At 40.0% G+C, this 58,814-nt stretch overlaps 1 protein-coding gene across 3 annotated transcripts; it reads left to right on the top strand.

Moving 5' to 3' along the window:
• The first annotated feature begins 19,191 nt into the window (after positions 1-19,191).
• On the top strand, positions 19,192-58,470 carry RUFY1 (RUN and FYVE domain containing 1). 3 transcript variants are annotated; one of them, XM_036750759.1, is made up of 18 exons: positions 19,192-19,509; positions 34,703-34,876; positions 35,742-35,859; positions 36,821-36,922; positions 38,174-38,297; positions 40,099-40,160; positions 41,533-41,598; positions 42,925-42,994; positions 46,976-47,077; positions 47,703-47,819; positions 48,304-48,471; positions 50,159-50,256; positions 50,417-50,536; positions 51,193-51,322; positions 53,445-53,539; positions 55,529-55,577; positions 56,840-56,917; positions 57,738-58,470. In XM_036750759.1, exons 1-18 carry the CDS (start codon positions 19,212-19,214, stop codon positions 57,879-57,881), a joined length of 2,115 nt encoding a protein of 704 aa, XP_036606654.1. In that variant the 5' UTR covers positions 19,192-19,211; the 3' UTR covers positions 57,882-58,470. The 3 variants fall into 3 exon arrangements, with proteins under 3 accessions (XP_036606654.1, XP_036606655.1, XP_036606656.1); XM_036750760.1 differs by lacking the exon at positions 19,192-19,509 and adding an exon at positions 33,530-33,745; XM_036750761.1 differs by lacking the exon at positions 19,192-19,509 and adding an exon at positions 33,730-34,138.
• The last annotated feature ends 344 nt before the right edge of the window (positions 58,471-58,814 follow it).

The raw sequence follows: 58,814 nt of genomic DNA, 5'->3' as shown, positions 1-58,814 counted from the left end.
ACTCACCAGGTGTCTCTTCCCAAAGGCAGTGCCCATATCTAACATAACTCACCCTCCTGCCTATGTAGTAATTGGTGTTAGAGTCCCATAACCTCTAACTACTACACTGGTGGTATACCTGAGAGAATCCAGAGAGGCTCAAGTGGCATCATCAAGGATGCAGCTCTCACTGATCTTGTGACAAAGAGACATCATTATCCAAAACCCTCAGGGTTTACTGTGCCAAGACTTCAAGCGCCTTGTAGTACACCCCAATGCACAAGACTTAACATAATTTGGGGGCTGGAAGGGACCTCAGAAGCTATCTAGTTCAATGCCTACCCCAAAAGACTCCTTATTACAAAATAACCAATAATTGGTCTTCCCAGGATAAGATCATCACTTCTAATACCACCATACTACTAACTCAAGTCTTGATTGACACCACCTCCCTCCCTCTTCCCTCTGATTGGAGGGCTAGAGAATAGAGTACCAAACTCTTCCCAATGCCTTTATGAGGTAGAAATTGGACTCTGCTCATTCTACTTTGCATCTGCTGTTCTGCCTGGTTTCAACTCCATGGAACAAGATGCCCACTGGACACACACACACACACACACACACACACACACACACACAACTTTCCTGCCTCCTGTGTATTGTTTTTCCCCTCCTGTTAGATCGTAAGCTCCTTGAGGACAGGGACTGTCTTTCCTTTTATTAATTGTATCCCCAGCACTTAGCACAGTGTCTAACGTACAGTAGGTGCTTAATAAACGTTGATTGGATTGGATTGGTCATCTAGCTTTTTCCTGAAGACCTTTAGTGAGAGGGAGCCCATTACCCCCTGAAACAGCCCATTCCATTTTTAGATAGCTCTAATTGTTAGGAAGTTTTTCATCATACTAAGCCAAAATTTGCCTCTTTCCAACTTCCACTTACTGTGCCTAGGGAAACACAAACACAGACACACAGGGAAAGGTGCCAGATAACCAGACCATGCCTCATTCCAGGAGCTGCATGGCTCTACCACCATGAACTCTGTCTCCCCTGACTCTCTTACTCTCCCTCCTGTCAAGATAATCAACAACACAGTATTTAGAAATAGGCTCAAAGGCCCAGGCTCTCCTCTAGCTTTTATCTGCTGCCTGCATGCAACCTTAGAGTAGGAGAGAAGCTGGTGACCTATTTTAGGGTTATTCGTAGTCGCTGCTTTCCTGTTCCCACAGGTTAATTCCCCTGCCTCTCTGATTGTATTAATACCTGGGCCAAATGCTTCTTCTACCATTCTATTGTAAATATACAAAAGGCTTTACCTTTACTCCATCCTTATCAAGTTACAGACCATTTCACAAGGATATATAGACCTGTATGACTTGATCGTTTACCAAAATTCTCTATCTAAAAGTTGGGTTATATTTAAACAATAACTTTGTGAGGTAGGTGTTACTGTTGTCTCCAAGTTGCAGAAGAGGAACCTGGGACCCAGAGACGTTAGATGCCTTCCTCATGGTCCCATGCATGAGGAGATGGAGATGGAAGAGGAGGTAAAGGGAGGAGGAAGAGGGGGAGGGGGAGAAGGAGAAAGAAAAAGAAACATTAAAATGAAAGTAAAGGGAGAGGAGTGCACTCCCAGTACATATAGTCATTACTGCCATGCTTGTAACAAGTGAGTTGATCACCCAACCTGACAACTATCACTTAATGGATATCTTTCACCTGGTTCTTGCCCCCAAGCTCCTTCCCCTGTTGATTTACCCCTGGAGTTCTTTTGTCTCACTTCTGTTTGGCTTCTGCTAACAGTAATCAGACTCTAACAGTGTTTACCCTCTGATTTCCTTATCTGAATACAAGTAGGGAATGCCTCTCTCACCTACCACTCCTTCACCTTCTTCTTTGATTCTATACTTCCATGATTCTCTGGGCCATTCCTACAAGACTTTGGGAGTTTGAAAGCCTAATATGCCCAAGTCACAGTAGCACTCCCCTCTGTGGCAAACTTTTTTCCAGAGGGTTAGGTCAGGGTGATTCTTCCCAATCAATCAACAAGCATTTATCAAATGCCTGCTATGAACCAGGTACTATGCTAAGCACTGGAGTTACAAAAGACAAAAGTGAAAAAGTACCTGCCTTCAGGGAGCTTACATTCTAACAGAGGAGATGCATACATATATGGATATATGTAAAGCATATACAAAGTAACCTTCGAGGGAAAGGCTCAAGCAGCTAGGGAAGCCAGGAAAGGCCTCCTGCATAAGACGGTACTTTGGCTGAACTTCAAATGAAATCAGAGATTCCAAAAGACAGAGGTGAGGAGGGAGAACATTCCAGGTTTGAGGGACACCCAATGGAAAAGAATCAGGAGATGGAACTCAGAGTGTGAAGGCCCATATGGCTAGACCATACCGTATGGAAGGAGGCAAGCAATGTGTAACAAGATTGGCAAAGTATTTGAAGCCACACGGAAAGTTGCTTGTAAGTATTTCTAACTAGCCCTGACTCTACAAAAGGTAAAGTTATTTGCTATATTTTTAAAAATGTAATTTTTATTTTCTCTTTTTGCACTAGCTATTTCAAAAACTCAGAAACAGACTACAGTTAAATTGACATAGTATTATTTCGGACTGCTGGTTCCTTTTATGAAACTACCCTTGGAATGTTAAATATTTCCATCCTTAGACATTCACACAAACTCTGTAATTTACTCTGAAGATCACACTATCCCTGCTGTTTCCCGATAATGGCCTTTGGCCAATAGAAATAAAATCTGACCTACAAAACATTTTCATTGAATTGAAAAAAAAGATACCATTTTATTAATAATTCTTTTTAAAATCAATTGCAATATTTTTAATGAATTTTGTTTATGCACATTAAAAACACTTGTATTGAGTTACCAGATAGTGCAACTTAATTTTTACCCAAATAAAAAGGCAATTATTCACACCTAAACAGTACCCTTTGCCCCTCTGATTAGAGGGTGGAGTCATAAACTCTTCCATTTAAGGAGAGGAGACAGGATAGACATCTCTAGCTACAGTCATTTGGGATTTTTTTTTTTTACTTCAGCATTTCCCAGCCACTGGCCCCTCCCCACTTAGCCCAGGTCCTGGCTCTATTGACTATTGACTTAATTGTTTTACTGGAAATAAAAAGGGGTTTTAATTAAGAACTTTTTTGTAAATCTAAATTATATTTTCTTTTCCCTCAGATGGTTCTTCCCTTTCCCCTCCCTCATGTCTTCCTCTCTTTCTCCTCTGTTGTTCCCTCTCCTATCTTCTCCTCTCTTTCCCTTACCTCTCCTCTCATTGACACCTCTTCCATTCCCTTACTCTCCCCTCTTTTTCTCTTCATTCTCCTTTCTTCACCTTCCCTTTTCCTCCTTCCCCATGGTGCAGAGTCCCCTAAGATCTCAGGCTGCTTAAAGCACAGACCAATTAAGAAGACAGTTCTCAGAGACATACACATCACAGGGGAATAAAGACCCTCACAGAGAACCTCCTACTTAACTAGATTCTGCACAACTTCCTGGCTGTGTCACATTGTGGTTTCGCCTGGCTCTCTTTTTCTCTCATGTCAATAAAATCAGCTTTACAGCCCCAGTAAATATATTAGTCAGTTTAAGGAACATTAGCCCAGTGGCCAAAGTTCTCCCTACTTCTTATCTGATGTTTACAGGAAGCCTCGGGATGGAAAGATGCCCTCTCCAGATGCATTGGAAATGCTCCCTTTCTTCTCCCACAACTCCACAGACCTGTCTTCTTGATTCTAGTAATATCAAATCAGAAGAGTTCTTTATCATGGCCTCTCCAAATGGTTATCCTCATTACAGTTGAAAATCTGACAGCAAGAAAAAATAGATTGTTCATATACCACCTCCTCAATTCAATGAAACAAGCAATTATTAAGCACCAACTATATGTAGTTTTCTGTGCCTGACCCTGAGAATACTAAAAGGAAACATGATACAAGCTTTACCCTCTAGGAGCTTACAATCTAATAGGGAGGGTTACAATGTGCACACACCAACAAGTGTTATACATAATAGAATGTGATGAGAGCAAAAGAGATAAATTGCTAAGAGAAAACTTGAAGAAGGGAATATATTCAGCTAGAAAGACATGCATAATCCATTGGCTAAAACTTATAGGAAGAGAGAATTTAAACAGGCAAAGGTGTTGGGGAAATGTCCAGGCATGAAAGCAGACCTGAACAAATGCCTGGTGACAGGAAATGGCAAGACACTATCAGGGAACAGGTTTGATTGCAACATAGACTATATCCAAGGGAGAATGTGAAATAAGGTTGGAAAGGTAGACAGAAGCCAGGCTTGTCCATTAAGAAGATTAATTTGACAGCTGTGTAAGGATAGATTGAAGAGAAGGGAAACTGGAGATGAAGAAACTGGCTAGGAGGTTATCATAAGGTTTAAGCCAGAAACAATAATGAGCTAAAATGAGATCAGTGTCAGTGAGAGTAGAGAGGCGTGAATGGATTTGAGAGATGTTCTACAGGTAGAATGGGAAGGACTTGGCAACTGTGATGTGGAACATGATGGAGAGAAGAAAATTCTCAAAGAAAATTCTGAGGCTTCAAGTCTTGGAGTATAGTAAGATAATGCTATCAAGAGAAGCCTTTTCAGAATCCCCAATGGTAATGATCATTCCCCCATCAGACTTCACATAGTGCTTTGTACCTCTAGGTTATTGTGGATTCTTTTGTGTTATATTTATACACACACACACACACACACACATATGTGTGCGTATATATATATTTACATGTACATAATCTCCCTTTTATTAGACTGTAAATTCTATGAGGGTGTGGACTGTATCTTCTCTAAACTTAGAGCATAGTGCTTTCCACAGTAGGTGCTTAATGAATGAGTGACAGTGCTGCATACATTTGATGTCTCAGTGACACATGGGGTGTTAAAGTAACAGGAACAACTCACACCTAGCTAATTACCCTGCTTTCTGAATAAAAGTAGGCTGTCAATTAAATGACCAATTGATTGATCTGTCAACAAGAGAGAGTGGTATCTAATTTGTCAACCAGGTGGTACAAGAACCAAATGGTTTGTCCAAGGGTATCCAGTGTACGTGCATAGGCTTTCTCAACAGCTTACTCCACTGGTCAACTAGGCTATGCTAACCTACAACATGCATTTATAATACTCTGGCTTCCCACCATAAGCATGAATGGGCAGGCTTAGCTGCCTTTCCTGGCCAAATTCAAAATGTAGTCTAAGGAAAAATAAATGGAATTTTGCTCTGAAATATAAGGATTATGAACATCTTAATGTGATTCTCTTAATGGCTCCACCACCACCCTGCATTTGGAAAAATCTCCTGATCTTAATTAACTCATCTCATTCACAAAACAGCTAGGTGGTGTGGTGGATAAAACACTGGACTTGTGTGTAGTTAAGAGCATCTGTGTTCGAATCCCACCTCAGACACTTGCTAACTGTGTGACTATAGGCAAGTCACTTAACCTCTCTCAGCCTTGGTATCCTCATCTGTAGAATGTGGATATATAAAAGCGCCTACCTCACAGGGTTCTCATGAGGATCAAATTAAATTGCAAATCTTGAAACACTGTATAAATGTTTATTATAAGGGTCAGACAATTGACTTTTTTAGTGGCCACATAATTTACTGAAGCTAAAGCAAAGAAACTGCAAAAAAAAATTGCTTCACCCTATCACTTCTCCCAACTTTTCTCCAAGCTGGTAGATGGGGGAAAGAAATAAGGGAGGAGGTCAAATGTTGGGAACCCACCCAAATCAGAAGGGGATGCTGCAGGGTGGCATGTTACATAGAGGGAAGAACTGTTCATTGGAATTAGTCTCCTGGCCCAATCTCACCTGCCCTGAAGTTTCATGGCAGAAGCCAGTCCAATTCAATCTTGCCTCTGACCATTGGCCTGTCTCTCCCCACCAACAGTTTGGTGTTGTCTCTGCAATATGTCTCTGACACCAACAGCACAGCTCTTCCTAATTATGCTCCCTGTCTCAAATCTCTCTCTCTCCACTTGTCTCCACTGCTGCCAAAGTAATTTTCCTTAAACGATGATCTTACATGAGACTCCCCTACTCAACCAACTCAAGGATAAATTATAAACGACTCTGGTTAGCTTTTAAAGCCCTTCACAACTTGGCCCCATAGTATGTTTCCAGCCTCGTTGGACATTTCTCCTCCCACATTCTTTGATTTGGCTAACCCAGCCTTCTCTCTCATACACACACACACACCACTCCATATTCCACATTAGTTTCTTTGTACTGGCTATCCCCCCATGTTTGAAATTCCCTCCTTACCTCTGATGCCTTATAGCATCCCTCTCTTCCTTTAAGATGCAGTTCAGGAACCATCTTCTGTGGGAAGCCTTTCCTGATACCACCCCCCCCATCTGCTAGTGCCCTCCCTAACTCTCTTATATTTAACTACTTTTTCTGATTTGTATTTATTAAGTTTACATTTATGCAGTAGATATTTCACATACATGGACTTATTATCTGCCCCATTAGAATGTAAGCCCACCACAAGTACGGATTGTTTCATTCTTCGTACTTGTATCTCTAGCACCTAGCTGGTACCTATACTTATTTGTTGATTTATTCAGCATCTGCTTCAGCTCTTCACCACATAGAAGTTCAGTAGCAATGGAAGGAGCCACAACCCATGGCTGCAAACCACTTGCCCCAAACCCACAAGGAAGAGTATGGAGCAGTGGGCTAGAAGTCTCTTAAAGGACAAAGCAAGAGGAAATGTAAGGTAAATTTGTCCACCTATATTTCTTACCTTCCCCCATCAAACTTCTTTTTTTTTGGGGGGGGGGGCAGGGCAATTTGAGTTAAGTGACTTGCCCAAGGTCACACAGCTAATACATGTGTCAAGTGGCTGAGGTCGGATTTGAACCCAGGTCCTCCTGACTCCAAAGCCAGTGCTCTACTCACTGCGCCACCTAGCTGCCCCTCCCCATCAAACTTCTAAGAAGCAATAGGAACACTGGCCATAAACGTTTGATGGAGAGATGAAAGAACGAATTCCAAAAATGAACACAAACCTAAAGTGCAAATCAAGTTAAAAACCAGAAACCACTTGTGAAAATTATATATACATCTGGCATGTTAAATTGGGAGTTTCCTGATTTAATATGGATTGGTCCTATGTGATACGATTCACCAAAATGATCTTCCAATGTACTTCATCATGCATATATATATTCCTCAGAGACAACAGCCACCTTCCCACCCCAAGAGGGGTTCTAAGGATGGTACAAGTAGCTTCTCAAAATAACTAAGTATTCTAGGGCCACCTAGTGGTCACTTGATTCTATCTACGATACTGTACCCTTTCCTGGGGCCATGGTCTGCATGAAGGTTTACTTAGGCTAGGCGGATATCTGCTTCTTGCATCACACCGGAAGCTATCAACACTTTGAACGAGACTTCCCATCCTCTATTTCCTTCTGCTAATAGCCAGTGCTATACCAAGTATAACATTTCTTTCTGCTTTTCCCAATCCTACAGAATTAGAAAAACATACTCTTAGAAAGTTGAGACTATAAAGGTCCATGGAGACCTCTAATCCAAACCTCTCACTTTATAGGTAAGGAAATTAGCTCCAAAATGATGTTCATACAGGTAGTATGTAGTAAAGCCTGAAGTAGAGGTCTAATGCGGTTAGACACTCTACTGAAGTGTCCAGAGGAGGAAGGGGGTGCAGGGGGATAGTGACCATGGTGAGAGCAATGGAGTCTGCTCACAGCTACAGGGGTTTAAACTGTTGATTGAATCTATTTGACTCCCACCATACAGAAGTCACAGATTAAGTGTTAGATGGTAACCCTACCCTATTCACCCACCTTCTCCTGGTGTCTCATCTGGGTTACCATCTCATCTGGAGAAGGAAGGAGAATTATGGAAAACTCTGCCCCTAGAATCTTTTCTGTCTGCTCCACCCACATCCCAGCCTTGGTGTTTACCCATTCTAAGAATGGCATGAAACTGTATAGTTCCCTAAGCAACTATAAATTGTTTTTTAAAAACCCTAATAAAAAGGTGAGGACTTGACTGAGCAAAGAACAGGAAGTCCTTCCAATCCTTGGTCCTGCCTGCTCCTTATATACTTTTTTTTCAACGCAGCAACCATTTCTTGGGCACTTCCTGTATTCAGGATCCTGTACTAAAACAACCTCCTGTGCCAAAAATGGATAAGATACAACCTCCATCCTCAGGTAGAGAGGAGCAGATATGGACATTTTTGTTGTTCTTGAGTCATTTTTCAGTCGTATCCAACTCTCCATGATCCCATGTGGGGTTTTCTTGACAAAGATATTGGAGTGGCATGCCATTCCCTTCTCTGGCTCATTTTACAGATAAGAAAACTGAATAAACAGGATTAAGTGATTTGCCCAGGGTCACACAGATAGTAAGTATCTGAGGGAGATACGTACATAAGTGATCACAATATCTCAGATAAGGGAAACCACTTCCAATTGGGGAATGGAGGGCAGAGGGATCAGTGAAAGATTTATGAAGGAGGCATTTGAGCTGAGATTTGAAGAGGCAGGGATGGAGAGGAGCTTTCCAGAGAGTAAGCAAAGACATAGAGGCAGGAAAACCTGAGGCATCATCTTTGAAGAACTGAAAACTTTCTGTTTTCCTTGAAACATAAGGTACTTGTAGGTGAGCACCATGAGATAAGGACGGGAAACTGGAGGAGCTTTTATCCTAGACTAACCAGTTTGGACTCTCTGTAGCAGAAATAATTATAATTATTTGTTCCTTTACATTTGTGAGGAAATAGGCAAGTTGTTGGCCAAAATACACTGTAAAAACAAGGGATGGCTTTTGGTAAGGGCAGGGGAGCGGGGGGGGGGGGGCGGGTTGGAAGGGGAAGATGCAGTACTCCTAAAAGATAGACATAAATTTTAAAAAGAATGCAGCCAAAGAATGCAGATAGATACAACAACGTTGGCTTCTTTGCTTAATTTATATTCTTATGCAACCTAATTTGCTTGCCAGTGTTGGGGGGGGCAGGGTGTGAAGGGGGGAAGAGGGAGCAGTCAGCATCACACAGTTCCTATGGAGTTTTTTTAATCAGTCCCCAAAATGGGTTTTGAGGACACAGGATTTCCATTAGAGTTTAAATAGGAATTACAAGGAACTTTCTAACCCTTTCAGGTGGTTTTCTGGGACCACAGACTTTGAATCAGCACCAAACACAAGGAGTCAAAAGAATGTCTTTAATATTAGTCTGGGACAATCTGACTTTTATTGGTTTCCCTTAGCTATATGTGGTGGCTCCTAACCTCAGCTACGAACTATTTGCCGCTCCTCTAAGACAGAGGTTTTCTAGCCACAGCACCTGAGCAGATCAGAGCCAAAAGTCCAGCACCTGGCCCCGAAAAGCTGAAGCCCAGATGTTAGAAGAGAAAAATTAGGGAAATGTAAGACCAATGAACCATTTATTATCCAATTAATGATTTATTTAATCAAACATATTTATTAATCATTTATTAAGCACCTACCATTCGACAGGTACTATGCTAGGCACTGGGGATGCAAAGACAAAAAAGAAACAGCCCTTGCCTTCAAGGAGCTTACATTCTATCAGGAGAGACAACATGTATATAAATATATACAAAATGCATGGGGGAAGGGGGTGGCATCAGTAACTGGAAGGACTGGGAAACGCTTCGTGTATGAAAAGGTTAACACCTGAACAGAGCTTTGAAGGAACAAGGGATTAAGAAGTAGATGTGAAGTAGGGGTGCATTCCAAGCATGAGAGAGAGCCTGGGGAAAGGTTCAGAGACAGGAAGAATATTATGTGTGGGGAACAGTAAGAAAGCCAGTTTGGCTAGATCATAGAGTAAAGAAAAGGGAGTAACTTATAAGGCTGGAAAGGTAGGTTGCGGTCAGGTTGTAAAGGTCCCCTAAAGTTAAACAGAGGGCTTTATATTTGATCTAAGAGTGGCAGTAGGGAGTCACTGAAGTTTACTGAGTAAGGGAGTGACATGGTCATATCTATACTTTAGGAATATCACTTTGGCAGCTGTGTGCAAAATGAATTAGAGAGGGAAGAGATATAAAACCAATGGAAACATGCCCACTAGAGACAATGCAATGCCCAACAGAGAATGCAGACATAACACTCACCAGAGATGACACGCCCAGAAAATACTACGTGTCTAGGACAGAGTCACATCTAGTGGAGAACAGAGATACAATGAACAGCAAAAAACACAGAACCATGTCATATCACCAAAGAACACAAGCAGATCTACAGTGTCAAAGGCTCTGGCCACTCATGTGTCCTAGCATCCTATATCCCCTACATGTATGTCCTTTGGGGGTACGTTCTAGCCACAGTTTCCTAGTGTGTGTGATGCCCTGCCTACATTTACTGGCCACGCATGTTCCCTACATGTATGGCCTCAAGGCATGTTCCCTGGTCCCCCATGTTCCCCTCCCTACTGGTAATGTAAAACCCTTGGGAGAATATACTCTATGTGAGCATTAGGAGATATTTCCTGTAACTTTATTTTATACGCTGCTTGATTTGTTATATTGGTTTTGATTTAATATGCCTTACGGCTGGTAAGTAGAAGTAAAAATATTGGTGGGGGCTCATGAGCTATGGTTTTCAGTGGGTCAGTCAACAAATCAACAAGCATTTATTAAATGCTTCCTATGTGTCAGGAACTGTGCCAACCACTTGAATGTAAAGAAAGGCACAAAACAGCCCCTGCCCTCAAGGAGCTCACATTCTAATGGAGAAGACAACGTGCAAAGAACTATGTATATATAACATATATAGAGGGAAAATCTGAAGTAATCTCAGAGGGAAAGTATTAATATTGAGGAGAATTAAGAAAGGCCTCTTTCAGACTTATATGAATTGATGCTGAGTGAAAATGAGCAGAACCAGGAGAACATTGTACACAGTAACAACTGCAGGGTTCGATGACTGTCTTTGATAGACTTAGCTCTTCTCAGCAATGCAAGGATCTAAGAAAACTGCAAAAGACTTACAATAGAAAATGCCATCTACATACAGAGAAAGAACTATGGAGTCTGAATGCAGATGGAAGCCTACCATTTACTCTCCTTTTCTTTTGTTGTTTTGTTTTGTTTCTTCTTTCTTGTGGTTCCTCCCACTAGTTCTAATTCTTCTTCTTTACATCATAACTAATGTGAAAATATGTTTAATATGAAAGTATAAGTAGAACTCATATCAGATTGCATGCTGCCTTGGGGAGGGCAAAGGAGAGGGAGAGGGAGAAAATTTAAAACTGAAAATCTTGTGGAAGTGAATGTTGAAAACTAAAAAAAAAAAAAAAAAATTTAAAAAAAGGCCTCTTTCAAGAATGTGGGAGTTGAGCTGAGTCTTGAAAGAAGTCAGGAAGCAGAGGTGAAAAGGGAAAGCATTCCAGCCCTGAGAGAGAGCCAATGAAAAGTACAGAGTCAGGAAATAGGGTACTATGTTGCAGGAGATAGCAAGAAAGCCAGGGTCACTTCATCATAGAGTATATGGAGGGGAATACATCGTAAGGTGACTTGAAAGACAGGAAAGGGCCAGATTGCAAAAGGCTTTGAAAGCCAGGGGATTTTATATTTTATCTTGGAGGTAATAGAGAGCCATTGGAATTTAGCAAGTAAGGAAGTAACCTGGCCAGACCCTGCACTTTAGGAGGAGCAGCTAGGTGGTGAAGCGGATAGAGTGCCAGGCCTCGAATCAGGAAGGCCTGGGTTCAAATGTGACCTCAAACACTTACTAACTGTGCAACCCTGGGCAAGTCACTTCACCCTATCTTCCTCAGTTTCTTTATCTATAAAAAGAGCTAGAGAAGGAAATGGCAAACCACTCTAGTATCTTTGCCAAGAAAACCTTAAAATGGAGTCATGAAGAGTTCGACATGACTGAAAATCACTGAACAACAACTTAAGCACTTTGGGAAGATCATTTTGACAGCTGAATGGAAGACAGACTAGAGTGAGGAAGAGGGCAAGAAGACCAACCAGAAGGCTATTGAAATAGTCCAGGTATGAAGTGATGAGGACCTAAACTAAGGTAGCAACTGTGTGAGTAGAGAGAAGGAGAAATATATGAAAGATGTTATGAAGATAGAAATAACAGGACTTGACAACAGATTGGATATGTGGAGTGAGAGCAAGGAGTTGAAGATGAAGCTAAGGTGGTGAGCCTAAGTGACTGGGAAGATGCCTTTGACAAAAATAAGAAAGTTAAGAAGAAGGGAGGGTTTGGGGGGAAAGACAGTGAATTCTATTTTGAATATATTGAATTAAGATGTCTATATTCCAGTTCGAGATGTCCAATTAGCAATTGCTTATACAAGATTGGATATAAGATAGTTTAAACCTATATAAATAGAAATGAGAACCATCTACATTGAGATGAAAACTGAACCCATGGGAGCCAATTAAATCACCAAGTTAAAGAGAATGGAGGGAAAAGAGAAGAGGACCTAGGATAGAGCCTTAAAAATGGCCACAGTTAGTGGGTATAAGCTGAATGAAGATCCAGCAAAGGAGACTGAGGAGAGGTCAGACAGTTCAGAGGCAAACCAGGATACCAGTGTAATGAAAACCTAAAGAGAAGGGAACATCTAGGAGAAGAAGGTGATCAACAGTGTAAAAGCCTGCAGAAGGGTCAAGAAAGAGGAAGATTGAGAAAAGGCCATTATTTTAGTGACTAAGAGGTCATTGGTGGCTTTGGAGAGAGAAGTTTCATTTCACTAAAGAAATCAGAAGGCAGATTGCTTAAGGGTTTGGAATCAAGAGAGAAGAGAGCAACCAGAGGCACAGATTGTACATGGCTTTCTCAAGGAGTTTATCCTAGAAGGAGAGAAGAGACACAGAATGATAAATAGAAGAGACAGTAGGATCAAGTAGGGTTTTTTAAGGATGGAGGGACATAGGCATGTTTGAAGGCACCAGGGAAGGAACTGGTAAATAGGAAGAAATCAAAAATTAGAGAGAATAGAGAAAGCAATCTCTTGGTTCTCTCATCTTACTGATTCTAAGTCTCTTTTTTCCAGATTATCTTCTAGGTTCTATCTCCTATGCATTGGTGTACCCCAATCTGAAATCCTGGCTCCTTTTTTTCCGTTCAGACCCTCTCTCCCTTTTCCTCTCTCTATACTCTTACGGATCACATCTACTCCCATGTCTTCAATGATCATCTCCAGCAGATGAATCCTAAACCTATGATCCAGTTCAACTACATGCTGGAAATCTCTACCTAGATTTTCCATAGGCATCTCAAACTTGAAAGGCAGAATTGGCCTATCAGATGGTGCTGGCTTCAGAGCTAGGAATACCTCGGTTCAAGTCCCACTTCTGACACCTACTGTCACTTATGTGCCTGAGGCAGTTCCCTAAGACTCTAAGCTACAGAGGAGGTGCTGACCCTTATTAGTAGTAGGAATCCCTCACCTCAGAGTTCTCTTTGCCATTGAAATCACAGTTCCAGTCCCAATACCTATTTTGGATCCATGACATCAACAAAACTTCTTATTTTCTCTCCTTGAAGGCAGGACTTATTTCATTTTTGTCTTCATATCCCCAACACTTAGCCCAGTGCTATGTGCATAGGTACATAATAAATGCTTGTGGAACTGCAATGAATTGTGGGGTAAGGATTAGCATGTTTTTTTCATGGTTATTCCTTCCTCATGACAAATCTGCATAGTACGTTTCTAGAAAGTAAGTTGGTACTTGGGAAGCATGCCACACTGATGTCTATGGATCCAGCACAGACTGTTCTCCTATAATGCTATCCCTGACATTTCAAAGTTGAAGAAACAAAGTCACTGGGCTTACTCCTAGATTCTTACAGCTAGCAAACATCTTAGAGTTCATCAGCCCAAGACGGTGTCCTAGGTATAGCATTTTCATGGACAATCTTGTCCAACTCATGCCACAATCCCATTACAAAAATGAGGAATCTAGGGCCCAAAGAAACAAAAATCAGGGCAGTTTTCCTTGATAATTTCTTGAAAGATGATGTCTAGGCTTTTTTTTTTTTTGATCATGGCTTTAAGGTAGTCCAATAATTTTTAAGTTATCTCTCCTGCATCTATTCTCCAGGTCAGTGGTTTTTCCAATGCGATATTTCACAGTCTTCCATTTTTTTTTCATTCTTTTGGCTCTGTTTTATGATTTTTTTGATTTCTCACAAAGTCACTAGCTTCTATTTGTTCCACTCTAATTTTTAAGGTAGTATTTTCTTCAGTGGTCTTTTGGACCTCTTTTTCCATTTGGCTAATTCTGCCTTTCAAGGCATTCTTCTACTCATTGGCTTTTTGGAGCTCTTTTGCCATGAGGGTTAGTCTATTTTTTAAGGTGTTATTTTCTTCAGTATTTTTTTAGGTCTCCTTTATTTAAGCAAGTCATTGACTTGTTTTTCATGATTTTCTTGCATCACTCTCATTTCCCTCCCCCATTTTTCCTTTACTTCTCTTACTTGCCTTTCCAAATCCTTTTTGAGCTCTTCCATGGCCTGAGACCAATTCATATGTCCCTGACATGCATTCCCACATCCTTCCCATTACACCACATTACCAATATGGGCTTGCAAATATCCTAGTTCTGATATTTGCTTCCAGTTTCCTTATCTATAAAACCACGTTAATAATAATCGTAACATCCACTTCACAGGATTTGTGGGAGGAAAGTGTGTTGTAAACCTTACAGTGTAAACAAGTATGAGGTATGTGATGTTTGCTCCTGAATGAAGCTCTTTGGTTGTGTGATTCAAGGGCTGTCTCCTTGAAACCTACAGTTTGGAACTGTGGATTATCCACAGGTAGCATGCAATATCTGAACAGGCCACCAGATGGCTCTGAGTCACTAGCCTGGAGACCTTGTGGGTCCCCTTCTCTCCTACCTGCACAAGTCAGCCCTTTCCTAAGAGACTTCCGCCACACTGTTAAGCAACTCGGCTCAGATTAACCCTTTGCTTGACAGGTCTAAAATTAATATAGGGAATGATAGAGAATGTTGCTCAATATGATAGAATAGAAAATCTACTTTCTATACCTAGCTCAAAGCCCCCCACCTTGCAATGGTTCTTAGGTTACTGTCCACTGCACTCATAGACTCATAACTTAGCATGCTAGGATCACATGGTTTATTGTAAATAAAACCAATCAATAAATATTTATTAAGTGCCGACTCTGGGCCAGGAACTATGCTAAATACCAGAAATACAAAAATAGGCAAAAGATTGTCCCTGCCTTCAAGGATCTTACAACCTAACAAAAAGAAACCCAGACCAACCTCCTAACACCTACGGGTCCCAGAAATGAATGAGGTATGCCCTAGCCATCTCAGACTCATGGACTAAAGAAGATGTGTTTCCACCAGCTCCCTGACTTGTGGGCACAAAAGCCATGCTGCCTGCTTATTCTCAATCGCTTAGGCATGGTGCTGAGCACAGCTCTAATCTCTTATGTTCCACTTTGCCTCCCAAGCACAGCTGCAGCCTTTGGCTCCTTCATCTCAGAGGAAGTTCTAGCTCTAATACCTAAGAAGAGCATTGTGAAAGGAGCAATGAAGAAAAGGGGAAAGAGCAGAAAAGGTAGGAAGGGGGTGGATTGTGTAAAGAGCATGCAGAGTTCCTCTTTTAAACTGTCACCTGGCTCTTGGCCCCCCAGATCCGACTTAGGGCAGGACAGGTTCCACTGTCCTCTCTGTTCTAGAGAAAGCAGGGGCAATCTCACTTCCCACAATACCTCACAAGTTTGTCTTGCCTCATTCTATAATAATAAGAGCTAATGTTTCTATATTTACTATGTTCCAGGAACCATGCTAAGTACTTTATGATTACTATTTATTTGATCCTCTCAACCCTGGGAGGTAGTTGCTATTATAAGGCCCATTTTACAGATAAGGAAACTGAGGGAAACAGAGGTTAAGTGGCTTGTTCAGGATAACACATGTAGTAAGCATCTGAGGCTGGATTTAAACTCAGGTCTTCCTGACTCCAGGACCAGCATTCTATCCACCGCTCCACCTAACTCAACAGAGATTTTTTTTTACGTGCAGAAGTACCAGGCTATGATTATTATTATCATCAGAGGCCAGAGGAGTAGGAAATTGGCCATGAGAAGTGATGGAAGGAGCCTCACATAGGAACTGAGACCTGCTCCAAGTAATTGGTAACTTCCCCCATCAGTGCTATTTCCACCAGACCTATCAGGGACTCCATACCACGGTGCACTGTGTGAATTGTATCCAGCATTGTAAAACAGCGTTTCTCAAACTCATACAGAATCTGAGTGTTACCATGGGATGTGAATGAAATTTCCATGAACAATTTCCCATGAAAAAACATCAATGATATTTACATTTTTCCCCTGTAAAATATTTAAAACAAAATTCTATATGTGGCTAAAAAAACTGGCAATTTTGGGATGAGAGACTTATTATCCTCTATTTTGCTTCCTCGTGCCCCTTTTTGTCCCAAGTGCCAGTCTTCCCCGGCATGATACAGAGAGAAAAACCCTCACACTGGAGTGACAAACTCTTAGTTCAATCTTGCCTCTTTATGACCTGGGACAACTCACTTAATCTCCCTAGATTTCAGTTTCATCGTCTGTAAAATGAAGGGGTAGGTCTAGATGTCCTCTAAGGTCACTTCCAGTTCTAGAGCCATGATCCCAGTAAGAGATATATTTTTTTTTTCTAGTGACTTTCAAACCATATCCAAATCAGCCTGGGAAAGACTGTTGGAAACCATTCAGAATTCATCCACTTGTAATCCACAAGATGGCGCCCAAACCTCAAAATTAGTACTTTTGTCACACAGCCATTGACTGGGAAAGAATCTTTGTAAGTGAGAAGGCTGGCTTCTGACCTTGTTTATGTGATGATTAAAGAATCATAAATGGGGCAGCTAGGTGGTGCAGTGAGTACAGCACAGGCCCTGGAGTCAACAGGACCTGAGTTCAAATGTGACCTCAGACACTTGACATGTACTTAGCTGAGTGACCTTGGGCAAGTCACTTAAGCCCAACTGCCCTGCCAAAACAAACCAAAAAAAAGAATCATAGTTTTAGAGCTAGAAAGGGTTTAAGAGATGATCAGCCCAACTCCCTCATATTACAGAATGTTTTCCCTGTTTTTTGGCACTGATTTAAAATGTCATGATGTCTTTTACTGGTATTGAAGCTAAAGCAGTATCTTTTGCCCATTCCTTCAATTTTGAGGGCTGAAGGGGTGTGAAGGGGAGACTGAGCTTTGTGGTAGCAAGAAGCAATGGGGAAAATAGTGGCCAGGAGGAAGAATATGCACGGTCAGGGCCACTTGGTCTGCTAAAGTCTGCAGGACAGTAAAGTATGAGACTAGGAAAAAAAAAAGTATGAGACTAGGAGTTACAGAGTGAAAAAAAAAATGGTTTTGTTCTTTTTATTCCTTAGAGATTGGTGTAAGGAACCAAACAATCAACACAAAGTACTTGCTTCCAACCATGAATTGTAAAGAGAGACCTTCTGTAGAGCTACTTCTCACAGACCATAGAATTCTTTGCCCCTTAGATGGAACCTCCTGTTCATTAGAATCCTCTACCTGGAAGGAGGTTTAGAAAGGAGTATTGGCTGTCCCCCATGTCTGGAGTTCTCCACTACCCCCACCCCAACTTCTCACTTTCCCTGATGTCCTTCAAAATTCATTTCAAATTCCACTCACTGTAGAAGACCTTTCTTGACTCCTTCAACAATTAGTCTTCCCCTCGCAGACTGTCTTCCATCAACTCTGTATATATCCTGCTCGTACCTAGTTATTTACTATATGCTGTCTTCCCCATTGAAATGTAAGGTCCCTGAGGGCAAGGTCAACTTTTTGCCCTTCTATGTATCTCCAGATCTTAGCAAAGTGCCTGAAACAGTAAATTTGTTGACTAACTTCCAAATGCTTGCTGGGACAGGAAGCTCACCACTTACCTAACTAGAAAGACCATTCAGTTTATTGGAAGGGGAGTGGGGTGTGTGTAACAAAATGGGACCTTTCTTTAGGAAGATCAATCTGACGTTTGAGTGGAGGATGGAATAGAGAAGAGAGACTTGTGGCAGGCAGACCCACCAGTCGGCTATTGCTGTAGTCTAAGCATGAGGTGATAAGGGACTTTATCAGGGTGGTGTCAGTATCAGAGGAGAGAAGAGGGCACATGCAAGAGATGTTACAAAAGTAAAATCAACAGGCCTTGGCAACAGATTCGATAAGGAGGGAGGGAGAGTGGGAAAGTGAGGAGCCCATGTGACTAGGAAGATGTTGGTGCATACCCTTGGCAGTATAGGGAAGTATGGAGCTCCCTCCTCTCTTATAAGCAATTAATCAAGTATATATTAAGTGCCTACTTAAGTGCCCACACTGTTTGGCACAGAGGACACAAGTACAAAGAATGAAACGATGCCCTCTCACAATGTTTACATTCTCTCTTGAAGTCATTACCTCCCAAATATCTTTCCCTACTGCATATTCCCTATTTGTTTTAATTCTCCCCTTTCACCCCCTTACACGGACCCTCTTCAGAGCAATTCAGAGCGACTGTTCAGAGGAATGGCCAAATGTTGGATTTAAATCAATGAATAACTGAGACACTTGAGGCCACATCACAACAAAGAATCTCGAAAGCCTAGTGATCTCTCAACAAAGAACTCCTCCCTCCCCCACCCTACCGCCCAAACACACAATCACACCAAAGCCCTGGGAAACCGATTCCAAGAGCTGGCTCCCAGAACTCCCATGCCACCCCTAAGGTACCACTCAAAGCACATTCTTGCTTACACTGACTCCCTCAATTTTTATTCTTGCCTAAATAATCTCCTAAGATCATTCCTACAGCTGACTCCTGCCCACTTTGGTTCTGAGACCCCTCAAATTCATTTCTCCCTGCCTCGAATCTAAGAACCCTCCCCCAAATTCACTCTTGCCTCCTGGCATCTGCGAGCTGCCCCAAGGGGCACCCCTTCCCACCACGGCTTCAAGACTCTTCCTAAAACTCATTTCTGCACACGCTGGCTTTCGCACTCCATCCACCTGGGATAAAAAAAAAAAATGTTTGATGGCATCTTCCTGGGCGCTGGATGCAGCGCTTGCTGCCCGGGGCAGGCGGGCGAGCAGGCGAGCTGGCGGGCGTCTGGGGCGGCTGCAAACCTGCTTCCTCCTGACTGGTGTCAGATGACTGTGTAAAGATGGCCGAAGGGGAGGCTGGTGGCTCCCGGTCTGTGGATCCGCGGGAAGACTTCGAGATCATAGACCGGACCCAGATACCCCCAGCGAGTGAGGTGCGCAGTGAGGTTGGGGGCAAGGCGGCGGCCGGGGACGACGCCGGCTGGTCACACCCCATCCTCTCGCTGGCCAAAAAGGCGTCCGAGAACTTCTCGGTGAGCTGTGGACACGCGCTGCGCTCCGCAGCCTCCTCCGCCGGGCTTCGCAGCAAACTCCCCAGCGTTGGCGGTGGCAGCGGCGGAGACAGCCCCGCCAACCCAGGTAAGCCAGCGAGCCGGGGCGAACCCGCAGGGAGGGGCTTCGTGAGCCCTGGGCTGTCCGCAGCCTGAAGTGTCCCTGCTCGGTACAACGTACCACTCCAAAAAGTAAACTTACAAGCAGCTGGTCAGGAGAGCCAGGCCAAAGTCTTATCAAAATAAATCACGCACTTCCACTCCACTTACACACACACACACATACACATACATACATACATACATATATACATACATACATACATACACACTCACTCCCCTCACTTCCCTCACAGGACTACTTGGAGGAAGGAGGGGAGAGGTGAGATAATCTTCCTGTTGGACCCAACATTTAATTCCTGTGGGGAAAGGGAGAGTGAGAAAGGTTTAAACAAAAAACAACGGTAATAACTACTCCACGTAAAATAGTTCCAGTACTCGATAATGGCCCCTGTACTCAAAAGTTTAAAAATCCCAATTTATCTATTTCCAAGTTCTAACAGTAGGTGGGGTTTTATCACCGCAGAAACAAATAAGTGCGACTAAAATATTAAGTATTGATGGAGTGGAGTTAAGATCCTTGCTTTGCTTAATTATCCTTCACATTTGCTTAACGCTTTACCTGCTTAGAAAAGGTCGGTAGATCTATCAGTGCTGGACATCATACAGGTGGAATTGAAGTGGTCCCAGGGCTGTAAGGGGCAAAAGCTGGATTTGAATCAAGGTTTCCTTGATTCCAGGGCCAAAGCTCCTTTCATTAATCGGTATTGTTTTTTAAAACACTGACCAAGCTATCACTGGAAGAGGTCGAGCAGAGGCTAGATAACCACCTTTCAGAGATGTTGGAATATTAGACCACTGCTGAGGTGACTTCCAACTCTGAAGTTCTGTTATTCTATGATTATGAAAAAGAGCCAAGCAGTTTTAAACTATTAGGTATAAAGGACTAGATGGGGATGGACAATGCAAAAATCTTTCTCTTATTTGACTATTACTCAGGCTTTAAGATATATTGAATCACAAAGTCTCACTGTAAGAAAAGACCTGAGAGGTCATTTGGCCTGACCTTTCTCAAATGTATCAATCTCCACATCTGGACCCCCTTTCAATACCTCTTGCTTAAACCTTATCAATCAGGGGAGTACATAACCACTATTACCTCCTTGGATTGTATCACTAGGAGACCCCTATAGAGTGTTAAGGAGCATAACTAGTTTGAGATGACTGAATAGTTTTTCGTAGAGAAAGAGAAGCTCGGGGTATGAATGGATGAAGGTTGGGAGTGTCTGGTTTGTAAGTGAGAGGATTTGGGCAACTCAGGGAAGTAGCAGGTAGCAAGAAGCTCAAGAAAGGAAGGAGATAGGATACTGAAGACAAATTTTGCTTTTTTTTTTTCTTCAAAAATAATTCTGCTATCATGCACTGTGTATGACCAGGTGGGATTTATACCAGAAATGCAGGGCTGGTTCAATATTAGGAAAACTATCAGTATAATTGACCATATCGATAACAAAGCTAACAGAAATCATATGATTATCTCAAGAGAAGCAGAATAGATGCAAAAGCTTTTGACAAAATACAATGCCGTTCCTATTAAAAACACTAGAGAGCATATGAATAAATGGAACTTACCTTAAAATGATAAGTAATATTTATCTAAAACCATCAGCAAGCGTTATCTGTAATGGGGATAAGCAAGAAGCTTTCCCAGTACAAGAGGTGAACATTATCACTTCTGTTATTCAATATCATACTGGAAGTGTTAGTTATAGCAATAAGAGAAGAAAAAGAAATTAAAGGAATTAGAATAGGCAATGAGAAAACAAAACTATCACTCTTTGCAGACAATTTGGTTTACTTAGAGAATCAACTAAAAAACTAGGGAAAACAATTAACAATTTTAACAGAGTTGCAGGATACAAAATAAACCCACATAAATCATTAGCATTTCTATATATTACCAACAAAGTCCAGCAGCAAGAGATAAAAAAAGAAATTCCATTTAAAATAACTGTAGATAATACAAAATACTTGGGAGTCTACCTACCAAGACAAACCCAGGAACTATATGAACACAATTACAAAAACTATTTTGATTATGGCCCTCCTTAGATAGGAGGAAAGTCAATTAAATAATCTTTCATGAGGACATTAACATTATGAAAAAAAAAATTTCCATTGGTATTTAGATCTTTGAAGCTTGTTTAAACTGTATGGTCCATGAGGCCAAGGACCAAGTGTCAACCAAACTTTCTCTCTCCCCCAGCACCAATTTGTTGAATTGAAGGTTTGCTGAAATGGAACTACTATTCATTTAGCTCCTATGCAAATGAAATGGAATGCTATACATCAAAAAATTAACTATGACCATGTTTATATATGCTTTCCACTGCTTTTTGTCTAGATCTTGGATTTCAGCAGTATGAGAAACTCTTGGTATAGACTCTCCCTTCAAATGATTTGTAATTTATAGTCTTTAGAGAGTTGCCTAGGGCACTGAGAGGTTATAACTTAGGCTTTACACAGCTCGTTATGAGGCAAAGACTGGACTTAAACCCAGGTCTTCCTGACTCAAAGATTAGCCTTCTTTTCATAACTCAGGATGCCTATCTTTTTTTTAAATGTATTTATTTATTTTTAGTTTTCAACATTCACTTCCATAAGATTTTGAGTTCCAAATTTTCTCCCCATCTCTTCCTTCCTCCTACTCCAAGACAGTGCATAATTTGATATAGGCTTTCTATATATTCATATTGAACTTATTTTCACATTAGTCATGTTGTAAAGAAGAATTAGAATGAATTAGAACAAGATAGAAGAAACAAACAAGAAAAAGAAAAGAGAGAGAGTAAATAATATTCTCCAATCTGCATTTAGACACCTTGGTTCTTTTTCCGGATGTGGACAGCATTTTCCATCATGAGTCCTTTGGAATTGTTTTGGATCTTTGCATTGCTAAGAAGAGATAAATCTATATAAATTAATCATCGCACATTGTGGTTGTTACTGTATACAGTGTTCTCATGATTCTGCTCACTTCACTCAGCATCAGTTCATTCAAGTCTTTATAGGTTTTTCTGAAGTCTGCCTGCTCATCATTTCTTATGGCAAAATAGTATTTCATTACATTCATATACCACAACTTGTTTGGCCATTTCATAATTGACAGGCATTCCCTCAATTTCCAATTCTTGGTCACCATGAAAAGAGCTGCTATAAATATTTTTGTACATGTGGGTCCTTTTCCTTTTGTATGATCCCTTTGGCATACGGACCAAGAAGTGGTATTTCTGGGTAAAAGGGTATGCACATTTTTATACCTTTTCGGGCATAGTTCCAAATAGCTCTCCAGAATGATTGGATTAGTCCACAACTCCATCAACAATGCATTAGTGTTCCAATTTTCCCACATCTTCTCCAGCATTTATCATTTTCCTGTATTGTTATGTTAGCCAGTCCGATAGGTATGAGGTAGTCCCTTAGAGTTGTTTTGATTTGCATTTCTCTAATCAATAGTGATTTAGAGCATTTTTCCACATGACTATAGATAGCTTTAATTTCTTCATCTGAAAACTGCCTATTCATATCCTTTGACCATTTATCAGTTAGGAAATGACTTGTATTCTTATAAATTTGACTCAGTTCTCTATATAGTTTAGAAATGAGGTCTTTATCAGAGACACTGGTTGTAAAAATTTTTTCCCAGTTTTCTGCTTCTCTCCTAATCTTAGTTGCATTGGCTTTGTTTGTACAAAGGCTTTTCAATTTAATATAATCAAAATTATCCATTCTGCATTTCATAATGTTCTCTATCTCTTGTTTGGTCACAAATTCTTCCATTCTCCATAAATCCAACAGGTAAACTATTCCTTGCTCTCCCAGTTTGCTTATAGTATCAACCTTCATATCTAAATACTGTACCCATTTTGACTTTATTTTGGTATATGGTATAAGATATTGGTCTATGCCTAGTTTCTGCCATACCAGTTTTCCCAGCAGTTTTTGTCAAATAGTAAGTTCTTATCTCAGAAGCTGGAGTCTTGGGTTTATCAAACAGTAGATTACTATAATCGATGCCTATCATTTTATACCTTATAACTTAAAATTTAATTCTGCTGCCTGAAATATCTTTCCCTGTCTCCTTCAGTTCTAATGCCCCCTTCATAAAGGTTTTCCTGATCCTCTACCAGTTAGAAGTAATCTCTCCCTCTTCCAGACCTCCACAGTAATTTTTTAAATCTATTTCAGTATAGTCCACATGGTAAGGATTTATTAACTGTTGAACAAATGAATTACTCTGGGAAGTACTCTCACAATGGTTAATCTGCTGCCAGAAGCAGTGGGATAAACTTAGTTATATTAAGTAGAAAGATTTGTGACACCAAGGTATATCTTATATGCTAACACTGTTAATGGGTGAAGCTTTTATTTAAACAGGTTAATGGGGCATTTAATATTGTATACTGTGTAAGAAAGAACATGCCACATAAAAGGCTAGAGGTGCAATATGAAACAGATTAGTTTCTTTTTTTATTATAATTGTTACTATTTATTGACTCTCCAGAGTCATCTTGCTATAGTAGCTAGAGAACCAGTGTCAAAGCCAGGAAAAACTTAGTTCAAAAACTACGTCTATACATACTAGCTTGTGCAACCCTGGGCAGATTAGTTTCTTTTAAATGCTGTTTAGGAACATAAAATTGTGAGGGCAATGTGTATGGCATAGCTCTGGAATCAGATGTGAGCTCTACACTCAGCTTTGTGACCTTGGACAAGCTCATATAAGATTTCTGGACTTCAGTTTCCTCATCTGTAAAAGAGGCATGATAGTGCTTATACTGCCTAGGATTGGTGGGACACCTGTTGGCTTGTTGTGTTGAATTATTACTTCTTTCTTGCAACGTTATTTCACAATTCTATTTGGTTTCTCTTACCAGAATGTGAGATCTTTGAGGGCAATGATAGTTTTCTATTCATCTATATTCCTTCCGCAAGTCCTCATCAAAGCCTTAAATATAGTAGATGCTGCTCAAGAAATATTTGAACAAATTCCATTTCTTGGAAGAGCTGTAGCTTTCGTTAAAAAGTGAAACTGCAAGATTATCCTTTTTTGTGAGCCCAATTAGTTGTCCCAGATGTCTCTGACCACTTGATATTGTGAGATTTCAAATTTTAATAGAGTGTTTTTCTAAACTAATGACATTTGTGAAGTCTACTATGATCTTTACCAGATTGGCTTTCATGATATTGTAGAATTAATGGTGTTTCTCAAGAAGCAAAGAAATCGCTCTTATGAAAGTTTTATTCAAGCAAGTTTTTCATACATTGGTTTGTTTTTAATGCTTAATATGTGGGCATATCCATTGTTTTTCCAGTTTGGCAGGTCTTTGTATTTTGCTTTCTGACTAATAGGCACAATTAAATTCAGTTACCTGGGTAGGTGAATCCTTTCATTGTGCTGAATATATATGTGCAAAAAAGTTGCAGTGAACCAATTCAGTGAAAACATCTTTACACATAGGTGCTTTATGATAAAACATGGAAAAAAATTGTCATGAACTCAATGTAGCAGATGTTTATGGAAGTCCACTACCTGCTGGGAACTGTGGGAGATAGAAAAGAAATTCTTAAACACTCTCTATCTCTCTCTCTCTCCCTGCCTAGTTTATAATCCTCTTGAGATAAGACATATATATATATATATATGAAACAGTTAAACTTCAGTGTATCTACAGGATATATAACTAAGTTCTAAAATTAAGGTTGATGACAGGAGGCAGTCATAGTAATAAAAAGTATATAAGTATGTAGTATAAAATCTATATGAGCCTTAGTGGAAGACTTCATGGAAGACGAGGGATTTGAGCTTGTCCTTGAAAATGGATGAACAAAATAAAAAGAAATTAGGAGGGCTTTCCAAAGGTTCAAAGATCATCATGAGGAAATCGAGGTGGCAGAGAGTGAAGAGAAGGGCCTAACTGTGCTGGGAGCAGTGGGAAATAAAGTTGGCTAGACAGGATGAGGAAATACTATGATGGGCCTCAATCCAGAAATAACCCCAATTTCCTTCTATAGGTAATAGAGGTTTTTTGAAAGTTGTACTTTAGAACAGGAGTTCTTAATCAGAGGTCCACACAGACCTAAGGGCTCTGTGGTTAGATTTCAGGAGGTCCATTGAATTGAACTTGGATGAGGGGGAAAAAAAGTCATACACATACCAAAGAAACAGTTGAAACAACAGTTCTAACATAAGGGTTGATCTTTGTTTTAACTAACTTCTAACTGAAATTTAGCATTTCCTTTAATTATGAATGTAAGCGGCAAACTATAGTAGTATTAGCAGTTCCTGTGTTTTGTCCCCACCAGAAATCACAGACATTTTCATATCACATCAGAGTTGTTGCAGATATCTTGAAATATCTTTTACATTCATCACTACTTCAAAGTACTGTAATTATTTGACTCACCACTAAATCACACATAATGGAAGTCTTCCTTGTGTTCAGATACTCTCACAATGCAGCTGGCCAGCTGTTAAGGTCTCCTGGCTTTACCACATTGCCAAAAACACAAATGACACAAAAAGTGAAGAACCCTCAGATTATTCTGGCAGTGGCATGAAGGATGAATTGAAGGGGAGAGTAGGCCATTGCCATTAGCCCAAGTACCAGACACTATGGAGCTAGGATTGTAGCACTGGAAAGCTAAAATAAGGGATAGATGAAAGACATCTTGAAGAAATTTTTTTCCTCCACTGTAAAATGAGCAGATTGGACTGGTTTCTAAAGTTACTTCCAGCTCTAAGCTCTGTAAATCTCTAAATTAATAATTGTTGGTTGACTACAATAAAAAGGGATAAAGGAGAGGCAGCTGTGCTCAAAATGTTATATTCAAAAAATAGTGATAGCAGCCAAATTATCACCACTCTATTTCTGTAATTAGATAATAAAGACCCTGGGATTTCATACACTCATAGGAAAGTATGGAGGGAATTTAGAAATCATCTAATCCAAGCCCCTCATTTTCCTTTCTAGACCGTAAGCTACTTGAGGTCAAGGATCATGTTTCTATATCTACCTTAGTGCCTAGTATAAGACTTGGCACCTGGTAGAAATTTCACAGGGGCAGCTAGGTAGTGCCATGGATAGAGCACTGGGCCTGGAGTCAGGAAGATCTGAGTTCAGATTGATGAGGTTTAGGAGAGATACAGGAACCCCAAGACTGAAGTTCCCAGACAGGGTTGAGGCCATCTGGAATGAATTTGCAGACCCAAGCATTCTTTAAGTCAAGGAGGCAAAGATTTATTGTTATGCTTTTCACCAGGCAAGAGTTCTTAGGGAATCCACAAACTTACAGGGGTGCAGTTAATGTTTGTATAGGTTAAACTATAGTAAAACATGTGCCAAATATGCTAACTAGGTGATTCAGGACAGGATTAGGGAGTGGTTAAGGAGTGGTTAGTTCTTAAAGGAACATTTATTTTTAGTATCTACTATGCAGGCATTTTACCCAGAGTTCACTGGGAAATAGCATTGGAGTGGGGGGGGGAGAGGGAGGCCTGCATGAAGGTGTGGTTTTAGGCCTGAAACAAAACTAAGTCAACTAACAGTCAGGGCTGACTAAGAAATACCCAGGCTGCTTCCATCAACATCTTGTTAGACAAGATAAACGTAAGGGAGTGTACATATGTCTAAGTCTAGGTCAGTGAGTAGTAATATCTTTATGACCCAGTACACAGCTAGTTCAGCCAATATACAGATGGTTCAAAATCATAAATTCTATAGGTGCAGCTGGCCACCATATCAGGAAGAGAGATGTTTTGTTAAGGCATGCTGGTGAGAAACTGCCTGAGACACTGTTTTGAGGCTAGGGAGAAATGTGATTTCAGAACTGGGTCCAAGTACAGGCACCCAAGCACCCCATGAAGATCAGGACTTTGTCCATGGGGTCATGTAGACTCAGACACAACTGAACAATAACAACAAGGAGTTTAATAAATGTGGGTCTTTACCTGAATTGCAAATGAGGACATACTGGGAATTTAATAAATTCAACAAATATAACTTAAGTGCCTGCTATGTACAAGACACTGCTAGGTGCTGGGTATATAAGATGAAAACACAATCCATGCTTTCCAGGAGTTTACATTCTGTTAGGGAAAGTAACTTGACCAAGTTGGACTTGAACCAAAGTTCCTAAGTCCCAGTTAAGTGTTCTTGCCACTAAGTTCACTACCTTCTTCTTGAAAGCGTCATTTATAAGTGTACACTTTTTATAGATGGATGATTTTGCATTTGAAGAAATGAGTGGTAGAGCAGGGCTTAAACTTTTCACCTAGTAATTCTGAATGCCCCAGAGGAACTAAAACCTTAATAGCCTCTTTGGAAGGACTATTGTGGGGTATATAAGAAGTAGAGAGTAGTAGTCCTGCAGAAAATGGAGGATGAATCTCACAGTGAGACCGTATGGTACAGTGGAAGATTTGGAGCCAGAAGACCTGAAACTTACCTGTGTGACCTGTGTGTACAGATTATTTAACCTTTCTGGGCCTCAGTATCTTTACCTATAAAATGGGCAGGTTGGACTAGATAACCTTCCCAGCTCTAAATCATCAATTTTATAGAAATGGTCTGTACTACATTTCCCAGCAGCCCCTTTAGCCTTAATTTCAGGAACACTAATCTAAAATGCCAGTCTGCCTTTTAAAGTATGGTAGACATTTATTTCAAATATCATTTGCCCAGATTGTTCAGATCAGGATATAATCAGTCAGTTCATTTTGGCATTTATGACACTGCTGGAATATCTAATACAAAAGGTAAACTACCTACCTCTTGCCTTTAGGGAAAAAAAAAATGTTCAAATGACAGGTATTTGAGTGATCACAGAGCCACTTTATTACCACAGTTTATATGTATAAAACAAGTGCTATTACTGAACTGTTTCATCTTTTATTTCATAATAGCTTTCTTCTTGACTAGTAATAGCTTTAGATTGAGAAAAGGTATCAGATTGAAACTTTTCCCTAAGAACTTAGTATTTCATCATAATAATTTTATCATATTTCATCACTGTACAGATACACTTGGACAATATTAAAAGAGGAATTTTAGGAAACAGTAGCAAAATTCTTTCATCTCCCATATATGTAGTGGTTTTCCACCTCACTACTTGAACATAGTCATTTCTTAGCAACTGTATAAAATAGCCAGATTCCTCTCTTAGGTCTTGTCAAGTAGATTTTCCTTATACACACTGTATTATATCTTATACAACAATATATTTTAAAGGCAAGGCCTCAGCCTCTTAGAATTTAATATCCATAAGAGCTGTTAACTCCCTTGCTTGGTTTCTTATTCCATAGCATTTCACATATTCCATAGTATTACTTACCAACTTTGTTATGTAGCAATTTTATATTTTAAAGATCAGGGGGCAGCTAGGTGGTGCAGTGAATAGAGCACCAGCCCTGGAGTCAGGAGGACTTGAGTTCAAATGTGGCCTCAGACACTTAACACTTACTAGCTGTGTGACCTTGGGCAAGTCACTTAACCCCAATTGCCTTGTCTTCCCCCTTCCAAAAAAAGAAATCTGCCATATTGACAATTTCCCCTAAGAATATAATACTTAATCACTGGACAATATCTGTGTAATAATTTGTTTACATCAATCCTACTTGGTAATCCATTTGTACTCCCTGAGATTTGTGAATGTTACCTTAGCAAAATGTTCATCACCATTCATCCTGAAATGTGCGCCACAATTTCCATTTTCACTGGTCCAGTTTCTTCCCCAAAGCATTTTCCCTAAAGGGAAGTTACTCACCTGTATAGTTGAAGACATTGCCATTGAGAATTGTTAGTGCCCTGAAAACCAAAAAAAGATAATTCTAACCCCAAATCTATATAAAATGTCTTTATCATTTTGTCTTAAATTTACACACAAACATACTTATGAAATGAATCATCTGGAGTTCCCATTTAATATTCTTTCCTTTGAAATAAATCCAGATAGTCTACATTTTCCCATCTATATTATGATTCCATTTTTCCTCTGTATAGTTTTCTTTTTTCCTTTACAATATTTTTTTAATACAGGAACCTTTAGCAGACTTCTTAAGCAAATTTTCCTTTCCAAGATTCAGAACTCATCTTTTTTCTTCCTGGAATTGAGATAGGATAAGTGGTGTCATCCCTGTTTTACATTTGGGTAAATAAGGAATATTCAAGTAACGAAGATGACACAGCAATAACCAAGATTCTGACTTTACACAAGACTAAATTATATTGAATCCAGTCCCACAAGCATTTAGTAAGAGCTAATCATATGCAACATACTGTGCTAGGCACTAGATCCAAAGACAAAACAAAAAACAGTCCCGGTTTTCAAAGAACTTACATTCTACTGAAGGGATGCAGTAAGTAAATGGTATATACATGATATTTGAGGAGAGAGAGTAGTTAACAACTAAAGTGATCAGAAAAGGTTTCTAATAGCAGGTGGCACATGAACTAAGCCTTGAAGGACGAAGCTAGGTATTCCTAAAGAGAAAAGCGGAGTAAGAGTACATTCTAGGCATAAGGCAACCTGTGCAAAAGCAGGAGATGGAAGGCAAAGTTCAGGGAAGTAAGGAAGATTGTCTATAATACATGAAGAAGGAGAATATAAATAAACTAGAAAGGTAAACTGGAGTCAGATTGGGAAGAGCTTTAAATGTCAGACTGACACACTTGTATTTTATCTTCGAGGCAGCAGAGAGGCACTGACAATTTTTGAGCTTTAAACTTGTGTTTTAGAAAGATTCTTTTTGTTGGAGTGTGGAAAATGGATTGGAATGGGACAGACTGGAAGCTTTTTAAGAAACTTGCAATAGTTTAGACAAGAGGTGATGAGTATCTGAACTAGGGCGGATGTCATGTGAATGCAAAGAAAGAGACACATGTGACAGGTGTTATAGAAGTAGAATCAACAAGATTCAGCAACTTATTGGATTTGGGGGGTGGGGGAGAAAGAAGAGTTGAGAATAATGCAAAGGTTGTGAACTTGAGTGACTGGAAGGCTAGTCGTACCCTCAATGTTAAAATAAAAGTAAAGGTGGAATTAGAGGGGAAGCTCAGGGGAAATTCAGAAATTTAGATGTCTCTGGGACATCTTGTTGTGGATGCCCAGCAGCCATCTGAAGATACAGGACTGGAACAGAAAGACCTGAACAGAACTGTATCACAGAAGCCCAGAAAGTTCTCTGAAAGAACCACAAAGGACTCAAAGAAACTTGATATAGATCCAAGTGATCAGAACAGAATGATTGGCTCATTGGCCACAATCATGTAAAAGAAACACAAAAAAACTTCAAAACTCTTGATAAAGTGACCAGTTTTGACATCCGACTGTGTAGTATGTTTCTTTCTTCTCAGAAGAGGTGGTTTAAACGTGTCAAATGAGGCATACACTGTCAGATCTGGCCAGCCATTTGTTTAGCTGCCATGTACTTAGTTACAAGGAAAGGTGGGAGTGGGCCTGATAAACACTATCAGAGACTGCAAATAGGTCAAGAATGATGAAGCCTCAGATAAGGCTGTCCAATGTAGCAACTAAGAGACCACTGGTAACCTTGGAGAGAGCCTGCTTCAGCCGAATGGTGAGTTACAAACTAGATTACAAAAGGTGGAGGAGTGTGTAGGAGGGAAAGAAGTGGAGGCGATGAGTTTCAATGGCTTTTCATTGGAGCTTGGCTATGAAAGACCAAGGTATAGAACAGTATCTTGAGGGGATGGTAGAGTCAAGTGAAGATTTATAAAGAATGGATAGGGACCTGTGGATGTTTGTTAACAGAGAGGAGCAAGTGGATAGGAAGAAACTGAAGATTGGAGAGTGACTGAAGGGTCAAAACCCAACCCTCCTCCTAATTCTCCCTTTTTGTCATTGATACCACCATCCCTCCATTTATCAGATTGTCCACAACTCTTTCACATCCCTGTTGCCACTCCATAACCAATCAGATGCTAAATCTCTTCTGAAAAATTCTCTCACATCTGTCCTGTTTTCTTTCTTATACCCAGCATGCTAATTCGGGCCTTCATCACTTCTTATCTTATCATTAACTTCCTAATTGGTCTTTCTGCCTCTATTCCATCTTCTGCACAGTTTACAAAATATTTCATAAAATAATGATCTGACCATGTGACTCCCCTGCTCTGGAAGCTTCAGTAGTGCCCTGTTGCCTCTAGAATAAGTTTAATACAGATGCTTCTGGTCTGACATTTAAAGCCTTTTACAATTTGGTTCCAACCCTTCTTTTTGGAATTTATGTATCTCCTTATAATGAGAGAGTTGCAGAGTGGATAGAGAGACAGCCTTAAAGCCCAAAAGACCTGGGTTCAAGTCCTGTTTCTGACACATAATGGCTCTGTGACCCTGGGCAAGTGACAGAATCTCTTAGCAACTCTCAAGACTAAAAGTTGCTGAGAAGGCACCAACCTGCATTAATAGAGTTTCCTTACCTGGGAGTTCACTGTAATTGAAATCACAGGTCTAGTCTATATGGCCCTCTTGCATTCTACATTCCTGCCAAATTGTCCTACTTACCATACCCCATACAATATATTCCACCTCCCCCCCATAAAAGAGGCTGAGTGTTCAGCAGTAAGGACACCGTTCAGTCTGTGGTTCTGTGTCTCCCTCCAACAGTCCTTTAATACCAGCTAAGGTAGAAGAAGCTTCAGAAATCACTTTCACAAAAACCCAGTCTCTTATTCATGCTAGAAGAATCTTAAATAATAGAAGTGGAAGAGATCTTAAGGAACATCTGATCATGCCCCTCATTTTAAGAATGAGGAAACTCATTCAAACTTGCTGGAGTTTACAATCATTCGATTGAGATTCCAACCCAAGTGCTCCTATCAAGGGTCTCTCTTCATCCAGCCCTTGCACTATACTATTTAAAGTGATCAGCACAGTGCCTGGCACATAGTAGGTGCTATATACTGTTTTCCTTTCCCTCTTCATTTTCCCTACTTAAAACACTCTTGCCAGATCAAGATGATTGGGTAGTTTAATTGAAACAAATCCAGACAGCTGTTCTATTAATGAGAGGAAAGGAGCTTGAATTATACAAGGAACTGGGACCCAATGTAGCCCTTCAGTTAGTGGTATCACGATGCCTGGGCCATGCCTAAGGATTCAGCAAATGCTTGTTTCTTTCCTTCCAAAAAAGGTCTGCGCTAAATTTATGACCCCAGATGAGAATCCGATGATCCGATGTTGCTGAAAGCTGTCAAAACAACGCTGAGCTTGTAGCTGACTGGCTGTGTGAAAGAGGGGACTCAGACCTAGAAGTGGAAAAGACCTATGAGGCCATGTAGCCCAGCCCCCACCCCCACATTTAACAAATAAGGAAACTAAGGCTGGCGGGAGGGTAGACCAAAAACAAGCTGGAAAGAGTCTTATTTGAACCCGGGTCCTCTGTCTTCAGAGTCAGTGCTATACTGCAGTGTCTCCCCCATCTTCTAGGAGAGGAGTAAGGGAAATTTCTATTTCAGTTAACATTTATTAAGCGTCTGCTGTGTTCCCGGCCTGGGCTAAGACAGCAAGAGCGGAGTCTGGAGAGTTCCTACCTAATGCTAGGCAGTCATTAGAGGCCCCTCCCCGCTGGGGTGGGGGAAGGGCTCAGTGCTGAGATCAGGACCTCCCCACCCCAGGCCGGGACGGCGCCCGTCAGCCCAGCCCCAGGTCGCTAGGCCTTGACTAAGCCTTCAAGCCCGGGCCCCCTTTCGGTCAAACCGAGGTCAGCTTTAAATGGAGCTGAGCCAGCGCCGCGACGATGCGGCCGAATTGAAAAGCCCGGAATATCTCCCTCAGCCCCGTGATCCCACAACGTAATGGCCGCCCCGCCCCGCCCCTTCCTGAAGCGCCTGGGCCCACTCGGCGCGGGAAGGCACCATGTCAGGACTAAAGCCGGAGGAGAACGTAAAATGGCGCCTCCCCGACTTTGCCTCGCGAGACTCGCGGGGATTTCCCTCAGAGAGAAGGGCGTGGTTCTCCCCTTTGCTACCCCCGCCCGTCTCGCCCCAGCAATTGGAGGTGGGATGATGTCCCTCCCTCGCCCTTGGATTGGGAAGAGAACCGCGTCGTGCGCGAATCTTTGTGTTTTCATTGGTCAAGACAGTAAAGCTGCTGGGCTGGACGTCCAATCCTGAGAAGCCCCTGGAGAGCGTGAGGCTGTCTCCTAGGCAACATTCTCTGGCACCTAGGGAGAAGCCCCCGGGGTAACTGACTATCTCCTTTTTTCCCGGCCTTCGGGGTCTAGTGGTGGGGCCATCGTCCGGGCCCAGTTCCCTGGTCCTCTGCGGCGCGCCTGGCTGGCGGGAAGCCCAGGGAGTGGGGTGGGCACAGGCGCGGGCCGGAGGCTAGCCGGGCCTCTCAGGGTGGAGAGCTTAGAAGGACACGGCTGGAGGCGGCCGCGCCCAGGGAGAGGCCCACCCTTTCGGGCTGCGAGTATGCAGGCCAGCGGGCCCTGGAGAGAAGCCGGCACCCGAGCGGGGCCTTGGGCATATCATCCCCCGCCCCCTCTCCGGGCCTCAGTGTCCTCCTTTGTAAAATGAAGGGGTTGGACTCCTGACCTCCAAGGCCTCTTGCAGCGCTTAAAATCCTAGGATGGGGTATGAGCTTAGTTCCCTGGAGGCATGGCCTGAAAAATGCTTGTCAAAATGTAAAAAAAAAAAAAACCACTTTGTAGATGCGATCTGATTTTGTTATTGTTGCTTGTATTATTTGTTACACTGTTTCTTTCCATAGGCACATATGGGGGGGAGGGGGAAGGGGAGAGGTTCTGCCTCTGGAGCCTGTAGCAAGCTTGAAAGTCAGCTTGGTGTGATAATGACCATGCGCTGGGATCAAGAAGTCTTTTATTCTGATCTTTGGTTTTTAAGGGATGAATTCTTGGGCAAACTTCTAAACTGAGAAAATTTGGGTAGGTGTGGAATGGGGGTAGAAGGAGATGGGAAGGTTCCATAGGAGATAAGACTGGAAAAGTAAAATCAGACCAGCAAATAATATTATCTCTTAGGCTCCATCCCATCCTTAATGTGCATAGTAAATATGTTAGAATCCCAAAGTGCATAGTGCAAACTCCAACTGTCCGTGGAACTAGGTTTGCTTACTGCCAGGTGAGCACATTTTTTACTAGTTAAATTAAGCAAGCAATCACTTCTTTTCGTCAACAGCTACTAAATGCCAAATGATGGAAGAACGCTCCAACCTGATGAATATGATGAAGCTGAGTATTAAAGTCTTGATCCAGTCAGCCCTGAGCCTAGGTAGAAGCTTGGATGCCGACTACGCCCCTTTACAGCAGTTCTTTGTGGTGATGGAGCACTGTCTCAAACATGGCCTGAAAGGTAAGCATCCATGTATGGTAGAAGGTAAGAATTTGAGCTGAAGTATTTAGGAGAATGATTTGAAGAGGTGAATTATGTGGATAGCAAGGATTAAAAGGTAGTGTTTTCTTCTAAAATAGTTTAGCTGTAGTACCTATGTTTTCAAATGGACATTCGGTAGGTATTTGTATGTATGAATAATTAGCCTAGGAGTGTGGTTGTTTTATGGATTTTATTTATCTATTTACAACATATTGCCCCTTACACATACAAACCAACCAAAAATTATATTGGCTACAGAAGGCATTGTGGTATAATGGAGAGAACACTAAAGTAGGTAGCAGGAAGAACTGGCTTCTAGTCTTGGCCCTTCCATTAATTCACAGTATGTATGACTTTGAGTACAGGTGTCTCCTTCCTCTAAATCTCAGTTTTGTCATTTACAAAATAAAGAGACTGGACTGGGTGATTTTTTTCTTCTTTTTTTTTTTTGACATTGAGTGTCCCCATATCAGCCAGGTTGGAGGTGCCATAGCCACTCACAGGTCTGAGCCTGCCGCTACTTTGATTTCCAACCTGAGCTAGTTCACTGTCAGGCATCTTGATGCCCTGTCCCTATCCAGGGAGTCTCACTATATTGGTACCAGCCTTAGTGGATACCTGTCAACTCAGAACTCCCAGTTCAGTTGATCCATCAGCCTCAACCTCTATGAATCAGAGTTGTGCTCTACCACACCAGGTGACTAGGTGATCTCTTAAGGTTTCTCAGAGCTCAGGAGAGTCAAGGATTTATGAAACAGTAATGACAAAGTACCATTGTGTAGTTTTGTTTTGTGGGTTAAGGAAGTTTTACCCTGTTAACAAAGTTTTGTGTTTTCCCTTATAGTTAAGAAGAGTTTTATTGGCCAAAATAAGTCTTTCTTTGGTCCCCTGGAGCTGGTGGAGAAGCTTTGTCCGGAAGCATCAGATATAGCTACTAGTGTTAAAAATCTGCCAGAGTTAAAGTGAGTGGGAAGTAGTTACACAAATTCTTGGTTCAAAAAAAATTTTAGCCCTCTAAGAAATTTAACTCTTTCAGCAAGCTCTTCCTAATGCATATAAACAGTATTCAGCTAAACATAATACATTTAATAGGATAACCACTATATTTAGGCTGCTCCCAGAAGAGTTAAGACAGATGAATACTTTTTGTCTGGGAACCCTCTGGGTCTCAGTTTCCAATCTGTGTCAAATGAACAGGTTAACCTAGATAATCTCCAATGGCCCTTCTATTTTTTACCAGTATAGGTATTCACACTGCACTGTCACATTATTTCACCATCATCTGAAATCTTAGAAAAAGATGCTTTTGATGTATTGGTTCCATTTTATAAATGAGCGGATTGCTGAGGGTGGGTTGAAGTATGGCACAGTAGACAGCACTGGCCCTAGAGTCAGAGAGCCTGGGTTCAGTTCCTTCCTCTGATGCTTACTACCCTGGGCTTCAGGTTACTCCTGAAAATGAAGAGGGTAGATTAGATATATTCTGACCATAGCTCAAGAACTGAGAGGTCACAATATATCTAATCCACCCTCTTCATTTGGTAATGAAACTGGGTCGAATATTAATCCCAGTTTTGTAAAAACAAAACAAAACAATTTAATCTGCTATGGAAGGGTTTTAGTTCTAATGTTTCTCTCCCATGTTTTTTCATGATTTCCATTTTTAAGTAGCTATTTACAACCCATCTTTTTCAAGTCATAAAACTGTTGCCCCACGATTAAATTCAAAATGTCTCCTTATTTTTATTTTATAAGAATGTATCCTTTTATTTAAATCTAACATAGTTTTTTCAGGGTCCTGGAGAAAATTGTACATATATATTAGAACATTTTTATCTAATTGTATTTCTTAAACATGAATAAAATTTACTTTGGGGTCTTTTGTTTTTTGCTTGTGTTTTGATCCATCTCTTTTGATTTTAGGACAGCAGTAGGAAGAGGAAGGGCTTGGCTTTACCTTGCACTCATGCAAAAGAAGTTGGCAGATTATCTGAAAGTGCTTATAGATAATAAGCATCTCTTAAGGTATCTTAGGATTTTTTTAATTTCTTATAGCTATTTAATGTTTGATTAACAGTATCCCTATTAATGATTTTTATTTTAGGCAAGAGTCTGTGATTTATAGTTCCTATTCAGGTTAGCATTATTAAGCCTAGAAATTCTCTGTGGCCATAATATCAGTAGCAATATTTATAGCATAATCTTAGAGTCAGAACAGTATTGTGGAAATAGCATTGTGATTTAAAAGTTCAGGTTCTAGTCTTGGCTTTTGCACCTAACCAGCTATGTCACAGTGGGGAAGTCATCTAAATTCTTTGAACTTCAAAATGAGAATAATACTTTGCACTACCAACCTTAAAGGGCTATTATGAAGAAAAGGTTTTGATATCCCTTAAGATGCTATAGAAATGTGAGCTTTTATTGTCTAAGAAATAGCATTTACTATACAGCCATAGTTTAGTATTAAGTCTTTCATTTATTGAGTACAGGTAACATTTTGAAAATTTGCTATCAGTATTAATAATGGCTGTTTGATATTTTGTTAAATTATAGAATTAAAAGTGATTGGTCCTTATTGGAATGAATAACCTGAAGAAATCATGACTGCAGTTTGGAGAGGAAAATATAGTCTTCGTGGTCATTTTTAATTGAGATAGAAAAAAACTTTTCTTATAAGAAGATATCACTACCTTGACCAATCAATAGAAGAAATGTCAGCATATAAATGTCAGAGGATTTGACAGAAATCTATATTTATAGTGTCAGTGATGCCTGCTATGTTGAATTTTACATGGGCCCAATGCATCTTTGACATTTGTATTTATGTAAATAGTACCAGAATATTTGGGTTTTGCCTCTTCTGATCGCCTGTGGCTGAGGGAAGAATTTTCTCCAATGTAATTCCCTTGGCCAATTGGTACAGAGGTGAAGGGATGAGGGGAGAACCCTTTTCTGGCAGCAGTTGTTGCCTCAAAGGTCATAATAGTTTTCATAAGTGTGTCTAGTCATTCAGTTCCTATCACTAGGTAAGCTAATGTTTCTAGTGTCTTTTATAAACCAGTAGGTATTCATGAGCATTGTGCCTTTAACCAGGCAACTTTGAAAACCAAGTTTTAAGTATTCACAGATAAAATTTGAGGAAACTTTAGAACTTGTATTAGACCAGCACGCCAAGTCAGGTTTACATATCTAATATCAGCATTATTGTTACATACAGTTTGCCTTGTTATTGCTGTTAAACTAAGCATAACTTTGGTGGTTGCCAATCTCTCTTAGTGAATTCTATGAACCTGAGGCATTGATGATGGAAGAAGAAGGAACAGTAATTGTAGGTCTGCTGGTGGGACTCAATGTTCTTGATGCTAACCTCTGCTTAAAAGGAGAAGATTTGGACTCTCAGGTGAAATAGAATTCTTGCTATGGATGAAGTGCTTGAGTTAAACCAGTGTTGATTACTGGTTGTGAAGACATGTACATGGATGGGAAACACTTGAAACAAGTAACAATTTGGAAGTTTAAGTTACAGGCCCAGTGTTTTAAGTGTTTCCATATATTCTGTAACATTTACTGGTGTATTAATTATTTCTTATTTAAAGACAAGATAATGCTTTCCTAAGCTACATTAAGAAAAGCATGGAGAAGTGGAGAGGTAATAGTTCCTGTTCTACCCTGGCCCAGCTAGAGCAGGAGCACTGTGTTCTTTTGTGGACCTCATTCTTTAGAAAAGACATTAACCAACTGGAGTCTGTCCAAAAGACAGTGCCTGTAATGTGAGAAAGACTAGAAAACATGCCATATGAAGATCAGTAAAGAAAATGGAAATGCTTTGGCCTGGTGTAAATCTAGAGGGGATGAGATGGTATTCTTTTAAGTATTTGAAGGGTTGTCATGTACAAGTGGAATTAGAGATTAGACTTCTTATTGCACAATCAGCACTAGAGGGCTGAACAGGAAGAGTGGGTACAAGTTGCAGGGAGGGAGACTTAGCTTGATGAAATGAAAAACTTCCTAAGAACTAAAGCTACTCAGAAATAGAAAGGGTTGCCTATATATATAGGTTTGGAGTATGCCGTCAATATGCAATGGAGATTCATAGTTTCATATAGAATCCTCTTTTTTGTATTCTGCTTTGTATATATAGAAAGGCTCTATTTTTTGGTGTTTAAATTCAGAATAATTTCTCTCTTCTTCCCATGCCCTTCACCCCTCTCCCCCAAATAAGACAGGTATGGAGAGTCATGTTTCTTCTTAGTAGAAGCTGGATAGCCAATGCCTAGAGTGCTGTAGAAGGGACTCTTTGGTACTGATTGGACTAGATGGCCTTGGAAGCCCTTTCTAGTGCTTAGATCCTATGATTCTGTAATGAAAATTGACTCTTAACTTCAAAAAAAATTGGTCTATGTCTGACTCAGAATATAAAGTCATTTAACAGGGATTACATTACTATAGTAATTTTTCTTTTGGTGGAAAAAGATGCCTTCTAGTGACGTGGGTTCTCATAATATCTGTATGGACTCCCTTCTGAGCAGATGATGTACAGACAGATGTAGTTCTTCATAGAGCATCCTCACTTCTCTCACAATAATCTACCACCCATTGCCATGAAGGCCTCCTGCAGCCAGGCCTCAGCAGCCCTTTTCCACACTCCCAAGAGACTCCCAAAAGACAGGGAACTTCCATGAGAGTTCCCAGAGTATGGTCTTGGTTGGCTCATGAAAAGCTCTCTGCCAGAGATAGCACCACTACTACTTTTTCATGAGCCACTGACAAGTACCAAGGAAATCAGAATTTTTCCCCACTTCTTTAACAACCAGGCTAACTTCATTCAAGTGGGACTTTGTTCGCAGAAACTTTGTGAGTCTATTTGGTTGTCACTTTGCCTTCCTGAGGGGTGGTCTAAATGATCTCTGAAGACCCTTCCAGCTCCATTACCTGTGATCACTTTCTGGAGGAGTCATGCAAATCATTTGTTTTAAAAGAAGTCATCGTTTACAACAGGACATATTTTTATTTCTTGATCCTTATTGTTAGCAAAATTCATGTACCAGGGAAAATAATTATTTTAAGGGGACAGGAATTTAAGTGTTCAAGCTAAATTATGAAGATAATGACTGGTATAGAAAATACAAAATGCCATCTTAGATTTTTCTTTACAGGAAGAGTTGTCTAAACTTGTGTGTGTGTGTGTTTTTTTTGACCAGGTCGGAGTGATCGATTTTTCCTTATATCTTAAGGATGTTCAGGATATTGATGGTGACAGAGAGTATGTACACAGTCAAATATTCTTTATAATGGAATTCTAGCAAATATTGTGGTAGAGCACAAAATACCTTGGTGCAGTAGAAAGCATGACCGAAAAGAAGTCAGAAGACCTGGCTTAGAGGCCTCCATTGGCCACTTGCTACCTTTATAGCTTGTTACTACACCTCCCCTCCCCCCCACTTTGAGTCTCAGTTTTCACATCTGTATAATGAAGTGACGGAACTAGATTCTCTAAGCTCTAATGAACTCAACCCAAAATGTTTGAGAAAAGCATTTAGGCTCGAGAGAATGCAGAGAAGGCTCGAGATGACCAGGTTTCTAATTCTTACTTGAACATCATAACCAGATGCCTTCAGCAAATCACTTAACCTCTTAGATTCTTGAGGACCTCTTCTGTATTCCCTGCCCTATCCACCTCCCAGACTTCTTGTGAGGATCAAATGAAATAATGGATGTGAAAAGTCCTTCATGTCTGTGAAAGCCCCATCAAAATGTCTGGTGTTATTTTTGAGGTAATGTTGATCCTCACTGTGAACCAGTTCCACATTTTTAAATAAATGAGTTTTCACTAAACATATAGCTGACATTTTGAAATTTTAAATGCAAATGCTAGCTCTGTAACCGTTTCTGGGCTTTAACAAATATATATTCCGAATGAGAAGATGAGCCCTCTCCACAAATCTTCCAACACGGCCAAAAAAGAGGGCCAAGTTAAAGCCTTTGAGTCTGGGCCATTCACAAAGCAGTATGATGACTCCCAGATCTCACCAAATAGCGGGAGACAAGCTTATGAATCAAATCATAGAGGCTTTGAATACCTCAATGACTGGTTAACCACAGTCACTTTTTCAGTAGAAATTTGGAACTGGTTCAGGGAGGATAGACATTGTCTCTCACTCTTTCATATTTTATTATACAGTTTGTTACTATTCCTGTAGGATTTTTCTACTTTCACTTTCCTTTATTTACCCTTAACAAAGGATGGGGAAAATATTTTTAACACTGGCCATAAAAGTCACAGTATTCATAACTCTGTGATATGGTATTAATTTTCATCCCATTTTCTGAGACTCTTTAATAGTGCAAGTTTCGTTACTAATAGCTCTAGTATAGGACTTCACCAATAATTCATTCTAACCCTGCCTTTTCCCTTCCCTTGCTTTCTTTTTCCTTCACTAGCTGGTACCATTCATTAGTTTGGAAGATGGACACTTGTTCTCCAGCATTCTTTCTAAATATTGTGACTTAGTGGTTTTCTTTTAGAAAACCACTGGAGATAATGCCTTTTATGTGAGGTAGTTGTTTTGGGGTGAATAGAGAATGAAAATGAGGAATAACCAATGAATTAAGGAATCTCTTTTCTTTAAAAACAGACATGAAAGAATTACTGATGTCCTTGATCAGAAGAATTATGTGGAAGAACTTAACAGACACTTAAGGTAGGACTCAGTTATTTTTTATTTTCATTGCTCATTAGGCACATCACTTTTCTCTGAATCTTTTTCTTCTGCAAAATGAAGATAACAATACTTGTACTATGATCTACTTTACAGAGCTTTTAGAAAGAAAGCGCTTTGTGAAACTTAAAGCATTGTGTAAATGTGAGCTTTTACTATTACACAAAGCATTTTGTAAAAATTTCTAGTTTGCTTTCATTTTTTCATGAAAAATTGTTCTAAATTTACAATTGTAATTGTTAATTTTCCTTTCACAAGATCTTTGTTTCCAAAGAAAATTCCCTAAAAATGTTACCATAATTTCATACTTTTTTGAAGAAGCCTCTTTCTAGCTTTTGTGTATTTTCAGTCTGCAAAAGCAATTGAATTGTATGGAATTAAGTGATTTAATTACCTCTTGGGAAATAGTTTCTAGTGTCCTTTACAAACAGTCTTTTTGGCTAGTGTTGTACAAGTCATAAAATGAAGTTTCAAAAGAGAGACTAGCAGGATAATGGATTCTTCAGTATTATGCCAGATACCTTCAGCTCTAGGTTAGGCACTCAGTCTTTTGTTTCCCAGTTGTGCAGTTCTTCTGAGTTGTAGACAACAGTCAACATATACAGACCCACATATGGTAGGCATGGCGATGTCTTCTTTTCAGGCTGGCATTCAGTTCACAGCAGTACAGAAACTGATCTGAATGGCAGCTCATGTCTTAAAAATACTCTCTTATGGGGTGGAAATAGCTGGCCTATGTTCTGTCTATGTCATTTGAATCAGTTTTGGTGAGCTTTATAACATACTATTTGTAGCAAATAAAATTATGTCAAGTATACCTTGGACATTTGTAGCAAGTAAGTGAAATTCATGTGTATCTTACAGATAAATTTACTTTTATTGTCGAAACTTGTTGGAAAGGCCAAATTTTTTTTTTTTTTTTTGCTATTCCCTATCGTTAGATTTCAAACCCATACTCCAGCTTTCACCTCCTCAAAAAAATAACTGTAATTTTAAACAATAAGGTAACGAGAGAGGAGGACAGAGAAAGTTCATAAGACTCTTCCCTTCAATCTAGGTCAGGGGTGGGGAACCTGAGGCCTTAAAGCCACTTGTGGCCCTTTGGCTGAATCCAAATTTTACAGAACAAATCATTTTGAGAGGCCACAGGTGGCCTTAAGGCTGAAAGTTCCCCGCCACTGCTCTAGGTCATTGGAAACATCCTGAGCTATTCTAAAACCAAGGGGGAGAATTCTTGCCTTGACTCAGCATACGAAGCTGTGAACGTTGAGTGTGCCACAGGTTCAGTCTTGAATCTTTTTATTCCAGCTGCACTGTCGGGGATCTCCAGGCCAAGATAGATTTTCTAGAAAAGACCAATTCAAAACTTCAAGAAGAGGTTTGTAACAATAATTTTTTTAAGTATTGAAGTTACAGTTACCTGAAATGATTTTGATTTGTCAAGATTTACTTGATCCTGATTTTCTCCCACATCTTCTGGGGTCTTCCTCTAGCAGTTATCTCCTCCTTCTACAAAGATGCACTTTTATCCCTAGCCATCTTTCCCCTTAGCCTACAAACATGTTCAAATCTCTCCACTTCCAGGAAAGCTTGTCCAACTAGCTACTCTCCCATTTCTCTCCTTCCTGTTAAACCTGTTTTAAAAGTTCTCTAAACCAGCTATTCCTTTTCCTTTCACTACCTACTCTTCTTTTCTCAACTTTTTGCAACGTGATTTGAGCAGTATTGAATCTGTTTTCTCAAAGTCACCAGTGGCTCTAAGCACCAGATTCACTGGTGGCCTTTTTTGAGTCTTCATCTTCCTTTACATCTTTGTAGCTATTGACATTCCACCCCTTCGAGCTCTAAAAAATATGTGATCCTATGATTCCTCCTACTAGGTGCTCCCCTTCCTCTAATTTCAAAGATACTGTACTCTACTGGTTTTCCTCCTACATCCCTTACCATACCTTGTTGCTTTCATTGGCTCTTCATCTTCTTCTCTACCCGTTAGAGTAAGTTCTCCCCCTGTTTTCTTGTCCTTCATTCTTTCTTTTGGCAGTCTCATTTACGCCCTTAGCATCAAGTACTGTCTCTATGCAAATAACACCCAAATCAGTTTTTCTAGTGTAGAAAACTCCTGAAATCCAGACTCACATCTTCAGCTGCCTCCAGGTCCTCTCTACCTATCAATCCTACCAGCATCTCAAAGTTAACCTGCCCCAAACCAAAGTCATATCTCCTCCAAACCTACCTGTCTTCTGACTTCACTATTTGTGTCTATGGCACACAACCATTCACTTGACCTACAACATTTATAACTTTGTGAATATCTTTGACCTTCCCTCACTTCTCATATGTAGTCATCTGCCAGGTCCATCTCCAAAACAGTTTGCATATTCGTCCCAGTCACACTGCCTCCCACTCTGACTATATGCTGTGTGCTAGAGCATTCTCTTTCTTACAGGTCTTTCCCTTTTTATTTTCTCCTCTCTCACCCAACCATACTACTGATAATACACTTTTTGTACAGATAGATTTGGGCTTGTCACTCTTCTTCCCAGAAATCTTCAGTACCTCCCTATTGCCTCCTGTGTCAAGTTCAGGCTTCTCTTCTTCTCCTTCTCTAGGGCCTCCACAGTGTGGTACCACACACCACCTCTTCAGCCTTATGTCCTGTTCCTCCCCTCCTTTCACGCACTGTTCCAGCCACACTGGACTCTCTGCCCCCCAAAATGCACATTGCTCACATACTTCTATGCCTTTGTAGGAGCCAGCCCTCATTTCTGAAATGCCATCCCTCCCTCTCTTCACCAACTGAACTCCTTTGTATTCTTTTATAGCACATTTAAATGTTACCTCCTCCGGAACACCTCAGATTTTTCTTTTGCTTCCATATTAGGAACCACCTTCCCTTTCAGACCTCACATAGCACTTTATTTTATAGCTTTCTGATACATTATTATATAATGTTGTATATTGTGAGTACCTCAAAGATAAGGGTTATATCTTCTCTATCTTCCCCACCCCCAGCATCTTAGCACAGAGCTTCATGTATGTTACATGTTTAATAAATGGTTGTTGTTGTTGCTGTGTTACTGAGTTTCCAGTGGGTAAAGATTGTTTTAAGCCCTACATGGGATTACTGTCTAGAAAACCTTACCTCCGAAGTCTGTGTCCCACCCTTAGCAACTTCCACTATTATGGCTCTTGTTCCTTTGATTTGGCAGCAGATAAGAGCCATCCTCAGAGTCAGGAAGACCAGGATTCAAGTCCCACCTTTGACACATTCTAGCCATATGACTTTAAGAGTCATTTAAATTGTCATAGTGCCCTACGAGATTCTCTTACGTCTGTAAGTTAACAGAAAAGTTGTTGATTGATGAAGTATACACTAAACTAAGTCAGAAATCTAGACCCACCAAAAAAAAAGCCCCTAGTAGTTTACCAAGGTTTAGGAGCCTCTCCAAATGTAGCTAGGCTGGTCCTTAGATGATAGTCTATGGCCAGATCTACACTTGAAGCCTTTCCAGCTTAGTAGGGCCTTCTAAAGCTTCACTTAAGAACCCAGGGTTCCTCCATGCCATAAAAAGACATTAGAGCGGGATTTCAGTGGACAGCCTGTGGCTTTACTGTTTGGGCAGTTTCTTGTTTGTTGTTCTTTAATCCAATTTGTGGCATAGAATTATAGATAATACATTATACACCCACCCTTTGTATCAAGTTATAACATTTGTTGAGAGGTACAAATACCCTAGCCTACCCCTTCCAGAATACCTGCCTCTTGGAAGCATGGAACTAAGTCAAATTAAGTCAAGTCAACAAGAATTTATTACAAGACTTGACCAATCTCTCCATAGCATGGTCTTTCTCTTGTCTCTTACATAGGAAGTGGAAAATGAGAGGACAGGAAGATCAAGGGATGAGGAAGAGGCGAAAGTTTTCTACCTGCTGCCAGGCAGATACTCCTTTGTGGACATGATAAGCCATCTTGTCTCCTCTCTTAGCAGGAGATGGCATTCTCAACTGTTTGTGAACCTTTCTTCAGGTAGCTGTCCCTGTCTGCTTAGGCATCTTCATCCTGCTGTTCTGAGGGGTTGGGAAAAATGCTTTCCAGTATTTTTATTGATAAATATGCATTAAGTGTGGAATCATTAGTCAGTTTGCACTAGTTCATCAGTTAGAAGAATTGAAAAGAAATTTTATACCGGCTAGAATTCTGTCATTGGCCAGTGGATCCAGCCGCAAGATTTAGGAAATTGGTGCACACATTCCACTTTTCAGATGTTACCAAGAGCAAGTGTAGCTCAAATACTTGTGACTGTTGAATTTCAAGAGATTAGCCAGTTAAGGTACCATTTGGAATAACTTGTGGATGTTATTTACTCTCTGTTCTCTATCATTGTAAGAAGAGAATTCTGAAAGCCCTTTGTCTTACGTTGGACAAAGTGACTCTAGCCAAGAGTACACAGTTAGTTTCTCTGATCATCAAATGCCATGTTATTTGGCAACTAGGAGTTTTGGTTAAATGTTGAGACTGAGTGATTCACTTCTTTTCATAATTTGGTTTATGAACTTCCCAAGTGAAACTCTTACCATCACCATATGGTAGGAGGGAAGATTAGGGAAATGCCCCAAGATTTGTCAGATTCTCTCTTCTTGTACTTTTCCCTACATTTATTCTGAGGCAGGGATGAGGAGGGCCGGCTCGTGTATTTATACCTAACATACCTAGCAGGTCTTTAAGCCTTCCTTGCTGATCGAAGAAATTATCTTTCTTTGGGTAATCCTCATTTTCCCTATATACAACTGTTAAAAGAAAGGGTGGTTGTTTGGTTTTTTGTTTTTTTAACTTGTTAATCTGTTTGAATAATTTCTCAGTGCTGAACCTTGCCTACCTGAGATTTTAAGTCCTCAAGTTTCTGTATACATTGGTAACTCAAATTCTGCTACTTGAAATTTAAATTTTTACTTTAAAACACCAACTAATTAATATCCTTTTAGCAAAAGCTGCCAGTTCTGTGAGCTTAATGGCAACAGGAGACAAAAGAAGATATGTTCAAAAACTGTTCTCTTTCATTTGTGACATAAGATAACCTTCCAGATCTCAAATCTGATCCCTGACCTCTAAGAATATTTTTAAAAAGAATTAAAAAGGTGAATGTCACAGTAATAGTAAAAGGAGTTTCCCGACTTCGCTAAATGGCCTTAGGCAGATTTCCCCTCTAGGACTCTGATGTCCCTCATCTATGATCCTGCTGCTGTTACATGAATGGGAAGATTTGTGTACTTTGTATCTAACTTAGTATCTTAAATTATATGTGAATTTCAGTTATTTAAATTCATGTCTGCACTAAAATTCTTTTCCTTTCTTGACCAGCTTTCAGCAGCTACAGATCGGATCGATTCACTTCAAGAAGAACAGCGACAGTTAAAAGAACAAAATGAATTAATCCGGGAAAGAAGTGAAAAGAGTGTAGAGGTTAGAAGTTGGACCTAGAAAACTGGCTACAGAAAATAAGCATGTTTTTATCCAGCAAGCTCTTCTCTTGGAGCTGAGTAAGGATCGTATCCTTGAAGTTGCTCCAGGGGAAATTCTGCTCTGGCTTGTGGAAGACCGCCCAGGGCATCTCCCAACCATCACACTGGCCGTACTTCATCTGTTAGGAATTATAGAGTAACTTGTTTCCAAATTGTTTTGGGAGCCACTACAAGAGGAAACAAATGTGAAGGAGAATGCTGAAACCATTCCCTGTCCCTTTAAGTGGGAATGGAAAATGGTTTTATATGGTTCCTTTCTCTTCATTTAATCAGAGGCTGGAAAGATAACTAGATAGATAACCAGAAAGAAATATTCCTACATTACATTAGTTTTGACTTCCAGATAACTTTTGATTCATTTACCTAGATTGGTTGTCTAATTATATTAAACCTGTGAATGTTTGTTCTTTTTTCCTTTTGTAATATGAAATTTAATTATCATGGTTTTAGGCAGGATTTCAGCTCCTTAAAATTAGAATTCATTCATCCCATTTAGTAACTGTATTGAAATAAATAAGCAAAAAGAGTTGTTCTCTGGAATACTCTAATATTTGTATTTGACACAGGTAACAAAACAGGATACAAAGGTAGAGCTTGAGACTTACAAACAAACCCGACAAGGCCTGGATGAAATGTATAGTGATGTATGGAAACAGCTGAAAGAGGAAAAGAGAGTCCGAATGGTGAGTGTGTGACACCAGGACAGGTGCAGAAGAAACTCACCCCTCTCCCTGTGATGCGTTTTTAATAATTCAGCACGTAGTTCCAAGAATGGATTGAGCTGCTCGACTGGGAAAGTAGAGACAGTGGCAGAAATTTAAAGGAAGGTTTATTTTGTCAGTCACATGAACAATCACCAGTATTTTGTTGGCATGATGCAGAGCCAGTTTTGCTTACAAACATATAATACATTACGCGAAGAAAGTGTATTATAACCTTGCCTGCCGTGTCGTATATGACCTTCCTGACTCTTCTTCAGCCTTGTGATTCCATAATGAATGATTGTTGTGGCTTTAAAGTGGACATGGAAGCACAGTGAATGTTTACAATATTAAGCACTGATATCCTTGGCATTGACCCAGAAGGGCAGCATGCAGAAATTAAACTAGATGATTTCCCGTGATATACTTGAAGTAGTGATTTCCTTGTGAATCTCTTCCTCCTAAGGAACTAGAGAAAGAACTGGAGCTGCAAATTGGAATGAAAACAGAAATGGAGATTGCAATGAAACTGCTAGAAAAGGATACACATGAAAAACAAGACACACTGGTTGCTCTTCGCCAACAGCTGGAAGAAGTCAAAGCAATTAACTTGCAGATGTTTCATAAAGCTCAGGTAGAAATCAACTTTGTAATTGAAGTCAGTACATCCAAATGGCACATGGTAACTCAGACCTCATTATTTCTCAGACATCCTTTTTCTTTGCTCTTTGCCAGGTACGTTAGAGTGCCTTCTTTTATTCTCTCTATGGTCTGGTCACTTCTGCTTGGAATTCTAATTGTTCAAGACCAATCACATATAAGTAGATTTTTATTAACTTAGTGTTTGGTTTCCAAATTTTTCCATTTCAGTCCATGTTAAGCTTTCCTTTTATGCGGAAGATACCCACACAGCCTTTCCCTCTCTTCACCCAAGGGGGGATGGAGGTGGGGGGATCAAGTACAGAAATGGCAGGCACACAAGAGTGGGCCTTTGCTGAAAAGAATATGCCTTGATTAGATGGAAACCATTCAAATTGTCCACTGAATTGTGCTGACTTTCAAATAATCCTGTCTTGCTTACATGCCTCATATGTTGATCCTGTTAATTCAGAATTATCCTTTCTAAAACACAAAAGTTTTACTTCCTTCTTTGTTATATAAATAACCATGGAAAATCATGTTTCGTTATGGTTCCTCTTTCACTTCCCTTAATATCTTTGTCAAAGACATTGATAGGAGTAACCATGCTAATGAACTAGGACTTTTTTTTTCCCCCACTCCTTCTTTGTCTCTCTCTTTCCTCCTTTCTTTCTCATATTAGAGACATCACTGTAAAATGAATCCTTATTAGTTTATTGAGCTGCAAAGATTTAGAAATGTCTCTTCTGGAACCTATTTTCAGTGATCATTCAGGGCCCAGATGTCTCCTCCTCTAAATTCCATTAACATGGTAGCCATTAAATGAATATCTCTTTAGACTTGTATACCTATTAAAGCTACAGAAATTTCTCCTCCAAAATGAAAAAGAACCCATCATAAAGAAATATTTCATATAAACAATGCTAGTTAACAGAATCCGGTAGATTTATCCTTCCTCTCCTTGGATTCTCGCCATGGGCATACTAAGTGAGGCATTCTAGGATTACCAGTTCCTTTCTTTGCTTCTCTCTGAACTTTAAGTCAGATTTCAACCTGTTTAGTTCAAGTCTGTTTGAGCCACTTATCATCCAGCTGCCCATTCTGTGCCTTGGGACTCAAATAAAAGAATGCCCCCAAGAGCTGCCATGGTGACTGTTTCTTTAGCCTCCTCTTTGACAGACTCTCCCCCTCCTTACTTCTCATACAGGCCCTGCATTCGCCATCTTTCCTCTCCACCAAAGTGCTCAGTGATGCCACTTTGTTTTTTTCTCAATTGAAACAAGCCTATGGAGTTTATCATTTCCAATGAGGAGAGTGCACTCTAGTGGTGAAAGCAAAGCGGCAAAATAACCTTTGGTGATCACAGCCTCGAGACCACTTAACCTCCTCCTTCATCCCCTTCCTGTCTGTAAAACCGAGATTTGCCCAGATATTTGCCAGGACTCTGACACTCAGCAATTAATGCTATACTTTTTAAAGGGGTAGGAAAATAAGACAATAAGAATATATTTTAAGTAGGTATTCCAAAGCTTTTGATTTGGGTTGATTCTCTGACATATTATAGACTGTTAATATTTATGATTATAGCTAACATCTATACAGCATTTTATGATTTACAACGCACCAGATAAATATATACATTATCTCGTTTAGTTCTCTGAATTTAACTTTTTTCTATCTAGAATGCAGAGAGCTGCTTACAACAGAAGAATGAAGCAATCATATCTTATGAAGGAAAAACCAATCAAGCAATGTCTGCCATGAAAGAAATGGAAGAGAGGTACGTAATGGATATCACCTGATGCTTACTAGAAAGTCTCTGGATATCTGTGAAATTGGAGATACCTAGTTCTGTGAAGCAAAAATTCACCTATTCTTTTACTTCACCTATTTTCTGAATGCTAGTTTAGACTTGTATATCTTTTCATATTTTGGTCTAGATTACAACACTCTGAAAAGGCCAGGCAGAGTGCTGAAGAGAGAAACAACAAACTGAAGCAAGAATTTGGTGGCAAAGTTGAAACCCTACAACAGCAACTCTCCCAACTGGACAAACAATGGTAGATAATCCCCAACTGCTACTGCTTAATTTGGGGGGAGGAGAGGACAGAAGGTGTGGACCCTGGGAACAGCAACCGGCATCTGACTAATTGTGATGTAACAGTTACTCCCTAAGTCACCATTACCAGAGCCCATGTCCTAGTGCACAGCACAAAAGTAAGGCACTTACTTTTAACTTTTTACTTACTTTTTACTTACTCATTTAAGTGGGATTCAAGAGTAGTACATAAAACAAATAAAACAGTAAGTTCTATAAGTTTCCTTTCCATCAGAGTATTGTTTTTCTTCTCTTCTCCAAAACCACCTTGTTTCCTATCTAAAAACTCTGAGGTTTACCTTTTTGCCTCTTTCTAACCTATGTTCTCATCAGTTATTCTCTCTAGGTTCCCAGGTCAGCATAAGGGTTTCTTTATTTACCCTTTTTTAGCACTTGATAACAGAAAGCCATTAGCTTTCTCCCAGGTTAAGGTTATAGAAGCTCTTAAGTTTTAGGGGAAAGTGGAATGATTAGAAGTATCACTGAGAAATAGAACTTCCCAGCTCAGGAAATAAGACTTCAGGTGACTTTCCATTTGGCTTGCACTAGTCCAAGGTTTGAATTGTATTCCATAATATAATAATTTCCAGTTAAAACCATCTCCTTTTTTAAAAACAGCTCCAGTCTCGAGAAAGAGCTGAAGTCAGAAAAAGAGCAAAGACAAGCTCTTCAGAAAGAGTTGCAACAAGAGAAAGATACCGCCTCTCTGCTCAAAACTGAGTTGCACCAGGTGGAAGGGTTGAAAAAGGTAAATTGGACAGGGTGTGGAAGGTTGAGAGTTTGTGCTTGTCATCCTGCGCTTTAAGAAAAGCCATCTGAAGACCCTTCTCTTTTTGCATAAATGGAATGATTAAAAATTTCTTCAGAATCTTTGAATTGTGGTTTAGTTGAACAGAAAAGGAATAGCGGTACTTCAAAAGGGTTTTTCCTGTGCCACTTACCAGTAAACAGGATGGCAAATACATGTGGGCAGATAATGCCTAATAACCCCTAAGGCCTTCAAGGCTCTAGGAAGACCAAAGTCCCACAAGGTCTATTATATTTTCAAGAACCCAGGAGAGCCCACCTATCCTTGAGTGATTCTAAACCACCCCTCAGAACTGCTCAGGGGAGTTCTGTAGCCATCCCTGAGGGCTAATGCCAGATCCTACAAGTTCTGTCAAACCAGAACCCTGATTTCATTCTGTGGTGGGCTCAAACTTTTAGCTGGAACCCCATAGTAACCCTGGCTTCTTCAGGGGTCAGAGGGGATGGCCTCCAAATTTAGAGATTCATAACTGCCTTGGAGTTAGTTTGTACAAGGGATAGGCTAAGCTTGTCCTGGTTTCTGGAGGATGTCAGAAATAAAGGAAAAGCAGAACTAAGGCCATATTCTCTTAAGGCAGTATATTTATTACCCTGGACATATTCCTGTCTGGGATCTACGCTACACGATTCCCTACTAATGTGACTGAAAGGAGAAACCCTCTCTTCCTCTTAGTAGAATTAGAGATTCATTAGAAACCTTGGCTTTCTTATTTAATTACAGTATAAGGGCCTCCTTATTTTTATGTTTGGCTAAGTGCAGGGTCAAACTAGCCCAGAGAGAAAACTACAAGCAACCAGCCCGATCCAGTTTGCCCTAATCCTTAGAGGTCACTTAGAATGTTACCACTATTTACAAGTCTGTTTCCTTCCCCAATATTAGGATAAAACCTCTCCTCAAATCCTTTGCATATTTCTAAATTCTGAAAATTCACCATCCCCTCAGGTGGTTGATTACATTTTAATTTTCACTGTGATTTATTTTTCCATACCCACAGTAACTTATAATGAATTTAGAGTCTCAGATATTATTTGCAGCATCTATATCGGGTTCCCCATCCCTGACTATCATAGTTCCTGGTGCCATAAATAGGTCATAGGTCATTGTTCAAAAACATTGACAATTCTTTCACAAGGAACCAGCTAATTGAGGACTGTTCACAAATAGCCTACTTCTGACCAAAAAAAAAAAAAGTATTTATTCATGTTAGCTTTTAAGCTTGTATTTCCTAGGAAGGAATATCCAAGTGGATTTTAAAAATTATTTTTCTAAAAGTGGTATTTCAGAAAATAAAAATTTAAAAATCCACTAGGGCTTGACTGCAAGACAGATCCACACTAAGATGGGAATATATCTTTTTTGTTTTTGTTTTCATTTCCAAATTTCTCTCTATCCTCCCCCCCACATTGAGAAGAGATAATACCCATTATGAAGTCACAGAAAACAAATTTTCACATTTGCTATGTTGCAAACAAAAAAAAATAAAGTGAAAAATGTGCTTTGATCTCCGCTCAGAATGTATCAGTCAGTTCTCTCTATAGAGGTAGATAGCATTTTCCATAATGAGTCCTTTGAAATTTCCATGGATCATTGTATTGATCAGAGTAGCAAGTCTTCACAGTTGATTGTCATTACAATATTATTCTCACTACGTACAGTGTTCTAGCTGTGCTCACTTGGCTTTGCCTCAGCTCATATCTTCCTAGGTTTTTCTGAAGCCATCACCATCATCATTTCTTAGAGCACAGTAGGATTCAAAGATGAGATATAGCTGACGAGTGGAACAATTTTTTATCTGTAGAAGATTAGAGCCTCATTTCTAAACAGCTCCTTCGGTTACTTTTTGGATAAAATTATTCTTGTGGCAAAAAGCAGTAGGCAGTCACCCAAAGAAATAAATCCAGGAAATAAATCTCGTAAATTAGTCCTGGCATCACTTCACTCTTGTGGCTTCATGGGAATTTTCTGGCCCTGGTTGTAAATTAGGAGAGTGTTGCTGTTGAAATTATCCTTAAAAAATAAGAGTCTTTGATTGTTTATAAAATACTTGGTTTGTTGTTTATAGGAACTTCAAAAATTGTATGAGAAGAAAGAAGAATTACAAAAGATTTGTGAAGAACAGGAACAAGCACTACAGGAAATGGGATTACACCTTAGCCAGTAAGTTCCCAAGTTCAACATAATTAGGACAAGTTGAACTTTTCAACTGAGTCAGATCAAAACCCATTTTAAGCACTAAAATTCACCAGAACTAAAGTTCACCAGCCATCCCACTCATATTTACCTCAGTCTTTCTCATCCCCTCCTCCACCCCCTTTTACCCATACCTTTGTCTTTCTAATGTTCTTTAGAAACATTAGAAATAGGCATATGTACCTGGGACAATCACACAGTGGTTTTCTTCAGAGCAGGTTAATAGTTTCTTTCCATTTGGGTCCCTCCGCCCTTTTATTACTCTTTGGCTACCTCAACAAAAATATGATGAAACTAAGGAGGTCCAAAGATAAGCAGCTAACCTGAACACCACTGCATAAAATAGACTTTAAAAAGATTAGAACTTTTCAGCCTATAAATACAAATGGATGGCTAGTGTGCACCAAATGCTATAAATGGGTATTCCTTCAAACTTGACAAAATATGTCCTATTTCTCATAAAGTATAATAAATTTTTGGACCTCAGTATTCTTATAAGGTTATGGTGTAGGCTATTATATTTAGATTCTCTTTAAAACATTTAAATCAGATCTTAGATGAAATTGCAAAGCTGTCATTGGGTTACCAAGGAAAACAAAGATGTTTCAGTACACGTCCCACCACCTTCAGCTTCACTTAGGCACAGTCGTGAATGTCCAAAGCATGGAAGTCCCTTGGAACTTTCACCAGGAACAGAAAAATACTATGGACCTAGTACGGCTTTCCTTGTGCTCTTATACTAAGAATACATTCCATTTTCATTAACAGGATGGGCCATTGAATCACAAAAGAGTGGGTCTCTGAAGTATTCTTTGATGCGGCAGCTCTTAAAGTGTATAGGATTAAGCTCCAAGATGCCTCCATGTTTTCTACACTCTAATCTCTTGTTAATATTTTGTAGCCATGTCTGCACTTTTCTTTCTGATCTAGACTCATAATTTTTAATTTACTAACAGAAGCTTCATTGACATTTTACCAAAAACAATAGGACAGTGCAATTCTTCCTGTTCATTATGGGCATTCATTTTTGTTTTGGTTTTGAGGGTGGAAGGCAGGGCAATTGGGGTTAAGTGACTTGCCCAAGGTCACACAGTTAGTAAGTGTGTCAAGTGTCTGAGGTCGAGTTTGAACTCAGGTCCTCCTGACTCCAGGGCTGGTGCTCTGCTCACTGTGCCACCTAGCTGCCCCTGATGGCCATTCATTTTTGCAGTTTATTTTGTTATATTGCTTTGTTCAGGCTTGACATTCATTAAAAAAGGAAAATGTTTTAGAAGTTTGATTTTACTCAAAACTACAAACTTCAGAAATTTGAGCTTTATTGATGTTTTCTTTGACTTTGCTCTTTAAAGTATGATTTCCATTATGGGTTTCGTTTGGCCTTAGTGCATCCGTGCAAAGGACCCACCTACATCTAGGCTGATTCTGAATCACTGTAATTTTGAATAGGCACATTGCTGCTCTGGGTCATTCAGCCTAATTAAAATAGAACCTTTTTGCCTTTTGTTGAAGTTCACTATCTTAAGCATCATTTAGAGACCTTCATGCTAGAAGATCCATCTTTGCTTCTCTCATCTTTGCCTTCTCTCCTTTCATTCTTCCTCTTCTGTCCTGTAACTGAAGGACAGAAATTCCTCTTAAACAACAAAGACAAAAATACTTTCCATCTAATCTTTGTGGTAATTGGAAGATGTATATTCTTAAGTGTTCAGACTAATCCTAACCAAGTAGGAATAGAAATAGATTAAAATCACCTCTCAAATTCAATTAAAGAAAAAACACATCTAGACAAATACATAAAGAGGAGAATGGTGGAGTCTCTGGACCAAAAAAGAGAGAAAAGGTCATTCGAAAACATCTTATTTTCACAAAAACCTTTTTCTAAATTTCAGTAAAACATGATAATTGATGTTTTCCCTCCTACCAGAACTGTATTGCCATTAAACATTTTCTTTTCAGATCAAAGCTGAAGATGGAAGACATAAAAGAGGTCAATAAGGCACTAAAGGTACTGGATTATGAATAACCAAGAGGTATTTGAGTATTTTAGGCAAACTGTAATCAGTCCTTTGTGGTTTTCCTCAGAAACTCTCAATATAACTGACATACAAAGTAAACATTTCTGCACCTAATCCTCAGATCATGAGAGTCAGAGTGGTTAGGCTCTAACTTCACAGAACAAATCCTCTTAATAAAAGGATTTGTTCTATAAAACTTAGACTGTGTCAGAAGGCCTCGCCCAAGGACCTAGAAGGTCACATGTGGCCTCGAGGCCAAAGGTTCCCCGCCTCTGCTTAGGGAGAGGTTTTATGGAAGACATGGTATTTAAGCTGGATCAATAGAATTTTGACGAGTTGCAGAGAAAGAGGATTCCAGGTAAAGGGCACCGAAAAGGGAAAACTAGAGGCATATTTGAGAAATGACTGGCAATCCATCTTGGTTAGAGCATAAAGTATGTGGCAGAAAGAAAGTGAGAGAGAAGGCTAAAAGGTAGGTGGGAGCCAGAGTATGGAGGCTTGATGCCAGGCCATGGAGTTTGAACTTTATCCAGTAAACAGTGAGGAAATGATTGAAAGTCTTTGAGCAGGGGAGGAATATGAACAGTGATGCATTAGTAAGATTACTGTGGGAGCAGAGGGCAGGATGTATTGGAAAGAGAAGAAACCAGAAGCAGAGAGAGTGGTTAAGGGGCTATTGTGAAACTAATCCAGGAAAAGTGTTGTAGTCCTGAACAAGAGTATTGGTAGTGGGAAAAGGAGGGAAGAGAGTGAGAGATGTGATGAGACAGAATGACAAGACTTGGTGAGCTCTAGCTTAAAGTATGTGCCACATGTACACTGGTTTTATTACACAGAAAGAAGAATACATTTCAGGAGGTTACACAGACTTAAGCTATGAGAAATGTCAGGTCATCGGAGCCTACTTTCTCCTTTTACAGATAGATGAGACTGAGGCCCAATGTCTCATAGGCAGCAAATAGCAAAGCCAGAAAAGTGCAAGCCAGATTTTCTGACTACTCCTCTAAGCTGCCTTCACAAACCTTTAAAAAAATTTACCCAAAAAACATTTAAAATTCTAAAAATTTCAGTTGTTGAAGAGGTTAGCTTCAGATTTCTGGGGAATTTCCTTGTATTTAAACCCTTCTTACCTGATGTCAGATGAGATGCCACTGCTGAGATGTGTCACTGACATTTCTAGCCGTTCTTGAGTCTTCATTTGTATTCTTTCTGCAGATGAAAAATTCATTTCCTAGGGCTTCTTTCTCTTTAGGGTCACACCTGGCTAAAAGATGACGAAGCAACATACTGCAAACAGTGTGAGAAAGAGTTCTCCATTTCCCGGAGGAAGGTAAGGGCTTACCATTCTGAGGTTCAGGCCTTGACTGAGTTTCTTTTTTCTCTATTTTCCAAGTTCAGAGAAATAAATTTATAATCACCCTTAAACCTGGTCTAAAGGATAAGTATGTTAAAAGTGAGAACAACACTCCTGCTACCAGACTCCTTAGAACCACTACATGTACCCCTTTCATCTTCTTGCCCTGATCAGGCTGAAAATATTATCATACTCAAATAGCTCAGCTCCTGCATTGCAGGGGCCTCCACTCTGTTCTCCACTCAGTTGTTCACAGGTCATTGATTTGCTTTCAGTAACCTTGAAATAACTAAAATGAAACCCAAGTTCTGCTCAGACAAAAGTCATCCCTGAATAAGTGGGCGTTTCCCAGGCAAAACTAAAGGGAGCGGGTGTAAGTGCCTTATGAGGGGGACTAGCAGAAAAGAGACTCACCTTCTTCAAACTCCTTGTTGGCTAAAGGATACCGTTGGTTTCACTGATTCCCAGCACAATCCCTTCTGAAGACCCTAACTTCAATTCCTGTTCCTTTGCGTTAAGAGGCATACTCTTGGCCTCTAGTGTTATGTCCCAGGGAGTGGGCAATAAACATTGAGGAGTTATAGGCACAAAACCCCTAGGACCTTTGTGGAGCCTTTGATCTCTGTTTCTACCCCAAGGCAAAACTATCGACGCCAAAGTCTTGCTTTTGTAAAGACTAGGGACCCTAGTAATGAGCTGTGATGACAGAATGGATATTGTTCTCGCTTAAAGCAGATGTGTTTATATAATCAAACCCACCTGCCTTGTTATTGCTTTTTTTTTAACCACACTCTAGCATCACTGTCGGAACTGTGGACACATCTTTTGTAACACATGTTCAAGCAATGAACTGGCACTGCCATCCTACCCAAGGCCTGTACGTGTGTGTGATGCCTGCCACACCCTCCTCCTTCAGAGATATTCATCCAGTTCTTCGTAGGGGTCATGAATGCTGAAAAAGCTGTTACCTGCATAACAAATGAGTTCCTGCCTCCCAGCAAGCTTGGGAATGTGAATTTTGCAGTATTTCTGATCATTATAAAGTTCGTGGCAGTTTAACCAGGAAAAGGGCAAAGGAAGGCTTTAGAACAGTAACCAGATACTCTGTGCTTACTGTTAATGCAGTCTATATGTTACTAATTTACAGGGTTTTTTTGTGAGATCAGAAAGAAAAAAGGTTCATAAACAATACTTCGTATAATACTTCATGTAATTTAATTGTTCTTTAATGTGCTGAAATATTGAGGTGTGCTTTTTTATGATCTACGGTTATTTTCTCTGTGTTTAAAATTTTCCTATTTCTTCTTTGCTCAATGGACTTTGGTCCTCTTCAGAATGATTGTTTTTCTGCACAATGAATCTCAAGATTTTGCTACTGTAATTTTTCACTTGTAAAATAATCAACATTATTTGGGACTGTGAGTGTGTACAGTTACAGATTTTTTCATCTTTGAAAGCTTTTCTGATTCATGTGTCTCCAGGAAAATGGATTTCTCTTGAGTTAAAATAAACATCAAGGTTTGCTTCTCATACCCACAGGATACAATAAAAGCTTTTGATTTGTTGTTCAAGTGTGCACACATATAAACTACTCTTTGTAGAGGAAAAAACTGAAGCCCAAGGAAGGAAAGCATTTTATTCAAGCAGAAGCCACCTGAGTAAGTCTGATCTCTGGGCCATTGATCTTTTCATTTCATTAAGCCTCTCTTCTTTTCCAGGGGTGCCCAACCCTTGACTCCATCTTATGTATATAGTGACCAAAAACCCATGGCCAGAAGCACTTTTAGTCCCTCTAATTGAGTGCTTTCCTTCCCTGTTAGTTCTAATCACTTTGAAAAGATAGAAGTTGAAAGAAAGGGTGTGCTATTTAGAT

The sequence above is a fragment of the Trichosurus vulpecula genome, chromosome 3, assembly GCF_011100635.1.
Source record: "Trichosurus vulpecula isolate mTriVul1 chromosome 3, mTriVul1.pri, whole genome shotgun sequence".
In the NCBI taxonomy this organism is placed as follows: domain Eukaryota; kingdom Metazoa; phylum Chordata; class Mammalia; order Diprotodontia; family Phalangeridae; genus Trichosurus; species Trichosurus vulpecula.
Note: the sequence above shows the minus strand (reverse complement) of the source record. Positions and strands in the feature narration are given on the sequence as shown.

Excerpts from the sequence above, each read along its gene's own strand:
- RUFY1 (XM_036750759.1), top strand. The coding sequence starts at position 19,212 with ATGGCCGAAGGGGAGGCTGGTGGCTCCCGGTCTGTGGATCCGCGGGAA. Across the intron at positions 40,161-41,532 it reads GATATTGATGGTGACAGAGA|ACATGAAAGAATTACTGATG; the intron begins GTATGTACACAG and ends CTTTAAAAACAG. Across the intron at positions 48,472-50,158 it reads AGATGTTTCATAAAGCTCAG|AATGCAGAGAGCTGCTTACA; the intron begins GTAGAAATCAAC and ends TTTTCTATCTAG.